Genomic DNA, 58,987 nt, shown 5'->3' with positions numbered 1-58,987 from the left:
ATTTTATATGCATATACAATATGATAAATATATATAATTTTGGTGTTTTTGGTTACTTTATTGTGTTCTTGATTGTATTGTTGGACATTAATTTTGATTGTATTATCGCAGAATCGCCATAGCAGACGCAAAAATCTCTATCTAGATGGTAGCCAATATCACCATGGTGTTTGGTAATGGCTGCGTGCATCCAAGGGACACTGCCGGGACGGTCTGGGACCATCCCGGTGGACATCCCTACCGGGAGGGCCTTGGCTACAACTACTCCCCATCTCACGGAGATGAATGGCCGGGGTACAACCAGAATTATGGATATAGGCAGCAACATATTCAACCCATTGTTCATGAAAGGCCACTGCATCCATATGACTACTATGATCCAAGAATGTTGGCTCCTGCAAATACTGGCTATTATTCCCAAAGGCCTATGGCCGTGGTTGATAATGTAACACACTTTTTCAGCGACGAAAACACCAGAGGTTGCAGTATTATGTGAGCAGCTCTGAGGACTACTACATGAGCGTTCCTAATTTTGTGAACTTTGATTTTTAATCTTTTTGAGATGAAGACATTAGTGGATTGTCATAGGAGGATTTATTAATTTTTTGAATCCTTTTTAAGAAATTAATTAAGTGGAATATTAGTGATAAGCCTTGTGTTTGTAGGAGTGTTTATCATGTGCCTTTTATGTGTTAGATGTGATAATTATATGAACTACTAGAAATGGTGAGCACGTTGATGTGCTGGTAGATTGGGGATGTTTTGATTGAATCTTCAACAATTGTGGGCACACTAATGGACACCCATGAAGATGGTTTTTTTTTTTTTGTGTTCCACTTATATTGCTTTAATATTTCAAAGTTATAAAAATAGACCTCTAATGTGGGATATAGGTAATATATAAATATATAAAATGAATATGACATCAAATGATTCAAAAAAATAAAAAATGATAGTGAGTCAAAGTTTTCAAAATTGACAACTATTATGGGCGGAGGTAGCATCTGATAAATAATTTGAATATAAATTTGAGGAATTGAGATTATTTGACGTCAAAATACTCCATCTGTCCCAAAAAAAATGCTTTTTTTGGAAAAGTAAAAATTTTTAAAGAGACATGTGGGCTATATATTGTCTCACTAAAAAGTTACTAACTTATTCTTTTAAGTTTTGAATATTCAAGTTTGACATTTTAAATTTCATGAAAAGATATAAAATATATTATTTGAAAAAAAAGAAAGTGAACAAATATTTTGGGACAACCCAAAAATAAAAAATGGACATTCTTTTTTGAACAGAGGAAATATTATTTTGATGAATAACCCAAAAAAAAAAAAAAAAAAAGAAAGTTCTATTCAAAGATGAGTTGAATACGAGTTACCGGGTTCAAGTACACTCGATCCATGCGGGTCATCTCATTTATCTTCCTCGATTCAATAAAATAATAATTGTGCGAGCGTCGTCACACAATTATTGTTCCTTGCACAGAAATAGAAAGGGTTTTTGGCTTTTACAGGGTCGAGTACCGGAGTGATGATACCCCCATACTCTAAACCCTAACCCATCGTCATCCAATCTCGATTCCAGTTCCATTGTACTACTTATATATATCTATAGTTATCGGTATTAATTAGTTTGTTTGCTGCGTTTTCGTTCCCGTCATTTTCAGCTCCTCACTGCATGGATTACAAAGCAGATGACCTGCCTAAAACCCTAATAACGACAAGGTTTCTCTCTCTCTTCATTTGAGGCTTTTGCAGTGTTGTTCTCACTGTGATTCTACTAATGAATATTCATGATTTGCTTTCTGTAATTCAAATGCAAGTTAATTACATCTCGCTCTTTTACTAAATTATGCTTAGCGAATTTCCAAAAAAAAAAAATTTATGCTTAATGTAGATTTGGCCAGACAATCATCATGGTCGGCCTAAATTATGTCTTAGATTTTCACTATATTGTGCCACATTATCCTTTTAAGTTTGCAAGTTGGCTGTAGAACCTTGTAGCTTAAATTACAATTGACGGAATTAGCTTGTACACTTGATTCAATTGAGTTTGTTTCCTGGCAGTCATCGTGATTAATCTGACTAAATAGTGCAGATTTGAGAGATTCATGGTGTATTGGAACTAGTTTTTATTTCCTGGTACCTTTGGTACTATCTCAAACTTTCTTTTTAGAATTTTTAAAGTTAAAATTTTCACTCATTCAATATTCTTTATTACCCTTTGATGTAAAGTTTATTATCAGACTCTATGATCAACAACACTTGTGGGATCATATTATTTTAAGCTTAAAGATTGAATTAGTTTATGAATTTTGTTTAATTCTGTTATTTTTGTGGCCTATAGTCCAAATCAAATCGCTTATATGTATGCTGAAATTTTTTGTGGAACAATTCAATCTTTTGTGTGTGATGTTACATTTATTGACTAGTTATGCATGGATGCATGTTGTGCATGTTTTGTCTCCATATTCATGCAGTTGCTGGTTGTTACAATTTTGCAATAGAATCCGAGTCAATGTGTGGCCATATGTAGATACATGGTAAAAAAGTTGTTATTAAAATTATTAGATTTATAATAAAAGTATGGTCTGGTGGAGATACATATTTTGTGGAATAGAAATCTTAACTGTTCATTTTTTTTTTAGTTGGCACCAGAACTCCCTTGGGCAAGGCCCTTTGGACCCACCCCAAGGTACAAACTGGGGATGCTGCAGCCGACCCCACAGTTACAGCACCAGGTTAGTCAGGGGCTATAATGGAGCGTTGGGGAGGCAAACCCTGGACAGATGAGAACCAGGGCCCTCTTAATTGTTCATTTTTTGTTGCCTAATAACGTATTGAATTGTGATGATTTTTTTATTATTTTATTTTAAAAAGGCATTTACACCATTCGAAGGTGAAATAACAAACATAGCGACCCAAGAACAAACCCTAGCTCTCGCTCTCGCTCTCATTCCTTGGGTTTTCAGTGTCCTCTCATTACCCAATCCAAACCCTAAACGCCTTTATATATCGGTTTACAATAGAGTACTAAATAGGGTCCACGACCTGCAAGTGAATAAACGAGTCAAAAAATTTCTCTCGTGGGCGCTACCCCCTGAACCCCCATGGCTTTAGTGGGATTGAGGCCCCCACAAAGCTTGTTTTTGGGTTGAAACGCGTCCTGGGCCAAAACAAAATTCAGGCCACAACATCACAGATCTCTACCTTGACTCGAATTCCACCAAGCTCGATGATCCCAATTACTCCTTTCGCCTCTCCATATGCCCCTATGGGCCTCAGCAACTACAAACACCAATTAAGTTCACTTGATAGTAGGAATGACCTTAGTCATCATATCCGTCGGATTCTCTGTTGTCCCTATCTACCTCACTGCAATAACACCCAGTGCAATCACATTTTTGATGAAGTGCAATGTATGTCACTCTGGCTGTTGCAAGCCCGAATCATTAACCAAGCCTCTCAGCCATATAGCTTCCTTCGTTGCCTCTATGTCTCCCATGTACTCAGTCTCAGCAGTAGACGATGCAACTGTGGACTGCAAAGTCACCTTCCAACTGATTACACTCCCACAAAGAGCGAAGACATACACTCTCAGGACCTCCTCATATCAAGATCTCCTGCATAATCCAAATCAACATGCCCAACATCACTCCCATACGTGTCGTTGCCTCTGCATAGACTAAGCCAACATTTGCAGTGCCTCGCAAGTACCGCAATATTCATTTCACAGCCTGCCAATAGACCTTCCCAGGTCTATCCTTGTATTTGCTCAGTACACTAATCGCATGTGAAATGTTTGGCCTAGTGCACACCATAGAATACATGATGCTACCAACTACACTACTATAAGGAACACGAGACGTGCTCCATCTCTTCATTGGTCTGTGGTGACAGTCGTGTCTAAAGTCTAAAGTGGGTTGCCAATGGAGTACTCACAGTCTTTAATGCTTGCATATCGAAGTGTTCCAGCACCTTTGTCAATGTATTTTCTCTGTGACAAATACAATATGTCCGCTCCTCTATCCCTATGAATTTTCATACCCAAAATCCTTTTTGCGGCACCAAAATCCTTCATCTCAAATTCTACACTAAGTTAAGGCTTCAACATGTTGATTTATGAAATGTCCCTACAACAAGTACAAATACGAACTATCTTAGCTCACTCTTGCTATAGACACTCCCAACCATAAAGGTGTCAAATCACTTGTACTATTGTCTACGAGACTGCTTCAACCCATATAAGGACTTCTTCGGTAGGCAAACATGGCTTTCCTTTCTCAGAATCTCAATCGCCTCAGGATCATGCATATAAATTTGCTCTTCCAACTCCCATGCAAGAACGTAGTATTGACATCAAGCTGCTCAAGCTCCAAGTCATACATACCAATCATATCAAGTAACAACACCCTGATTTAGCTATGTTTCACCATAGGAGAAAAAGCCTTCATTGAAGTTCGTCCCTTTATTTTTTGTGTTTTGCCCTTCGCCACCAAACGTGTCTTAAACCTGTACCTTCCACTCTTGGGATTCCTTCCTTCTTCTTGAAGATCCATTTATAGCCCACAATCTTCTGGCTTTTAGGATTCTCAATTAGCTCCCAAGTTTGGTTCTTATGAAGAGACTCAATCTCCTCACTCATCGCACCAGACCACTGTGCTAATTCTCCACCTATCATGGCCTCATGATAAGTATGTGGTACCTGCTCATCAATACCCTTTGCCACACTAAGTGCATAAGTAACCGAATCAACATTAGAAAACCCATACTTCTGAGATGGCCTAGTGTCCCTCCTCAGCCTGTCTCTTACCAAACTGTATTGTTGCAACTGTGCATCTTCTTTCTCAGACCAAAACTGCACCTGCTTAGCATTCGACCAATCAAGAACATCCTTTAACTAAACCTGTAAATGCTCCACTTGCTCACCAACACCCTGAGCTTTTGCTGAATCAACTACCTTCTTCTATGGAGTAAGCATCGCAGGCTCATGAAAGGTCACATCCCTGCTAACAAGTAACTTCTTTCCCTAAGCATCTGGGCACCAAAATCTTTATCCCTTGACCTCAGGGTCATAACCAAGATGTATGCATATCTTTTCCCTCGGTTCAAGCTTTCCCTCATATGCATACGCTTAAATATTCGTGTATTCTCATATTACTATAACTAGCAGGAGAACCAAACCATACCTCCTTTGAAGTCTTAGAGTCGATAGCAGTCGGTGGAATCTGGTTCACCAATTAACAAGCTGTGCTAACAGCTTCAGCCCATGACACTTTGCCTAACCCAGCATTGGACAGCATGCACTATGCTCTCTCCAACAGTGTTCTATTCATCCGTTCTGCAACTCCATCCAGGTTCAGAGTTTTTCTCAATGTGCAGCGTCTCGCAATCCTGTAATCTTTGCATAACTCATTAATTTTTTCGTCACAACATTCCAAGTTGTTGTCTATCATCAAGTACTTGACCTGTTTTTCAGTCTGTTTCTCAACCAAGGTCTTCCACTGCTTGAACGTGATAAAAGCCTCATTCTTGTCTTGTGCTTCATAATACAACCCCAAATTTTGCAAGGATAGTCATCAATTAGCGCCATCGTATATCTACCATCACCATATGAAACAACTTGAGAAGGACCTCAAAGATCAGAGTGGATATAATCTAATGTATCCTTGGTCCTATGGATTCCCGTTTTCCAAAGTAATGCTCACACAAATCCTGCTTCTCGGTTTTTTGGCCACCAAGCAAAAACATGCTTATTCGGAACATCCATCCTCTTCACTCATATGCCTAAGCCGTATATGCCATAATCCGATAGTATTGAATCCGGATTTGAGGACGATAGTGCAGCTGAACTCGTGACTGTGCTACCTTGCGACGTATATAAACCATGCTTCTTCAGTCCCTTCATCACTACAAAAGCACCCTTTGAGACCTGAATGACTCCACCTCCAGCCTTGTAACTGCACTCGATGGAATCCAGCGTACCCAGGAAAATCATATTATTCTCAGTTCCTGATGTCAGTGTTCTCACTATGCCATCATACATCTTGATTTGAACTGTACCAATACCTACAACCTTGCATGACACATTATTCCCCATTAGGACTTCCTTTTAATAAGTGGAATGATAAGAGGTAAACGAGTCCTTGTTCAGATAAATGTGAACGAGCAACCTGAATCAAGAATCCACTCATCACTTGAACTGCTGACAAAAATCCTGAGAATGTTATCACAATCTGAATCATTACCCTTTGCAACAGCCACATCACCGGCTTCAGAGAATTTTTGTTCTTAGACTTAGAATGACCTCTGCTTCCAGACCTTCCCTTCTGATTCATTCTCTCTCTAACAACCAACCCCTTTGCCGAACATTCTGTATTGCCCTCAAACGTCCTTCTATGCAACTCCTTTGAATTCAAAGCTAATGTCACGTCTTCCATGGAAAAAATAGTTTTGCAATACATTATCGTATCGACAAAGTTCTCATACAAGTGTGGTAGAGAACACAACAGAATAATAGCCTGATCCTCACCCTCTATTTTAACATCAATATGATTTAAGTCCATGATGATACTTGTTTATATTGTCAAGATGGTTTTTCAGAGATGGACCTTCGTGCATTTGAAGAGTGAACAACCGTTTCTTTAGATACAAGTAGTTCGGAAGAGATTTCATCATACATCGAGCCTCCAACTTGTTCCACAACCCGTTTGACATAGCTCCAGAAACATCTTGCGAAACCTTGTTACTGAAGCGCAACGTAATCGCACTTTGTGCTTTCTCAATAATATCATTTTTTTTTCTTAATCTTTTCTGACACACTCTTCCCCTTTCAGATAACCCATGTTGAACCAACATAGCTTGCATCCTAACCCGCCACGGGTTGAAATTGTTTTTGCCGTTAAACTTCTCGATTTCTAGAAACTTGGTCGCCATCCTAGCTTTGAACTGAAAGTTCTGATACCAGTTTGTTACGATAAATGCAACGAACCAAGAGTTACAATAGAAGAACAAACATGCCACACACAAAGAACACAAAGATTTACATGGTTCGGCTTAAAACAAGCCTATGTCCAAATGAAGATCCAGTGAAAGATTCCACTATGCGAAAATCGGGAGATTATAAGTTTCAACCCCAAACCCTAGCTCCTACTTTCACTCTCTTTCCTTCGATTTTCAGTGTTTTCTCTTTACCCACTCCAAGCCCTATACACCTTTATATATTGGGCTACAAGAGAGTACTAAATGGGGTCCAGGATCCCCAAGTGAAAAAATGTAGCAATTTTTTTTTTCGTTTTCGGGTTGCAACGCAACTTGGGCCGAAACAAAATTCGGGCCACAAAATCAAGGTATGTTCTTCATAAAGTTACTCTAGAAGAGGTAGCCTATTTTTCATTGCATAGACGTCTTAGCGGCGTCATACACAAATTTTATCAAAATTGCCAACTTTGAGCATACAACCCTCTTTCATGCTCCCAATGGAGCCACATATATTTTTTGTCACATCTGGAGAGTGAAATTGACTCTCATCTCCCGTGGGATTATGTACTACATCTGCACTTACAGTTCAATGAGAGTTGAACATGACTGCTCTCATACATCATGAGTTGTGCATGACTCTTAAAATTGGATACCCAAGCTGTCCTCAAAGTCACTCCCGGTGGATTTCCTAGTGCATGTCACTCCTTGCAGATTACTAGGAGGAGAATACTAAGAGATGGACTTAACATTTAACATAAGGGACTGCTTTGAAGACTCAAACTTGTGTTCTCACGCTTGTCACTCCAAGCTTTACCATTGTACCTCTGATGGATTATCTCAATAAATATTGATCATTATCTGCCAGGATTTAAGATTAGTATATTCTAGTTTAGTGAAAAGCTCATAGTTTTCCGCTAGCATTTACTCCCAAGTCTTCTCTAAATTTAAGCTAATCTAATCATTAATCTTGTAGCATAGTAGACATCAATCTGTAACAACTGATGTGGCTTCTCATGTTTACAGGCACAAGTGCCCAGCATGCTTCAAGCAGTATAAAAAGAAGGAGCATCTCATTGAACACATGAAAGCCTCTTACCACTCTGTACATCAGCCTAAATGTGGGGTGTGCCAAAAGCATTGTAAATCCTTTGAGTCACTTAGGGAGCATATAACTGGTGAAATTCTTTGTCATGCTAATTCAAGTTATCTATTTATAAATTGATTATCTTGGTTCCTTTCTTTCTTATGCTTTTTCTTTAATTGATTAGGTCCATTACCCAAAGCAAATTGTTCAAGGATCTATGCTGACAGAGGTTGCAATCTTTGCATGAAAATCTTTGACAGCCCTGATTCTCTTAATGGACATAAAGAGATTTGTTGCCTGCCTGCCCCTGCTCCCCTTGTAAGTTGGTCAGAGAAATATTCCAGTATCATATGCGGATTAAGAAGTTTAGGACCATGTGCTTTTTAAGCTCTCTTGATAAGAAGTAGAGTCAGAATGGTAGCTGCTATTATATATCTAATACACAGATCTTACTGTCTTTGTGTTGAATTGATGAAGGGAGCAGTAATAACGCCCTTTCCTGAATCTGAAGTTGATATTCCAACCTTGAACAATGGAAAATATGGTGGAAGAGGTCCTGAAGCCGTTGCCATAGATTGTGAAATGGTTGGTGGTGGAAGTGATGGGTCACTTGATCTTTGTGCTAGGGTATGCCTTATTGATGAAGATGAAAATCTCATTTTCCATACTTATGTGCAACCTCAAATTCCTGTCACTAACTACAGGTATTTCTGTGCGCTATATTATCTGTTTTCATTTAGTTTAGATATCTGTATGTATTTATATAAATAGCACTGTTAGGAATGGATGTTCTTATCATTTATACATATAAGGCTGTTGCGATGGGTGTTCTTATCATTTATACCATCCCCTACTTTTTGCTTTTTCAGATGTGAAATAACAGGCATAACAGAAGAGCATCTAAAGAATGCCATCCCGCTCAAGGAAGTGCAAGAAAGACTTCTACAAATCTTGTACAATGGAGAGTCCATTGGGAGAATACGATTGGATGGTGGAAAGGGTAGGCTTCTTGTAGGTCATGGTCTAGAGCATGATTTGGATTGCTTGAGAATGAATTATCCTGATCACCTGCTAAGGTAAGCTCTTTTCGGAGTTGGCTGTTTGAGCAAAGCATCCCGTGATATTATTGGGTAAATTACCATGACCTCCCCTGAGGTTTGGACTTATTACTATCTGATGAAAGTTTTAAAATAATGCAAGTCAACCTCCCTTAAGTTTTGGTAAAAGTAACAATCAACCCCATTTTGTTAAAGGGCTGTTAGTTCCGGTAATATTTTTTTTAAATGTCAAAATTGCCCTTTAATTAGATTATGTTTATTATAGAAATTAAATATACACATAATATAAAAATTAGATGGACCACCGTCACCATCGACGACTCAAACTCGTGCCACCATCCCTTCCTATCTCCTCTCTGGGTTCTCTCTCCGTCACCACCAATTCATCCGCACAACCCAATCCACTACCACCCCTTTTCCCTTTCGATTGTGAGGATCTGCATCTTCTCGGAGGCCATATAACTGAAGCATTGACACCAAAATTTGTGAACCAATTTTGTTGTGTTTAGGAGTTTTGGCATTTGGGAAGAAGTGGTAGGTCGCGGTTGAGGAAGGGGAGAAATTTGTGAACCAATTTGGTTGTGTTTGGGCGTTTTGGCGTTAAGGGAGCCGTGGTAGGTCACGGTTGAGGAAGGGGAGGAGTGGAGGGTGTATCGATGGTCTGGTAAGGATCGGAGGGTGTATCAGTGGTATTTGTTGATGGGATTGGAGGGTTTCTTGGCGTTTGGAGCGATGATCAAGGGATTGATGTAATCGGAGAAGATATTGTAGATGTTGCTGAGATTGGAGGTCTGGAGTTTGAAGATGAGAGAGGATTAGGTGTTGAAGTTGTTGCCTCTGCGTTTGATTGTGTGCATGCGTCAGAGAGAGAGACTGAGTGAATTATGAAGATGAGAGAGGATTGTGTGTCTCAAGAAGTACTGGTGATGGTGAAGGTGGTGGCACCGGAACCAATCAAACCAAACTTCTCCAGCGACCTCAACATCACTGTCGAATGATGAACGACCATGCCGTTTGCCGCCAGTCATCACCCGATCTTCTCTCCGGAGTTACCGACCGCTGCTTCAAACGCCACCATGAAATGGGTTATTGATAAAGACTTTGATTTTTCTGAGGTGTGGTTGTCTGTTTTCTTTCATTTTCTGGATTTGGGTCATTGGGTATTGGTGAATAATCGATTAACAAGAGCTTTGTTTGGTGCAGAAGAAAATTGATGGGTAAGAAGAAGATGGTGAAAAAAACAAAGGAACTATCAGTAGCAATAGTTCTGCCCAAAACATGGGTCTGCAGAGAGGTTAGGTTAGAGAGAGAGAGAGAGAGAGAGAGAGAGAGAGAGAGAGAGAAGAGAAAATTGGGGTAATTAAATATATAATTATTAGAGGGAATTTTTGTACTTTTATAATAGACTTTGACGGTGTTAGGAATCTCAACTCAGAAATGGGGTGTGAGGGTGATTGTTTCATAAGTTTCATCTACCGGTAATAAGTTCAAGCCTCAGGGGAGTTGAGTAATTTACCCTATTTTATTCCATTGAGAAAGTTGTATGATGACCATGACTTTTGTTATCTTTGGAAGAAATCTTATCTCCTCTCTTATATGTGACCTACAGGTTCATCCATTTGGAAAATTTCAACTTTGCATACTTCTAAACATAACACATCTTGAGGGATTACAAATCAGCTATTTATTATTATATATAGGGGGATGGCTATGAAAATCAAGCTATTTTTGTTATGATTTATGTATTGAACGAGTCCATTTGTTTCATAAAATTTGAGTTAGTCTTTTGTATATTACGTATAGGTCACTCTAGGAAATGAAGAGTTGATATTATCTTTTGCATTTATTGGTAGTCAGTTTGAGCTATTGCTTTTGATCGAGTCTTGATTGTACTCTCGTTTATTTGTTAGAAAAGAGACCGACTCCTTGTGTTGCTTTTTGCTTCACTCATTCTGAATGTCATATTTGGAAAATTGATTAATTTTTGTCAACTGCTACACAAAAAAATATGAACTTTTTTTTTCGCCCTTCCCCCCATGGTACGTCCATGTAACCAAAGAGAAATGCATACAATTAGTGAAATGTAAAGGGGGTGATTTAAGAGTTAAAAACAAATTTAGCCTTTGGCTTTGTTTGTGCCAAAGAACTAAAGGTGAATGCGACCATCAGATCTCGATTGGAAACTGACACACACTCTTTTAGCAAGTTAGATACTTCTCTTTCCCCTTTTCTGATTCATCCTTCCACTGTTTTCCCTTATTCTTCTTTCCTTTAATCCTTTTCTTCAATAATGATCTTAATTATAAATTGCCAGAAGTGTTGGTAAATTTTCTGGTACTACCATTTCTTACCATTGTTTTTAAATATCATTTTTTTTGGTCCAATTAAATACAGAAGGTATGATTTTAATACGCGTGGTGTTCTTAGCTGAAGATAGAAGTTGCTGGGTCTATTTGCCTGGGTAATAGTGTTGTTTTTACCTCTATTCCCTGATTTTAGAGCCAACTGAGTTCACAGAATTTTTGGTATCTTAACTTTCTACTTTTTGAAAAATAATTCTCTTTTATTGCATAGAGATATTCCCAGATTTGTTGCTCCCAGCTAATTGTAATAATCCCAGATTTGTTCCTCACGGCTACTTCTGTCTGCATGCAGGGATACTGCAAACTATCGTCCACTAATGAAAACAAATTTGGTCAGCCACTCACTCAAATATCTCACTCAGTCATATCTAGGGCAAGTTACTTGGCTTCCTGTTGCTTTATTGCTTGTTATCTTGTTATATTTATTTATATAATATGTACATATATATGTTTATGTCTGAATTGTTATCTGATGTTGTTTAATTATACAATTCTTAACTTTTCTTTTGCTTTCATTGAGTATTTGGCTGATAATGCTTTCTTACTGTAAAAATAATACAAATCTGCATTTACAAATGAAATTTCTTTTGGTTATACAACCTGATAAGGACTCTATAGCTTTGCCTTTTACGTTATTTTTTCCCTTTTATTCTTAAACCGGCTGTGGAGTTAATAGTTTCAATCAGATGCTCTTCTAAAGTTTTTCCCATTAACTTTACTAAAAAATTGGAAGCAGCATCTGCTTGGGAGGTCAAACGTTGAAAAAGGGAATAATCTCTCTCTCCCTCTCTCTCTCTCTCTCTCTCTCTCTCTCTCTCTCTATATATATATATATATCTATTGTTGTTATTATTATTATTATTATTATTTGTTTCTGCTTTCTGCTGCTAAGCCTGCTAAAATTAGCTTCAAACTTTTCTGTTTATTATCCAATTTTGAGGTTGTAGGGATCTCCGCAGTATACTATGCATAAAAAGGACAAAATTTGTTAACTTATAAAACTAACTCTATTTGCAAAATTTTAATAAATATTTTCTAATTTTCTTATTGATCTATTTTTATAGCTGCAAGTATCATTAACACACTTACCGATAGTTTATAAGAAACGTATCGGGGTGTAAATGTTCCAACCAATTTGATGTCTTGCGGCTTTGGCTTTACAGGTATGATATCCAGTCCGGGGTGCATGATCCATTTGAAGATTGTGTATCTGTAATGAGACTGTACAAGAGAATGCGTGCTCAAGATCATGGCTTGGAAGGAATCGGAACATCTCCTGCTACTTCCAATACCCGAAGTATGTTTACCAACAGTTTCGATTCTTGGAAATCCAAGGAACTCGAGAATATGACCCCAGATAAGCTTTTCGAGATATCCAGCTCAAACTATAGGTGTTGGTGTCTGGATTTGAGGCAAGAATTGCAGAATTGATAACCGATACTCCCCTTCATCTGTGAAATCACTATTTTTAGGGGAAATGGTGAGGTTGATTTCTTCATTTATATTCATCAAAGTCGTATGAAATCACTATTTTCTTCCGGACTGTTTGTTTGAAGTAGTTAACAACATTGAGCTTTGTTTTAATGTCACCAGGGTATATATATACATACATACATCTATATATATATATATATATATAGATATATATATTTGTCGAGCACTCTATAGTAGTCCATGATCGGATATCGCAGTCCGTCCATTTACTTAGATTAGAAGTAAGTTTTTTGACCTACATGTGCCAAACTATAGCTTCATGCTGATTGATCTTGATGGAGACACCCTTACCTTCTAAGAATCCAAGTTTGTGCTCACCAAATCCACTCATTGAGTGATTTGTGGACTAATACCTCTGGTTATTTTTAGCTGCAAATGGTCTTATAACATTTGTTGATATTTTCATCTTGCCCTTTTTGCTTCTTATTTGACACGATCACATCAACAAATTACATTCATGTTTCACTTAGAAAAAATAATCAAATTACAATCAAGACTGAATAAAATCACTCATTTGTGTTAATTCCATTATTATAGTTTCTACTTAAGTCGTACAATCTTTTTCAATAGGAGTCGCTTTCACGTTCTGAGCGCGCGTTATTGTTCAAATTCTTATCGCTTATAATTTAATTCTGTTGCTTTCATACTCCTACTTTTAAATTTACTTCTGCTCTGCTCTCGTTTTACATGACTTATGTTTCAATGAGATTTTCTCTTGATTCTCACACTTATATACAAAGATTATTGTAAACATCATATTATTAATGAATTTTTATTTGAATTTCTTTGAAAGGAGGTGAATCATCTTCTATAAAGAATAGACGAGAGCATTGATTGGATGAGTGTTACTGTGTCATGTCACAAAGTCATCAGATTAGATTCGTTGAACTTATTGATGACAAGATTGCATAATTAATGCTTTGTTTTTATTTTCAAATAGTAAGTTTGAAAAAGAAAACAATGCATGGATCACATAGTATTAATATGTTATTAAAATATCTTAAAATAAAATGAAGTGTATGATCTATTTTAAATGAATTCTGACAGTGTAATTTATATTTTTAGGCTGCATTTGGTACACATAAATAAAATGAAATGCAAAGTAAAAATAGGATGATCATTTTTATTTTATTATTTGGTTGCAAATATGAAATGATGTTAAAAATGAAATGATCATTATTATTTTACTATTTGGTTGCAAATATGAAATGATGTTAAAAATGAAATGATCTTTATTATTTTACTATTTGGTTGGACCAATTTAAAACATAGAATGGGAAGATTGATTTTTCCAAAATATCCCTCTCAACAACAAATAAATTAAACTAACAAAATAACATTCTTTCATAAAAATTTTCATAAGAAATGACGATGGCGGCAATAGTGGTGAAAGGTGGCAATGGTAAAAGGTAGACAGTGGTGTAAGTGATGGTGAAAGTAGCTGTAGATTGTAGTAGTAATGGTGGTGGAAGTGGTGATGGTGAAAGACATTGACAATGGTGATGATAATGGTGATTTTTAGACTTAAAAACGTATGAGTTTTGTGACAACATAATTTTCATCCAAAATTTTGAAATGTTCATTTTTTTTCATTCCATGGAATAATCAGGAAATTTAGGAATTAATATTTTTCACTTTAATTTTCTTAACAAACAATCTTTAATTTTATTTTATTTAGTAAAATGAACATTTTATTTTTCATACCAAATGTAGTAGTATAACGCGGCAACGTTGCTCACATGGTGATTTTTATTATTTTTAGAAAATAATAAAAGACGGATATTACTACCCAATGTGAACATCAGTTTTTTTTTTTTTTTTTTTTAAATGAATGTGACCATCATTTTTTTATTTGGAAATATAATGCAACCATTATTGATGTAAACAAAAGTTCTATATTTATTACTACTTTACTAAAAAATCGGTGTAAGAATTATTTTTTAAAAATAAATTGTGTATCATTACTCCATCTTAAATAATTACATCAAATTGTAATTTATTAGTCGGTGTTTTATTTATTTATTTATTTTTTCCATGAAATTAACACGATACCAGTTGTTTTATGTCAGAAAAATTAACCAATCACATCACTCTCAAACGCTGAATATGTGCCGCCTCCAGAACTGACTTTTGCCTCTCCGTTCCACACGCACACAAACACACACTCGTCTCCTAGCGGAGGCTTCTCACTTTATCACTCTCTCAGAACTCACTTTCTCTCTCTAAAACGCTCTCGTCTTTGTCTCTCTAAAAGGAGACGCAGCTCCATGAAACACTTCTAGATCTGCCCTAGGAGAGAGAGAGTGACCATGGCGATTGCCGCACATCAGAGTCTGTGGGACGGCGTTCTCGAACACACCAAGTCGGCTCAGGACAGAGGCAGCGACCCAGTGCTCTGGGCGATTCACCTCTCGTCGAGCCTCAGCTCCGCCGGAGTTTCGCTGCCGTCGACGGAGGTCGCGAACTTGCTCGTGTCTCATATTTGCTGGGACAATAATGTTCCTATCACGTGGAAGTTTCTCGAGAAAGCGTTAACGGCGAAGATCGTGCCTCCGATGCTCGTTCTCGCTCTTCTTTCCAGCAGGTATTGGTTCGCACTGTTGTTTTTTGGTTAATTCATATGAAATTGTGGTTATGTAACTTATATATGCGAGTTTGTCTGTCACTTTGTTGATAAAGGAAACATGCCCTAATTATACGTACCGAATTACAGAAGCATAACAAGCATAGCTGTATATATTATATGGACTAATTTTCGTATTGAATGTTTATAAATGATATATATGCTATATATATGCTATATTTGTGGACGCTTTTTAGTGCTTCTCATGGGTGTTATGGACTTATCGGCTTCAAAAGAAGCACTGAAAAGAATCAGATTAACGAGCAAGTAGGCTAATCACTTGTTATTCATTTTCAAGTCGAGTTTGATAAATCCCCAAAAGTGAAATTATCTTTTCATGAAAGAAATATTAAATAATAAAAGCTTCCACATAGAGTCAACCTTGGAATCAAAAGTACGACTATATGTATTCATTGTGTTTATGTGGTCTCATATGGCAATTTATGTAGTTCTCTGTTTGGTATTTCTTTGGAGTATATGTCTCGATGAAGTAGCTGGAAGACATGGAATGTATCCAACCTACACTACTGTCCATTGAGCATTGGGCATGAGCCCTAGTTCATTGACCTCTCGCAGACCTGACTATTGCCACTCTTGCGTGAGCCCAGATATGTCTGCCCTATTTTGTTTCTATAGGCATGTATTTTGGCATCGAATGTGTTATTTGGCTGTGCGGATCTTGTTGGGGGTAATTTGTCAGTAAGAATTTGAAGTTTGATGCTTGTCATTTTTATTTTATCTTACTTACTCTATTTATGCTATATTTATATTCTGTCACAATATAAATACATGAAGCATTTCTGGATAAATGAGCAAGACAACGTGTGGGAGTAAATTTATCATATGAAAGATTGATAAAAAAGAATTATATGTGGCAGACTCGATGGTACTAGACAAAGGCAAGGATAATGTTGATGATCCTCTCCACCTTAGCCACATCATTGCCATGCGTTCGAGAAATTATTACATGGCCCCGGGACAATTGGTCCTGACCATTCACTAGCCAACACGCAAGCTAAAAGCTCAATAAAGTTAAGACAAATCTGACACATTTGCTTGTGTGTTAGCTAGTAATTGACTTGGCACCAATAGTTCCGGGACCATGTAATAATTTCTCCTTTCGCTGACACCAAAGCCAGTCAACCGATGTACATGTGTTTATCAATCAAAGCGGGTGTGTCTATTTACCTACTTAAGCGATTCCCGCAAATCCCACAACATCTAAAGAACATAATAGGTAGAGAGAGATCGAGAGATGGAGATTGAAGGTAGTCATTTTTGTGTTTGTTTTTCGATAAGAATAGAATAAGGGGTTGACTGGTGAGGACGTTGGATGATGCAGGTCCAAGCAGAGTTGCACTCTCTCTATCTCTCTCTAATCTACATATATATATATATATATATATATATATATATATTTGTGTTTCGATAAGAATAGAATAGAATAGGGGGGCGAGGGCATTGTATGATGCAGGTCCAGGCGGAGTTGCACGAGCAAGGCTCTCTCTAATCTACATATCCAATGACTACCTTCAATCTCCATCTCTCATTCACAACCCATAATTATAGCAAACATAGTGTTATCCGATAGAGTTTCCAATTCTATCATATAATGCGGACATAGATTTATAAAAACGTTGTAACTATGATTTATATCTCCTATGCATATCTCCCATTACGACATGCACATGCATCATAACACACAATCAATGGAACTTCGATGCTACTCTAGAGTCGAGCAATACAAATAATTCTCCGTATATGTATGCAAAGCATGTAATGCAATAGTGAACTTATATCTTTATTAATTCTTAATGACAAATATACATTAAAAGAATTAAATGCATTAATTCTTTGGGTTGAGCTTTTACATGATTTTTTAAATGTCTGTGTTGCCAAATTTGATGTTTGCTTAACTTCCTGTGAGCTGCCTTTTCTTTCGTCATATGATTTGTTACCTCAAGCTCCAATGTTGGCTTGACTTGATATGTGGTCCTTGGTAATTTGAAATAGCAATGCCTCAGAAAATAGCTGCCTTATGGGCATGTTGCCTCTAAAGATAATTACCTTCTAACCATGTTTAGTATTTTAAATGCTGTTCAATATGTGGAGATTATTGTGTATGATTAATCTAGTAGGACCTCAAACTGCTATGTTGCCTTGCTACATAAATGCATTGATATGTGGGAGCTATCTCGTTGCCAGTTAGACAGTGCTTTCTCAACACGATGTTACTTTGATTGATGATTGTTTTAATATATGGGAATAACCATCTTGCTGTTATATATCGTTTGGTGGCACTATAATTAGTAATTACCATCATTGCCACAACAGATGATTGTCTTGGTGTACAATTTATGGTTTTGTGGGCTTCAAACTACACTGTTGACCAAATACATGATGTGATAGCACTTTACGTTACCATGTATTCTAGAAAGCTATTTGTCTTATTGTATGCAGACCTTGTTGAATCATAATTTCATTCACAAAGCCAATACCAAACAGTTGGAATTAAAGGTTGGGCCTAGGATCTGTTTTTCTTTTGGATCATTTTGGATCATAATTGATCCATATAACCAACCCCAAATTGTTAGGATTAAGGCTGGGTTTTGGTTCTCCCTTTATTTTGTTCCACTTGGTGCATCAACTGATGATTTCATATGATTCAATAGAAGCAACTGATATATGTTTGGCCTTATAGTGATATCTGTATGGTAAAGGTGTTTCCTTTAGTTTCGCAAACTTTGTTCACGAGCCATTGCTATTTTAACCCACTGCGGTTATTGTTTCTATAGGGTAATTCCAAGTCGACGGTTCCATCCTGCAGCGTACAGACTATACATGGAACTCCTTAAGAGGCATGCCTTTTCGTTTGCATCTCAGATTAGTTGTCCAAATTATCAGAAGTAAGTCTTTTCATTTTTCTTTTTTCAATTTTCATTTGCGTCTTATTTTTTATTTTTTATTTTGTTTTGTCTTCTTTTTCTATTCTTAATATTTTCCTTGAAGAACTTTTTTTTTTCCTTCGTTTAGCACTGGCTTCACAAAGGCTTTTTTATTATTTCTGATTCTGATTTATGCTGTATTTATTGTCACTATAAATATAAAGATATAGTTGGATTGGATTGTTTATTAGACTTTATCTCTCTCCAAGATTTGCAACCTACTCTAGAACTGAACGATGAGGAACACTTTCTAAATTATGTATTACATCAAGAGATTTACTTTAATTCCCGATATGGGATAAATTTCTATAGTTAGACATGTGCATACCTGAAAATCATCATATGTATATCATTGCACAATTAAACTTACTTTTTTATTGCTGACTACTATACAGTACAATGAGAATTTGGCTTTATGCATATGGAAAATTTAACTGTAATTTTAGGCTGATTCGGCTGAACATTGAAGTATCCCCTAATACAAATGCCTAAGTGGTATAATTCTCATTGTTGGTTCATACTTAGAGTTGGTGAATGATACAAGCATAAGCATTTTTATCCCAAACTTCTCCCTTACTCTTTTTTCTACACTATTTGTTTTTTATTTATTATTTATTGTCTGTTTTTATTTATATTTCTTGTATCAAAGGAACCTACTCTTTGGGAGAAACTCAAAGGTGCTCCCAAGTTGTACATATCCTTGTGCACTTAGAAAGAAAAAAAAAGTTGTACCATATCCTCATACTAAATTTTAGTGACGGTGATGCCTTGCAGCATACACCCTTTTGGAGGTTTTAGAAGAATAAAAATGCTGCAAAAGTTAAGTTGCACTGAGAGTGACTCTGAAAGGTCTCTTCAAAAGAAAAAGAAATAATTAAATTTAAGAAAACATGTCAAAATGGAAGTCCTACTTTTACTGTTTATCGGAGTTAGATACACATCCTAAATGCTTAATACATTGGCAATCTCCAATTCTCCATATACATGATCTTCTGAGACAATGTTTTACTCTTCCCATTTCTTGCACATTATATACCCTAAACTAGAAAGCACGGACACTTCTATGAAGGATCCGTACCCGTGTCGTGTCCGTGTCGGACATTGACACTCTTTGGACACTTCTCGGACACGTGTCCGACACTACATATACGTGTCTATTAACAACCATCTAGTCCAAAAGCTTAAGCTATTAGAGAGGATGTATCTTTAATATTTATGTGCTTCAACACGACCCCCTCACGTGTGGCCTTCTTTTGGTCCAAAACGTGCTTTTCAATTTTTTAATTAGGGTGATGGTGAGATTTGAACTCGAGACCTTTGGCTCTGATATCATGTTAATAACCATCTACTCCAAAAGGTTAAGCTGTTAGAGAGAGTGTAACTTTAATATGTATATCCTTCAACATTGTCCATAAATAAAAATTAAATTTTATTATTTTGGACACTTAACCAACAATTCTGGACACTTTGTCGGCACTTCCCAGGCACTTAAGCCAACACTTTCCGACATTTCTAACACAAATCTACCCGGTAATCTTGAAAATAATATGAATACATTCTAAAATATTCATTTTTTACTTTAACAAAAATTGGCATTATATATATGATCACAAGTGAAGCATAAAAAGATACTGTCATTTAAAACAAAAAACACTATTCTGACAAATTTGAGCAACTCTTAGTATTAAAATTAGAACTTAATTAAGGTTCTGGAATACTATTACTCGATAGATGTATATAAATAAAAAATTCTTAGTTACATATAGCCGTGTCCACGTTGTACCCATGTCCTACTTTTTTTTAGAATTTGACGTGTCAAAAAAATGATAATATAAGGATAGAAATATTTTGGGCACACTATTAAATTTTGTATTTGTTGAGGTTCAATAATATAAGAAAATAAAATATTTTGGTAAGTTATAATATATAAAGAAAAAATTTTGGGGGACCCCTCAAAAAAAAAAAAAAAAAATGGTAAAGAATAGAAATCTTTTAGGTCAACGATCAAATTTCTGTGCGTTGAAGTTTAATAATTAAAGGAAATACTGTAATTGTTTTAGGAAAGTTATAATATATAAAGAAATAAAAAATTATGGGGCCTTCTTATTGGCTGGGGCCTTAGGCGACCGCCTAACTCGGCTAAGGCTCCCGCTGGCCCTGGACATTCTCATTATAGAATGAACTCTTTAAATCTTGTCATGTAATGCTATCATTTCTATTATATATTGTGAAAATCATGTGGCATGCACTTGGATCATCTGTTAAGCAGTATATTTTGTGTTTGTTCTTTGTAATTGGATTTCCTTGGAACTAAAACAAGAAATTTGAGTTTGAAGAAACTGACATGTTTTGACCATGCAATTGCAGGGTCATGAAATCCATAGACGATGTTCTTCATCTTTCCCAGATATATGGTGTTCCGGCACAGGAACCTGGGGTTCTTGTAGTTGAATTTGTCTTTTCAATTGTATGGCAGTTGCTTGATGCATCATTAGATGATGAAGAGTTGCTAGAACTTACACCAGAGAAGAAGTCAAGGTGGCCAACCAAGACACAAGATATGGAAATAGATGGTCATGATAGCTTTGATGAGAAGAGAATTGAGCGTCATGATGGAATGCACAAATTAAATGCTGTAATGGCCATTGAGATAATTGGAGAATTTTTTAAAAATAAAGTAACATCCAGGATTCTTTACTTGGCACGCCGAAACATGTAAGATAAATCTGTTACCATGTTTTGTTTAAGTTTCTTTTGTTGTCCAATTTATTGTGTCTTATACGAGTGAAAAACAAACAGTACTTCGAGTGGCTTGGAGAGCACTGAAATGGTTAATCTGAATTTTAGAGAGGATCTTAAGTGGCATTTGGATTGTTCTACTGATGTTAAGTTTATTCTACTTTATTTTCTTTCCCTTTCTAGGCCCTTGCATTGGGGATGTTTCATTCAGCATTTGCGACTGCTTGCAGCGAGTTCATCTGCATTGAGGACTTCAAAACATATTACTCCTGAAACTCTTCTACAGTTGACATCAGACACACGTCGGGTCCTGTCCCGGGAATGCAAAACAAGTTCACAGCAAGCATTTCATGCAGTAATGGCTTCTGGTTCGCTTATATCTTCTGCTAGTCAATGTTATGGCACTAGTCGTTCTGCATTTTGGCTTCCCATTGATATGTTTCTGGAAGATACTATGGATGGATCACAAGTGGTGGCAACAAGTTCTGTTGAAACACTTACTGGTATGTCATTTCTCTTATATGATGGTGAAATTATAGCTTTACAGGGGGGAAAAGGTGTTTCTCTTGTTTTTCAAACAAGTTCACTGAAGTGAATTAACGTGCAGGTCTAGTAAAAGCTCTTCAGGCAGTTAATCGTACGACCTGGCAGGATACATTTCTTGGTCTATGGATTGCGGCTTTACGGCTTGTTCAAAGGGTGAGAACTCATTAGATATTTGATAAACAGTAGGATATATTATGCTCCCTTGAGAGTTGAGGCCCAAAGACATTGGAGATGAGTTTTTTCAGATATATTGTATGAGGAATATTTTTCCACCAATTTGCTTATATGTTTTGTTGGACTGAGAAAACTTATTACGGAGACTAGATCCTTGGTCTGGATATCTTGTATGAGGAATGCTTCAAAGTGGAAAAGCAGGATATGCCAGAGGATCTCATATATGTTATATATTGCTGAGGAAAACATATGTGAATTATAAATACCTGTCTGTGGAGAAAATGGTTTTTTTAGGTGTTAATTAGCTATTGTTAATTTCTTTCTCTTTTTGACTAGATTTCATTCATTTTATTCCTGATTGAAATTTCTGCTTGACTCATTGTTTGTCATGCAATCCTAACACAGGAAGAGTCCTCCTCATGGTCCTTAGCAGTTAGCAGCTTCCTGTATTTATGTTCCATTGAATTTACACTGATCATACATCATTATTTTACCTTTTTTTTTTTTGTTCTTGGTTCTTTTAGGAAAGAGAAACTAGCGAGGGTCCAGTACCTCGCCTTGATACCTGCTTATGCATGTTATTGTCTGTTACAACTGTTGCGATTGCGAATGTTATTGAGGAAGAGGAAAGTGGACTCATTGATGAAGCTGAACGCAGCCCAACCAGTCCAATGATAGAGAAACAGGCTCCAGGAAAGCGTCGCAGGGATCTGGTTTCCAGCTTACAGCAGCTTGATGACTATGAAGGCTTGTTGACTCCACCTCTACCTTTATGTTTGGTAGCCAATCAGGCTGCCGCCAAAGCAATGATGTGTCTTTCAGGCCTAACAGTTGGAAGTGGATACGTTGATTGTGTGAGCTTGAATGACATGCCGTTGAACTGTTGTGAGTAACATCTTTAATTTTTCAGCAGACACCAATTTTATTAATATTTCAGAATGGAAAAAGTTGTACTAAATGTTCTCTATGGCCTTCCTTGCTTGTTACCACCTGAGAGTTTCTTCTGAAAAGTTCTTGTTCTTGTTTTGAATATATGAGACGTGATGGCAGCAGCCTTCCTCCTACGCTTAAACCTCATAAGTCTCACTCCATGTCCCTCTACCAAGAATTGAACCATGCACCTCCACCTAATTAATGATCGAGAAATACCACCTGAACTAGAAAGATGGTAATGCTAAAATTTTACTTTGCATTCTATGGTTATGAGAGGAATTATATGATGCATTTTATTGTTTATACATAGCTGATATGGTCCCTTTTTTGAGTAATGTTACTTTCGTTGCATCTCTAAATCTGTAAGCCAACTTTCCACCCTTGTTGTAGCACATGGAAGGGAAAGGTACATAAAAATAATAATAATAAAAGAAAAGAACAGATGCAGCCAGTTTTTTTTTTTTTTGCACTGATGCAGCCAGTTCTTCTTTCATGACTTTCAGCTTGGATTCATTTTTAATAAAATTTAAATACTTTTCCCTGTTCACTTTATTGGGTTTTATTATAGTATCACTATTTTATTTTACATTTCTCTCTCTCTCTCCCTCCCTCCTTTTTCTCTCTCTTATTTTCCCCCCCTCCTTTTATGGGGGGGGGGGGGGGGGGGGGGGTGTGGTTGGGAGGAAGGAAAGGTTTACTTTTTGTTCATGCAACTATGGTTACCTGTTGCTTACTTAAAAATTGGAAATAGAAAAAAGAAAAGAAAAAGAAAAAGAACCATGGCTGGCTAGCTGAGGTTGTACTTCAATTTTCTTACTAGGCATGCATGTGTCTATATTACATTTGCATCCTTTCTGATTATTTTTGTTTGCTTTTAGCTGGAAACATGCGGCATCTGATTGTCGAGGCTTGTATTGCTAGAAATCTTCTGGACACTTCAGCATATTTATGGCCTGGTTACGTAAAAGGACGTAGCAACCAGGTACCTCGTAACGTCTCTGGCCAAATGCCTGGTTGGTCAGCATTGATGAAGGGGTCACCCCTAACTCCTTCAATGGTAAATGCCTTGGTTTCAACTCCTGCTTCGAGGTATGGCTATGCAGACATTTCTTTGAGAAATTTCTCATCTTTCTTTCGTTCATTTTTCTCCCCCTGGGCGCCCTTCCCCAGTGTACCTGGTCAAATGATGGTACTTCCAAGTTCCAATTTACACAGTAGCAACATGCTGTTTCAAATTCATTCATTCATTCATTCCTTCCTACCCAACCCTATCCTATCCTATCCTTGAAGAGGTTCTGATTTCCACATGTGGAAGTCCTTAAAGTTCATTTTGTCTTTTAGTCGTTATTATCAAGGTTTTAAATTGTCGTGCTGTCATAACTCCTAAAAGTGACAATGCTGTGTTGCGTGCTTGTATGTTTTCGGGTGTAACCGTGCCTTCGTATGTGGGATATGACAAGTGTTGCGTATCAGTATTGTATACTGAACTATTGAAATTTATTTGCTCACAACTATCACAAAATGTCACTATTTTTGTTTCTAAAACTTAAATTCTCACATATTTCGATTTTCTTTAATGATTTTAATAAATTTAGTTTAACACGATTTAATATGGTTGATGAATTTTGTATTGATTCTTAGGTCACTGTTAACAAGAAATGCTTACTAATTTTACATTTCACTACTTTTATAAGCGTTTAAACACACTTATGAGTGAAACATTATTAAAGTGTGTTCATTTGCTTGGTTTACCAACAGTTTTTTGTATTCTTATTTTGTACAATAAAAATCTAGGTCAGAGTTATAAATATAAAATAAATTAATATGATGAAGAATAGAAATTTTAAACAAGGTAAAAATTAAACATTAAAGTAACTTAAATTTATTTTAGTTATGATCTAAATTTTGATTTTAAAGACTTGTTTTGAAATTATAGTACTATATACTAGTTCCTTGCAACCCAGATCCCAAAAGAATATAATTAGGGAAAAAAAGAAAAAAAAAAAAAAAGGCTGAAATGAGCTGAAATCAATTCACATTCATTATGGCTGCTTAAGGGATTGCTACGGCAGTTTAGTGGTCCATTTTGGCCATTACAGTCTGTTATGGGCACCATAATGCTTTTACGACTGTGTTAATGTCAACATGACTTCTATATCAGTTTGTAGTGGGTCGTCCAACACCTCTCTATACCATTATGTAAAACCGTTACACAATGGTATAGCTCACTATTTAAAACCATGGTTATGATGTTTTGATTGTTAAATTTCTAGTTCAAGAAAGTGTCTGGTCCTTTTTTCCCATTAATTTGGTTTCATAATTTTCATTTATATTCTATCCCGCTTATGGTTCATTTTAAACTTTTGGTATTGTATTGCAGAGATGGTTAGTGATGAGATATAATTCAAGTTAAATTATGCTCAAACCCAATTACTTGGGGTATATGGGTCAGAATTGCTGTTATGCAGAATACCAGTTTCAGCATGATATGCTATGTCCTATGTGTATATTTATAGTGATTTTATTACTAGGTTCTTAGTGCTTACGTGGTGATGTTGCTGCATAAATGATATAGAGGTGACGATTCATAATTAGTTATAAGATCCCCCTATGTCTTTACATGTCCTGGTCTTCAGTAAAACCCTTTTCTTTCCTGAAGCCAGGTATATCAGATGCTCTTTTTTGTAATTTACCCAGTGGTAAGGCAACTGAATTTAAGCTCATGGATTTGATGGAAGCTTAGCAGAAATAGAGAAAATCTATGAGATCGCAGTCAAAGGTTCAGACGATGAGAGGATATCTGCTGCTACAATTTTTTGCGGTGCATCCCTAACTCGTGGTTGGAATATACAGGTAGTGTGGTGCATGTTGTTCATATTGTACTGGAATATCATATTACAGTAGACCATTTGAATATCTTATTATTGTTATTATCATTATTTGCCGGCGCTCATTTCTCCTTTTTCACTTTTATGTTGTTCAAAGCATATTTGATCTATTTTTGCAGGAACACCTTGTTCTTTTTATTACAAGATTGCTGTCTCCTCCAGTCCCTGCAGATTATTCTGGGAGTGAAAGCCATTTGATAGGTTATGGCCCATTTCTGAATGTTTTTCTGATCGGAATATCGACAATCGATTGCATTCATATTTTTTCCTTGCATGGCTTGGTAGGTTGAGCTTCTGAAGCTCTTGTGGTTTTTTAACTGAATTTATATATTCTGTAATTTGTGTAGAAGACCAGAAAATTATCAGGAGAAAACATGTTACGTATTTTCAATCACTGTCCTTGTTCATTACAAAGAATGAAGTGGAGGCTTCTGGTCCTTTGATTTATGACTGAATTCTCTGCACAAAATAAAATCAGACAAACAAACAATGTGCCTCTCCTTATCCAACGAATGGAAATTGTATCTATCCTACACAATCTCCTGATTTATGAAAACACCACATCTACATTCATTACAATTTTATATTTCAACTATTAGATTGTGTTTTTGTGTGTTATTCAATCAAATCTATGACCTACAATAAATTTTTTTTTTTTTGGACAAGCAATAACTTAGAATTATGTGATTTATCAAAGATGATTACAATGCAACCTTTTATTGAATGAAATAAAGGAAAAATAAAAAGTTTTATATTGGCTTTGAGCTGATTTTCTTCAATTCTTGTACCAGGTTCCACAACTTGCTGGTGCATTGATGCCCATTTGCGAGGTATTTGGAGCATGTACGCCCAAGGTCTCATGGACTCTTACAACAGGGGAAGAAATTTCTTCCCATGCGTTGTTCTCAAATGCATTCACTCTTCTGCTGAAGTTGTGGAGGTTTAATCAGCCACCACTTGAGCATGTTATGGGAGATGTTCCTCCAGTAGGATCTCACCTAACTCCCGAGTACCTCTTATTGGTGCGCAACTCCCAACTAGCATCATCTGGAAATGCACCTAAGGGTCAACATAAAAGCAGACTGTCAAGAATGTCAAGTCCATCTTCGACAGAACCCATATTCATGGATTCTTTTCCAAAATTAAAGAATTGGTACAAGCAGCATCAAGCATGTATTGCTTCTACCCTCTCTGGTCTTGTGCATGGAACCCCTGTTCATCAGATTGTTGATGGGCTACTGAACATGATGTTCCGGAAAATAAATAGAAGTGGTCAGCCCTTGACTCCAAATTCTGGAAGTAGTAATTCATCTGGGTCTGGAACGGAAGATACCTCTCTTCGACTTAAATTACCTGCTTGGGATATTCTGGAAGCTATTCCCTTTGTTCTTGACGCTGCTTTGACAGCTTGTGCCCATGGAAGACTTTCTCCCCGTGAAATGGCCACAGGTTAGTCTGATTTAAATAAAATCATCTTCGCTTCTTCCTGCATTAGCTTCAATTTTATGGTTGAAAAATTATGAACTGACTCAATGTGGGCATATTGTCACTTGACAAGGCACCAGAAAGAAGTTATGCAAATGGCGCTGAAGAGAGAACTCTTTCTTTTTCGTAATACAGGCCTGACTGAAACTACACAAATCGAGCCTGTGTTAGCTCAGTCATCTCAACTTACTTTTAGAAAAAGTTCTTGAATGCATATTACTTTTCCTGGCATCTCTGATTGAACAGTAGATAGGGGATTCCTTTTTAGTCTTCTCGCCATGTAACAGTTTTGCCTTCAAACATTTGTTTTACATTTCTGTCAGAGACTTTTATATTTTACATTTACAAGGCTCTGCTTGCACTGTAGAGAAATTAGGTAGGGGAGTACTTCTACTGTCTTCTTGTTACATGTCTATCCTTATTTTAGTGTCTTCTTGTTGCACAGTATCATCCCACACCGCGTAATGGCGGGAGCCTCATGGCAGTTGGGTTGACCTCCCCCCCCCCCTCCCCCCCCCAAAAAAAAAAAAAAAAAATTGCATTTTCATGATTATTAAAGCCAAAAACCAATGGCTTAGGCCAAGTGGTTACAGTATCTGTGCTAACCTCCAAAAGCATGCCCCACCCCATCCCCTCCTCAAGCTTGGGAAATAAAAAAAAAAGATGGTTAAGAATATTATTGGATATACACTGTTTCAGAAGAGGGAACTGACACAAATTTCTGTTTGTGTTGTACGCTACTTTTTGGGAAACCATTCATTAATTGTTCTAAGCTTTTCTTGAACTTCCGAATAAATTATTTACTGGCTATGTCATGTTAGTAAGGACCCTCTGCACTATTTCTATCACAGGGCTCAAAGAACTTGCTGATTTTCTTCCTGCATCCTTGGCAACCATTGTTAGTTACTTTTCAGCTGAAGTAACACGGGGTGTTTGGAAGCCAGCTTTTATGAATGGAACTGATTGGCCGAGCCCTGCTGCAAATTTATCTATTGTTGAGCAACAGATAAAGAAAATTATAGCTGCTACCGGTCTTGATGTGCCAAGTCTTGCTGTCGGTAAGTTCCTGTTGTAAATTCCTGTGTATGTTGACTACAGATGTCCAGACAAAATTGTCATTCTGCTTCCTCTTAAAGGTTTGCAATTTTCTTGTGATTTTTTTGAGCAAGATAACATTGACACTCCTAACCATCAAATTTTAAATGGTGAAGAAAATTTATAAAGTCAACAGATCATCTTAGGTGAATAGATTAATGACTCCTAGTGGCAGCAGAAATTTGTTTACTCTGATTCTGCCATCTATTTCTTACACATCGTGTATTTCTTACACATCGTGGAAAATTGAAACATCTGAGATTCGTGCAGGGAATTTCATGTTGAACAAACTTTTTTGTTAAACTTTTGGTTTAAACTTGTTTTGCTTGCAGGAGGGAGCTACCAGGCTACACTTCCTTTACCCTTGGCTGCCCTTGTAAGCCTCACAATAACGTATAAACTCGACAAAGCCACTGAACGTTATCTGACCCTTTTTGCCCCTGCTTTAAACACCCTTGCAGCCGGTTGCCCCTGGCCATGCATGCTCATCATAACCTCTCTATGGGCACAGAAGGTGAAGCGTTGGAGTGACTTTCTTGTTTTTTCAGCATCCCGTACCGTTTTCCACCACGATTCTGACGCTGTAGTTCAGCTCCTTAGAACCTGCTTCACATCGACTCTAGGGCTAAATTCCCCTCACATCTCAAGCAATGGTGGTGCAGGCGCCCTTCTTGGCCATGGATTTGGCTCCCATTTCTCTGGCGGAATGTCTCCAGTTGCCCCCGGAATACTCTACCTACGAGTTCACCGGTCTGTCAGAAATGTGTTTTTTATGACAGAAGAAATTGTTGTCCTTTTAATGCGCTCTGTTAAAGAAATTGCAAGTAGTGGGTTACCTGCTGAGAAATTGGACAAGTTGAAGAAGACCAAGTATGGGATGAGATATAATCAGGTTTCTCTTGCTGCGGCAATGACGCGTGTGAAGCTCGCAGCTTCACTAGGGGCTTCATTAGTTTGGATAAGCGGTGGAATAAGTTTGGTTCAATCTTTAATTAAAGAGACATTGCCATCATGGTTTATAACTGTTCATGGGCCAGAGCCAGATGGAGTGGAATTTGGAGGGATGGTTGCGATGCTGGGGGGCTATGCACTTGCCTACTTTGCGGTGCTCTCTGGGGCATTTGCTTGGGGAGTGGACAAAAAATCACGAGAATCTAAGCGGCGGCCAAGTGTACTTGGGGGCCACTTAGAATTTATGGCTAGCGCCCTCGATGGAAAAATATCGCTTGGTTGTGATTGGGCGACATGGCGGGCATATGTCTCGGGATTTGTGAGCTTGATGGTGGGATGTACACCAGTTTGGATGCTGGAGGTGGATGTAGATGTATTGAAGAGACTCTGCAAAGGATTGAGGCAGTGGAATGAGGAAGAACTGGCTTTAGCCCTGCTTGGTTTGGGCGGAGTGGATGCAATGGGTGCTGCTGCTGAACTCATCATCAAAAGCGGCAGTTTTGAATTTTGTCAAAAAATTTAGTCGCAACATTTTATACATTGTGAGGTAGATATATTTTAACCTAGTTACTGCTAAAGTTTTGTAAAATTCTTGTCTGTGTATAGTTCAGGCAGAAAAAAATTATATGGGTTTCGAAACTTATGTACATATGATTAAATGATTTTAGGCTTTGCTTGTAGGATGGCATGGTTTATGCGTATCTTGATTGAACGTTTGTATGGATGTTAAAGATTTTGTATAACCTTTTGGTTGACGCTACCAGGTATATAGTCTGGCGGTCAAAAAATCGTATTATTTCTTGATTAGATCATTCCCTCCAGTCTCTGTCGGTTAGACTGTAAAGTTGAAGATTAGCTTCAAAAACGCTTCTCGGATGGTTTGTAGTTTGTTCCCTGGTGTCTGATTTTTGTATTTATAAGTAATTATATTCTTGGAAATCAAAATGCTCTTGAAACTTTTGTGAGAAGCATTGTATAATTTGCATGTAATAAATTGATTTTAGAAAAGGCCCAAACTGTTAAAAGCTCAAAAAAGAATGGGTAGTTGTCCTACAGATGCAGTAATAATTAACAGAACATAAAATTTGCTCTTCAGTAATTAGAAAGCTAGGAAGAAAAAACAAAAAAAAAAAAAAAAAATAGAAAGCTAAAACATGTTGTGTTATGTATTAAATTATTAATGATCATTATTATCGTATGGGCATGCATTTTAAAGGGAGGGTGAGGTTATTGGTCAAAGTAGATTGTGTATTATGATCAACCAATCTTTAGTAAGAATATCATATGATTCTACATCAAGATTTCTAGGTGTTGGGCAAGGAAAAACTAAAGTTGATGACATCAAGCAAGAAGCATAATCGACTCACCAAGCTTTGAGTTGTAAAGATTCCTGCAATTTGGAATTTATAACAAACAATTTGTTATTTTATTTTTGTTTGAGAAAGCAAATCTTTGTGTAACGGTAAGATTGCTTCATTGTGATTTAGAGGCCAAAAATTCGAAATAAAAAAATAGTCTCTCCATATGTCAGAATAAGGTTGTGTACAATTGATCTTCTTCATACCCCGTAATGACGAGAGTCTCTCTACTAAATTTGAGAGGCATCCGTAAGTATAGTAGATATTACGCATAAGAGGTTGAAATTCACATTAAGAACATGATTTCATATTTTGTTTTTGCTAATAAGATGATTTGCACCACACCAATAATCTGATTCTTCTTGAAGCATGTGTTCAAAATCTACATTTAGAATGTACCTGCCAGATAGTTAATTTCAAATTTAAGGAAATACACCAATAAGTGAAGAGAATTCCTGAATATATAAAATGCTTCATGATAGAAATAGATTTTTTTTTTTGCAAGGTAATGATAGGAATACTAAATAAGTTTGAATTTTGTCATTTTCATATCACAAAGGAAATAATTGACAACTCGGAGTTGCACATTATCCCGACCAAGGGAGAAAAGTGTTGCTAAATTTTTTCCGCCTGTTACTTCACATGTGACAGCAGGTGGACCCAAAAACAAAATATTTTTTGTCGGTAGGTGTGTGATCCATAGATCCAACGCAAAATACAAACTACAAACTACCCACGAGTGGAATGAACAAGAAACTGAAGATTACCCATATGAGTGGAATGGAAAAAAACTGAGAAGGAAAAAAAATTGAACCAACACATGCATTGCATACCAGTATGATCACCTCGAACCAGTAAGAATTTCTATGAACATTCTGCAAAAATCTGTCACTGTGGAGGGAAAGAAAATACATACAAACTCTAATTCAAAGAGAGTGAATAATTACATAATTCACTATACCTATACCCTTCTGCAGACATCCTTATTTGCTGTAACTCCTGAACTTTTATTAAATCATTATTCGATAACGAAAGGGACCTCCTCCCATGATTACAAAGGTCGAAGAGAAAAGAATTCTTTTATTTTTTATTTTTTCCAGTCGTGTTTGTGAATGGTTGTTCGTTTATTGGGGGCTAGCGGGGATGGTTGTGGTTTGAGCAGGGAAAACATGTTTCAATCACTTAGGCTTTTGGCTTCAAACAGGATACAACTGTGAGACTTCATTTCATAGGTGACTAAATCACCTGTCTTCTCGAGGATTGGTTCACCATCTTTGGAGAAGAATCCCGGAAAAGGAAGGGCTGTGTCAACCAAACGAAGCCATACCATCTCCGCGGGAGGTGGGGGTAGAATAACACTCTCTGGATGATCAGCAGCATTAACGGCAATGAACAAGTCACCGCTCAAATGAGAAGAATCCGCGTCCAGCTTGCTCTCCTCTTTGTCAGCCTTCAATGTCATGGACAGGAATCTGCTTGATGGGTCATCCCATCTTGGTGGGGACTGGTCGCTTCCATGCCAGTCAATATTTTCTTCTTTCAAGAAGTTCCGTTTCTGAAGCAGATCACTTCGCCTCACTCTTAGTGAACTCAAGAATGAAATAAACTGTGTGGTCTGAATAGCAAAAGCAGTTCCTAATGCATTCCAATCAAAAGATTTTCTGTCTTTGTATGCAGGTGAACCCCCGGAAGACTGACCGCACTCATCTCCCATGTTGAGGATGGGGACGCCCAGAGAAACAAACAAGATGAATAGGAAATTACGGATTTGTTTGAGTCGTCTTTCAAGGACGGTGGTTTTACTTGTCAGGCCTTCTTCCCCACAATTCCAGCTTAACTGTGAAGCTAGCTCACTGGTACTGAAGCTGACTAAGTCCACAAGAGCAAGTCCAGAATTTCGGGCAATAAAATTGAAGGAGAATGCTGGGCCTCGCCCATTCAGAAAGCGGTCCCCACTTCCGCAGAGCCGCGTTGCAAGGTCACTAAGAAGAGCCTCACCCCTCAAAAAATTTCTAACATCGTCACAAAATTTGTTGTTTATTTCTGCCCATCTCTTCCAATGAGGAAAACAAACTTCCTTTGGTGCCATGTCATTTGGGTCCCAGCAGTCTGCAATGATCTTTGCCTTTGAGAGTAATGGATCAAAAGCAATTGCTTCAACCAAAGGAGGACGGGACAGCATTTCACCATGAAACCCTCTCAGTAGATATGAAGCATTTATGAAACAAAATCCATCAATGTGAAACTCAATAACCCAATGCCGAAGACTATCCAAAATCATCTGTTGGACTATAGGGTAATTACAATTCAAAGCATTTCGGGCTTTCAAATCTTTACCACCACTTCCATAATAATAGGATGAGTTATCAATCTCTCTCAGTACCCCACCCTCAGCCGTATGGGTAAAAACAACCTCTAGGAAGACCTCCATTCCATTTGCATGCAATTTTTTCACCATCTCCTTGATCGAATTAATAGTGGATAAAGGGTCACCAGGGGGTCCATACAGGTTCATCGGCAAAAAGAAATGGCATGGAAAATAAGGTCCTTTCTGCTCATCAAAGAGGGAAATTGGTTCCAATAAGATTGCATTCACCCCAAGGTCTTTGAAATGGTGCAACTTCTCAGTAATACCAGAGAAAGTACCAGCAACATTATTTGCTAACTTGCTGGACTTGTCCTTTGTAAAACGCATAACATTTAAGCGATAAACTACTAGTTTCTCCATTGGTAAGCCAGGACGAATGTCACCACTCCAATCAAAAGCAGGAACCTTGTCCAATAGTCCAAGATATTTCAGAAGCAAGCCTGATCCATGATGAGCGGGAATGAAATTTGTACTTATCTTAGCATATGGATCCAAAAGAATGTGTTCTGCTTGAAATTTGTCTCCACTTTGCTGAACGCCCCTCTTGCATCGATAACCATAGCCTACAAAGTGCATTTCACTGTCCATTGAGACATGCCAGATGTCACCCGAGCGATTGACATATGGATCCAGATCGATCTCAAGAGCAGGTTTCTCTGTCGAGGTGTCATCATACAAGCACAAAACCACACTTTCTGCATTTCGTGAGAAGAGGGCGAAATTCATGGAACCATTAGCTGAAAAGGATAGACCCAAAGGAGCAGGACAACCTGATCCAAAACCAACTGGGAAACAAAATTTTTTATTCCTATGGCTTCTGATTTCTAAGGTTCTTGAATCCCCTTCTAAAGGAGACTTCAGTAAAAACGAGAGGTAGAAGGGGGCTAAACTCGATTCAAAGTCCAACTCAACCACAAGCTTGCCCGAGGACTTTTGCACAAATGAGGTCTCAGTGATACCAGATCTGGCATCTGGAGATGAATTTTGAAAGCCTAGAGGCATGAAAAGGGATGAATCAGATCTGAATATGCCCCAACTCATTACCAACTTATCCTTGTTACTGCTGCGCAGTTGCAAGTTTGAAACTTCAACTTGCACTACATATTTGGTATTTTTCCTTCCAACAAAAACCTTCACCTGACCACCAGTTTCTGTCCTAAACAGATAAGTTGATGACCTTTCTTCAGTTTGAACAACAGAATTTTGTGATGAAGAAAGCTGTTCCAAACTGCGATACTGGGAAGAAATTTTGGGGGAACTATTTACAATTTCTTCACAAACTAGGTTTCTTTCCCTATCCATTTTCTTTAAGCTATGTGTTATTTTTTTCCCATAATTATAATGAGCGGCAGCTATCAATTTAGAGTATTGCGTGGTTGCACCGGTCAGAAAATGGGACTGTATTACAAATGATAGTGGAAGAGTTGCCATTTACCAATGCAAAAGGAGGAAAGCCCACAAAGCATGAAAAAACTTCAAGCCATGGAAAGATTTTCCTACCCGATCCACTATTTGTCTCTGTTCCAGAAAGAAAGAGTAAGTTCACTAGCTGATATTATTAAAGCAAATTGCAAAGTAGTTATTGCAATTTATAATTGGCTGGAAAAAAGAAGAAGGTAATTTCACTGAAATAGAGCTCAGCAACAAAAGAGATATGTAGAGATATATCATATGTATATAACAATCATTAAAAACAAAGGCAATACAAGTTGTGTAACATTTATATAACATACAAGTTGGTGGTAGATATCAACAATCATTGTAAGGGCCAAAATTAATAGGATGAGGTACATCTATGAATTCTAAAATGCGCCAACTTCAAACAATTTAAGTAAACAACAGACTCATCCCATGCAAACTATAGTGGTGTTACTAAATTTCAATCGAATATCCAAACACCACAAGTATGAATGAGAGAGTTCACGGTATTTTCTTACATGAATTGTACAATTATCATAATTGTCGCCAACATGATTGGGTAGGGATTGAAAAGGATGGTACAGAAAGTATCAACAGGGAAGAACAAAATAATACAATGTCAACTTAAATTCTTCTTAAGGAATCCATGAAAGGGACATAATCCCAAGAATGAAAACACACAGATACTCACACTTAGACACACAATCAGAGAAGGCACCTTCCGTTAAAATTGTGTAAAAATAACTGACGTTGCAAATGAAATGACGTGAAATTCAACCAGAAAGTTGTTATCAACATTAAGTTGAATAACAACCCATTGAAAAGTTGAGAAGAGAAAAAGAACACAAAAATGTTTCAAACCAAATGACAACAAAAGGACTCCATCTCTGTATTGAATCATAAAACAAGAGTTGTCGCCCAGTGATGTCTTTATCTCTACTCTCTAATGACTGGGTGTCTTATTGGACAGGATTTTAAACATCTGAGGATCCTTGAAGGATGTATAGTTTTGAAAAAATGACATGAAAATTCAATCCATAAGAAGTCATTGACACCAAAATTAAGTAATACCCAGTTGAGAAAAGTAACAAAACAAAGACATACCATGCAGATTTCTCTTTCTACCGTAGGCAAACCATAATTACATTGAAACCCAAAAACCAAAATCAACTCAACCAGTGAATTGTAAACATGTCAAATTGTGGTGATTGATATCAAATTACAATGAAAACAATGAATGCAAATAGAATAAATGACATGAAAAATCAATAAATAGAAAAAATTAAGTGAATCTATACGAAGTCACTGACACCAACACAACACAACACGGCCAATAAAATACAAATTAGACGTTGAAATAATTGTGAGGGTACAATAAAAAGCTAAAAATGAAGTCAATCAACACTACACAACCAATAAATAGAATAATAATAATAATAATAATAATAATAATAATAATAAATACATGAAATTTCAATATATATGAAGTCATTGACACCAAAATCAAGTAACACCCATTTGAGAAAAGCAACAAAACAGACACATATAATGGAAATTTCTCTTCTACAGTACTTCAAACCATAAATTCAATGAAATCCAAAACGAAAATAAACACAATCAAGTGAGAGAAGAGAAGTTGAACTCACATCATTGAAATTTCTGAGTTGCAACCAAACTGAATTTCCGTGAGACGATGATAGAGAGAACTAAAAGGCACAGCGTAACGAGAGTGGAAATGTGCGAATCCAAGCAGGAGTAGAAGAAGTATGATTGATTACTCTCCCTCTAAATTTGCTATCTTTCCATGGACCGCATAACGAAAGCCCATCAAGATTTGGAGTATATTTGAGTAAGGATGTTATGTTGATTGTGCTTCGCCGCTCTATGAGAATGCATGAGGACCCAAAAATATGGCCGTTCCTTTGTTAATCTCCTTACGTGGCATCAATTTTAACGATTATAAACTTTTTTTATTGTGATGTGGACCCTTATCTAGTGGGTCAGATTAGAGTTCCCCTGAATTGATGGAAAGACACTAATTTTCATGTATGTGGTCTTCTAAATAGTTCTCAGTTGGTTTTAAAAGACCAAATTGGACTGCAATCTATGTCAACTTACTAATAATTAGCTGGCAGATTTAATTATCATCATTGATTATGATCTATAAATTGGTCAATGGTTCAATTGATGTATCTTCCTTTTCCGTGGGCGGCCAAACTCTTTGGAAGGGATTGATCCAATCCTAATCTTAACTCCAATATACTATGCAATTTAATAAAAATATTAGAACAAGTCCTCGTGGACCTATTTTATTTTAATTCCCAAATCATATTTCTAAGGAATTGATGTAACTCTAATCTTAACTCTAATGTACTCATGTAACAGTTGTAAGTGTATTTAATAAAAATATTAAAATATGAGACACATTTTATTTTAATTACCAAATCATAAATAGTAATCAAATTACATAAGTATTGTTCAAAATATTATCAATTAGAGCCTGTTTAAATTGGAGTTGTTGTTGAAAAAAAAAAGTGTTTTTATCAGGAGCTGTCAAAAAATTGCGTAAAAAGTATGTTAAGTGTTTAGTAACACATTATAATAAGTATTTTTCATAACAAAATTATTTTTTTATTTATTTGGTAACAATATTTTTTAAACATTTCTATTCTTAATTTTATAATAATATCTTTTAATACGATATTACCATATTTGATAATAACAACTTTATTAAGGAATGAGTATAATTGTCTTTAACCTTTACTCAGAACACAATTTTAAAAGTTTCTACTTAGCAGTTTTAAAAGTTTCATATTCTAGCTTTATTCAAACAACTATTGAACTAAATTTGTTAACCATTAAAAGTGCTTTTAATAATTATCAAACACATCTAACACACAAAATTTTAAAATAAAAATACTTTTAAATGGTAGAGAAGCAATCCAAACGGGGTCTTAATATTCTACTAATTTTTATATTTGTCATGTACGTTACTTTTGATTAGCATATTATTTTTGTAAGTTCCTCCTTTTTCTTTTTCTTTTTCTTTTTTTCTTTTTTGAATTAGGGGCGTATGGTTTGAATTGGATTAGTTTAGGAGAATTTTTGAACCAAATAAATCCTAAAGATTTCACAAAAATTGAAACCAAGAACCAATAGAACCAAATCAATTGATTCAGTCTGATTTTTTCGCCTTATTACATATTTACATCAATCTACGCTTCAATTGTGCTCTTATGAACATATTGCAACATTTTTTAAAAAAAAAATAAAAATATTAAATTAATATAATGTTGACCATATTTAAGACACGTTTTCCAGTAATTTGCATAATTTGCTTGATGCTAGTTTTATTAAATTTAGGATAAAGTGTAAAAAAAAACTCCTAAACTATTGACTTTTTGCAACTAACCCCTTGTACTAAAGATTGCTTCATAAATTATTGATTTGTTACAAATAAAAACAAACTCATCACAAAAGACTATTTTATCCTTTCTAATTAAATTTGTCATTTCTTATTAAATTATTTTTTATTATATTTTTTATTATTTAAATATCAATTATACCATTTACCTTAACTTTATAATTAGTATCAATTTATTATAAAAATAAAAAAAATTAAATAGATTTGTAGCTATCATTTTTTAAAATAATTAATTTATTATACTCACTTTAAAAAAATTTAATATAAAAAATATATTCTTTTTAAAACAATATTTATGAAAAATTAATAAATTACATAAATAAAAATATTAACTTTTCAATGTAATATATTCATAAAAATTAAAAAATTACTTAAATTGTTTCAAAAAATTTTATTTAAGATTTTTATTTAAATAATTAATTAAAAAATAAAGATAAACTTATACAAACTTAATAGAGAATATTTTATCAAATTGGTGTGACATTTTTTTATAATTTATTTCAATAAAAAAAATATATCAATAAGAAACTATTATAGTTATTTAATGAACTAAATGTAACTAAATGTGATAGTTTTAGAAATTTATAAGCTCTAATTTAATTTTGAATAGAATGACAATTGAGGAAAGCGTAAAGTCAAGACTTGTCATATCAACAACCAGTCTGTGGAGTGACAGAGTCGCATGTTACTATGCAGAGATATCCTATATCTACCCATTTAATCGCCTGTGTATGCTTTTTTCCAAGTGGAGGTGAAAAAAAAAAAAAAATCTCCATCAGCAACCACAAAACAAAAATGGTTCTCATTACTCGTATTTTGTAGGGCCTATAGGCAATGAAACAAACAAATATTTTATACCAACAAAAAAAAAAAGAAAAAAAAAAGAGAGTGAATAATACCAAAAATTGTTACATCAGCGATACACTAAATAGAACCGTCAAATAAGAATTGTTGATTGGACCCACCAAGAGTTACCCAGCTAATACCTAAGCCATCAAGCTGCTGACTTCTGAACAAGTCGAGCTAACACTTCCATTGCTCACCGTCGGATCTTCGCATCCAACCGCATAGATTCCATCACCATCCCCGCTACTATCAGCATTATCATCATCATCATCGATTCCACCCTCATCCGACGATAGAGGCACTAGCCAACACGTCCCATGCAAGTGCCCATTCACACACACGAAATATTCCAACCCACCTTCAGGCGAGCCGAGCCTCCTAGCTGCACTCTTGGTCACGAGCCGAGCCGCGGTCATGCTCCACACGCGGGTCCCACAGTAAGGACACCTAACCCTCTCCTCGAGCGCCGCCTGCCGTCCGACCAAACAAGCCCTCGTTCTCGACCTCTTAAATCCCCGAAATACCCCTCGGTAGATCCCCAAATCGTCCTCCTTGTTTGCCATCGCATGCTCACAAGGATCGCTCACATACAGCGTATCGCCCCTACACCTCTTCGCCAAAAAGCTCCCACCCGACGTCTTCGAAAAACGAGTCCCGTTCACGAAATGACCCGGCAAGGGTCGACTCAGTTTAAAATGCCGAGTCGACTCACAACCGCAGCAAAAGAATAGAAGCTTTGCGAGCGCGTGCCAACCACCCGCGAGACGGCCGTTGGGCGATGCGTTGGCCAATGCAACCACCATTCGCGGCGCGCGGTACACGCATAGCTCCCTCCAGAGGAGTCGGTTGGCGATGGCACGGAGCTTCCGGCTGACCGACGCGGCCTGGCACAATGAATGGAGGTCCCACTTGATATACTCGAAGACGAGCACGAGTATTTGCTGGTTGAGAATGCCCGAGTCGCATGACTCGGACGGCTGACTCGGCGAGTTCAGTCTTGGTCTCTGGTTGGAGTTCATTCTTCCGACAACAACTATGGTATTTCGGGAAAGTTGGGATATGCACACATGTATATATATAGCAGTGTCTAGAACGTTTTTAAATATCTCAACACGTGTAACTATTCCATTTGGTAGAGGACACGTGTTTGTGTAGCATTGGAGTTTTGGGTTTAGCAGAACTAGGAACAATGTTCGCTGTTGATGGAACAAGAGATCTGAAGCCACGTGTCCCACTAAATTATCTTTTCTCTTGGTTCGAAATATCTGTGGTGATACGTGGCGGGTTTTAAGGGGTGAATCTAGGAAAATATCTAGAGTAAAATAATAATTTGTTAGTGTAAGATAATGGTGTAGACGTGGGGGAGTAAGAGGCGTACACGTGTAATATCTGACGTGGATACGGTTGTTCTGTTGGTGTTTGTTTTTGGGGATGTCGTCGTCACTTGGTCAGGGAATGGAGGAAAAGGAAAAGGAAAATTGAAAGGGAAAGTGGGTGAGTAGAGTTATAGGTATGGGGGATATTGAAGTGCTAAAGAAGGAAGTGATTGGTCAGTGTGCTTTCCCAAATGTGTACTTATGCCAAACGTTAATGGATGCTTCCTCATTGAAACTTCACCCATTTTTTTAAAGGGTGAAATGCTCTGCAAGATTAACCTTCCGGTTTATCTTTATTACTCGCGTGTTAAAAGAAAAATTATACTCACACCTCTATGAATTAATTTATTTAAATTATAAATTTATTATTTAAATTTTTTCAAAACATTTTAATGGATAAAATTAACCTTCACAATGTAACTTTATTTTGACCATTATAATAATGGACAAAGTATAAAAAACCCTTCCCAACTTGTAACTTTTTTCACTAAACTCCTTTCGTCTAATTTTTTTACCAAAGAACTTCCTCGACTTATAACCCTTTCCAATAAATTCCCCTTGTCTAATTTTTTTACCAAAGTACTCCCCTCAACTATCTAAGGGGTAAAAGAGATAATATTTGAACCAAAATACCCTTTTATTTAAATCTTAATTTTTTCGAATTTCAAAAATTCATATTTCACAAATCGTATATCAAAATATTACAAATAATATATGCACGAAAAACTTATAAAGAAAGAAATATAAGATTCGTTTAACAAAATTTTATAACCAGAAAGAAATAGATAATCTAAAAATCTACTACAACAATATTATTTTATTTTATTTTTTATAAAATACTCCGGTTATTTGTAAGAAAATTTTCAAAATTATTCATTTTCATATGGAGCATAACATATAAAAAAATTAACCCCAATAAAGACCTAATATTCATATTTATTTTTTTAAAATGGTGAATCTATAAAAGAACGAAAATACTTTGACGCAAAATATGATATCTCATGAAATCGATCTCTGTTGGGGCTAAATTTTTTATATATTCCGTTTCATATGTAAATGAATAATTCTGAAATTTTTTTGCAAATATCTCGAATATTTTATTTTTTAAAAATAAAATAAAATTGTTGGAGTAGATTTTTAGATTGTCGATTTCTCTCTAATTATGAAAGTTTGTTATACAAATCTTATATTTCTAGAATCCTTATTTCATAAGCTTTTCGTGCATATATTATTTATAATTTTTAAATGTACGGTTTGCGAGATATGAATTTTTGAAATTCGGGAGAATTAAGATTTAAATAAAAGGACATTTTGGTCCAAATATTAACTCTTTTACCCCTTTCAGATAGTTGAAGGGTGTTCTTTGATAAAAAAAAATAGACAAGGGTGAGTAATTGAAAAAAAGGCTGCAAGTCGAGGAAGGTTCTTTGGTAAAAAAAAATAGATAAGGGTGATTTACTATAAAATGTTACAAGTCGCAGGGGAAGGGGGAGGGGGGGGGGGGGGGATTTCTGTATTTTGCCCTATAATCATTGACGTTGGGGAGACATTATATCCATACTTTTTTTATTATTCAGGATTATGTATCTTTATAAGTCCTATATAACCCATAATAATTGACCAATAATTAAAGATTTTTTTTTTTTTAGAAAGGTAATAGCTAAAGACATTGAACCACGTGATTGTAGATAGTTTTTTTTTTTTTTTTTTTTTTTTTTTTTTACAAGAAACTCATACATCTAAACTTTAGAACAAACTTATAGTAATATTATAATTAGTACATATATTATATACTGCTACAACTATTACTACATATTCATAAAATATTCATTGCCTATTTTTTATATGGTTCTTGGATTTGTTATAGATTTGATTCTACTATTAAACATATGTTGATTGATAGTTGTGCCAAAATGATGATGTTATTATCTTCTCTATCAATTTTCAATGTCAAATTTTTTATTTTTAATTAGAGTTGATAAAATTTAATATTTAATAATTTTATCAATTAATAAATTTTGCACCTAACCAATACAATTGTTTATTTCGCTTTGAAGAGTAATATAACTTGTTCATTTTGCAAACATGGTGTTTTTTGTTGACAAACTATAATTTGTAATTGTTACGCAATAATTGACTCTAGAGGAGGGTGAATGGAGTCAATGGGCAATTTTCGTAATCAATGAAAAATAATTTATAGAGATATACTTATCACACTTATGCAATAATTGAATGAAGTAAGTAAACGACTTATAACATAATTGTAAGAGAGATAAGAGTAAAGAAATTGCATACTCTAACACGACGATTTTAACGAGGTTCGGAAACTCTTACTTCTCGGCTTAAAATCCCTCTTGAGACTTTCCCAAATCCACTATAACTTCTCCTTATTGGTGGAGAACAAACATTCACAAGAAGCAAGACCTTGCTTCCATTATGCTTGCTAAGAGAACAATCTCCCTTAATCTTCCTTTGGGTCATGTAATACCCCATATTTTATTAAAGAGTTTAGTTTATTTAAATTCATTTATGTGTGGATTTCTTTACCTATTATTGTGCATGCTATATTGTTTTCTTAAGTTCATTTAATGGTGCATGTAAATTAATTGTATATGTTAAAATAGTAAATTTATTCATTTAATTGTGCATGTATTATTATTAATAATTTTATTTGTTGATTATGTTTAATTAAGCAATATTAGTTAATTAAAGTATTATATTTATGTTATAAAGTATTATGATGATATAATGTACTCTTATGTAATAATAATAATTATTATAATAGTTATTAATAATAATAATAATATAATAATATTAATTATAATAGTTTATTAATAATAATAATAATAGTTATAATAATAATAATAGTATTAAATCACAAGTCATGATGAAATTAGAGATTAGGATAGGATTTCATTAATATTTATAGGTAGGACTTGAAGCCATATGGTTGGGAATGTGGTGAGTTTAATGTAAATTTAGATATTTGTAATATTTATATTATTTTAATTTGTATAAATATTAGTTAGTTTGATGAGAAGGGAAGTTAGAAACCAATTTAAAATAGTAGAGAGTTGTTGTTAGAGGAAAGAAAGAGAAGAAAGGTGAGAGAGAAAGAAAGGAGCTTGGACCAGTGTAGGAGAAATTTACCCGACTACGCGTAACCGGCGGATTTATTTTAAAATCCAAAAAGGCAAGTTATTATCTACTTTTCCCCTTTGAATTAATAAATTAATTGTTTGGTTTATTTGTATGCATAGAGCCAAGGTTAGTAGATTAATAAATTATAAATTTTATCTTATTAAATTAATGAAATTTTAATTATATAGGATGGTATATATTTATTTAATATCCTATGAAATTAATAATGGCCGAAAATAATTAAATAAAGTTTTAGGGATTTTTCTAGAATTTTCTAGATTTTTCCGGGGCTTTTCTGCAATTTCCGGCGACCTTCCGGCGAGTTTTCCGGTCGCCGGCAATGGGGGAGATGACCGGAGTGATCCGGTGTGATGCGGTGCACCATAGGAGGGTATGCGCGCGCATCTGGACCATTAAACAGCAGCGATTGATCCGGTGCACCGCGGTCCATGTTACCGCGGTACACCCGGATCCGTGAGCGTTGGATGGAGGGAAGGTAGGTGGATTGATCCTGTGTGGCGTGCATGTAGGAAAGATGATGCAGCCAACCAACCGGAGGTCGCCGCGTCAGCAAGGAACCATTAGTCCGCGCGTAACTGATTCCAGACGCGCGTGGGAGCGCGTGCGCGAGCGTGGAACTCTCCAAACGCGCGTGCAAGCGCGTGTGAGCGCGTGGGAGAGTGGGAAAGCTTGGCTGCGCGTGGGGAAGCTTAGGGAGGCGCGTGGGGGCGCGTGAAGGGCCCTGTCAGCTGCTGAAAATTACCAGAATACCCCTAGGGCCTGTTTTGTAATTTCCAGAACCTTAAACTTGCACTTTTGGGCCTATGGTTGGTACTTACGGGTTTAACGGGACATTAAATTATTATTTTATTAACCGTTAGTTATTATTATGTCCGATTAATATTTTTAAATATTAATTGTATCGCTTTCAATACAGATCACCATTAAACGGATGTAGTTAATTTAATGACATTGTTAATCATTAATTGTGTTATTATTTTATTAAACAGTATTAAATCATTAATGTTAAAATTAAATGATTACATGGTTTTAATTCAAATAAATTGTCCGTTATACATTGCAGGATTATTTATGTTGTTAATGATATACAAACCATGATTATTATGCTGTGTGCATTTCAGGAAATAAATGGACTGTTTAATTATGTCACATTTATATTATATGGATGAGTTGCCATATAGAACCATATGAGCTGGCTAATAAGTTTAGACTCATTTATACCTTATGCATTCGTTGCTATAGACAGATGTGTGGCTGTCGGGGTATGTGGTTTAATATTATTGGCATGTGTTGCCTAATTGACATGCTCAGTATATTTAGTAATATTATTGGCATGTGTTGCCTAATTTATATGCTCAGTATATTCATCAGTACTTTGAGAGGTGTTATCACTGTGTAGTTCGTTATAGTCTGTGTTGTCAGTACCGTGCACCATGTATAATAGCTGATTTCCCGGGTAGGGAAAGGCGACACTTAACCACCTAGTGTGAGTCTAAGTGATCACCGTCTATTCTGGTTGAGGTCATGTTATACATTGGATAGTTCCCTTAGGATGTATACAGATATAGTATTCATCCGATTCATAATGATTAATTGATTTGATTCTCTGATTTGGGTCATAGTAGAGAGGACTTGCTCGTGGGGTTGACCCACCATTGTTGCTATTTCAGGATACGGTCAGTACCCGTTCCAAGGTTGAGGTTAGCAGTGTGGGACCACCATCCGAACTCATCTACTCTTACGATCCAGTTCAGGGTAGAAGTTTTACGTATTACTTCAGTTTCAGTTTTTATTTACTTTTGACGTTGAACTCTCAGGTTTATATTTAGGGATCCTTGACATAGGATTTCCAAGTTGTAATGGAGTACTGTATTTAAATAAAGGATGGATGGATGTTGTATTATTTAGTGTTCCTTTCCTGTCTAAATTCTTTTATTATCATCATTTTGTATTCCATGCTTGTATATTGCCAATTGTTTTTGATATCCCTCGTTTTTCATGTATAAGCCTGATCAACTTATGCGTGGAAAATGTGGGGGTGTTACAGGTCAGACCAACCCTTACAATGTTTTTGAAGTAACAAAGTAGTAGTACAAGAGTATCTCTGTAAAGATTGTTGTACAAATGTAAACTCACAATACTAGAGTAATAAATGAATCAGATGAAGCTCAATTATATGATGATGATTGAATGAACAAGAGAAATAATTGCTTGAGTAAATGCTCTTTCAAATGTTCTCTCAAAGATAGATCTTACCTTATTCAATGCATACTCTTATATAGAGTATTTTGATTGTTGAAATGAGAATCATTAATTGCATAAATGTGGTTGTTAAATGTAAGTGACAAGCATTTAATGTGATTTCAACCGTTAGAAGTATTTATAGGTAACCAACTAACCGGTTGCATGGCTTGATCTACTCGACAAGATGAGATCCAGATCTCATCTGATCGGTTACATACTTTTATGTGATCGGTTACATGAAGATGAATGTAAAAGACATTCTCTGATTTAATTCATCTAATCGATTACTTTGTGTGAACTAATAACCGGTTACTTCATGTGATCTGATCGGTTACACCATGCTTTGTAGAACTTGTTCTCTGTTTTAATACATCTAATTGATTACTTCATGTAATCTGATCGATTACTTTATTTGATCTGATCGGTTACATCATGCTTTGTAGGGAAAATATGATGACTTTGTGGGCGGGTGCGAGACATTGGTAGGCTACCCCACTGGGCGAGTTACGGGTGCACAATCCCACATCATCTGGGTAAGGGAAATATGAAGTGTTTATATGTAGGTGTGTTACTTCAATTAATATAAGGCCTTTTGGGGTAAAGCCTAAAAGTAAAATCGTGCAGGCTTAGGCCCAAAGTGGACAATATTGATCATATCATGTGGTGGAATGGATCATTATAAATGGCATCAGAACTTGACCCAGCCGGAAGTGCACATGCTGACGGGGATATCGGGCCTTCAAGGGGGGTGGATTGTGATGCAGGCTATCACACTGGGCGAACTACGGGTGCACAATCCCACATCGCCTAGGTAAAGGAAAGGTGAAATTTTTATATTTAGGTGTGTGACTCCAATTGGTATGAGGCCTTTTGGAGTACAACCCAAGAGTAAAACCGTGCGGGTTCAGGCTTAAAGCGGATAATATCATACTTTGTGCTGAAGTGAGTCGTTACAAAAAATATGTTCTCTGTCTCAATGCATCTAATCGGATACATCATTATATCTAACTGGTTACATGGTGTCTATAGAGATATATGGGAGATATGTTTTATGTTCCATGCATCTGATCGGTTAGATCATTTCATTTAACCAGTTACATGAACTGTAAGTTAGATTTCTTAAGTGAAAAGTCTTAGATACCCTTATAGATGTTTTTTAGGAATGAATGCATGAATCTATAGATACGAGCTTTAAATGGATTCATAAATTACTTTGACATTGAATTCTAAACACTTACTAAGCTATCTACCCCTTTCTTTAAGTCTTGTCCATGATCATTTCAAACTTTGAGGTAATCTTGCTTTCTTCTTTAAAGTTGCTGGCATCTTATTTCTTTATACCTTTATTTTTTATTTTTTATTTTGCTCTTCATAGATATGATCTTGAATCTGTATACTCATTGTAAACATTAGTTCGAGAACATTATTAATGGTTTGTAATCATCAAAATCACTAGATTGCCCTTGGATGAAACCTTTAGGTCAACAATCTTCCCTTTTTTGATGATAACAAAATATTGATGTGTTCATAAGCAAGTAGAGTAGCTAGCATTTTGAAAAATGCCCCCTATTAAGGTGTATAGAATGAACATAATGTTATTTAGATGACATGCTCGTTCTTTAATAATTTACTTTAGACATTTTTAAGCATTAAAATGATTTAGAAATGATTTATATTTAAGTGCAATAAATCTATTCTTCGCCCATTTAACATCTGAAAAAGGTCGGAGGCTTGAATAATTGCAGAGAAAATGATAAACAATGAGAAACAATTATAGAGAATTCCTAAAATGGTGTCTGTGAGTCCATGTATCTTCCAAAGTTTTGTTGTAGCTGTTTGAATAACTTTGAAAGGGATTCTCTTGTGAATGGAGATCTTGTAATACCCCTAATTTAAAAAAGGATAGTCCTGGTATTTTCTTTATTGTTTAGATATTTTCTTTATTGTTTAAATTTCATTTTTATTGTTTAAGTGTGTATATGTTTATTTAACTGATTTAGTTATAGTTAATTTATTTAATTGTTTTACTTTTTGCTTTAATTGTATTAATTATTTAATTGTTATTTAATTGTTTTGTTGTAGTTAGTTGTTTTAATTAGTTGTTTTCATTATTGCTTTAATGGTATGAACTTATTTAATTAAATTTAATTAGTTTTAACGTGACTGTAGGATTGGTTGCATATCTTAGGTTTATAGTTCATAGCCGTCATTGATATAAACCTAGATTACTTTATGGGCCGAGTAAATCCAGTTAGGGTTTTAGAGAGCCTAGGATTAGTGTGGCTTATAAATATTCACCTAAGTTGTCTACCTAGGGTTTTAGAATAAAATTACGACATAGTAAGGTTGAGAGAAGTTTTGGAGACGATTGGGAGAAAACAGAGAACAAACAAATGATTCGCCGGAGATTGAGACGGACGTCGGTGTAAGGCAAGTTCTATCCTTACTCTCTCCTTTAAGCTTCGTGTTCTTTGCATTCTTAAACAGTTCTAGGATTAATTGAATCAATTAAAAACGTTTTATGTTCGTGCTAAAACTGAAACATATCTATATGTGTTGTATGCTTGTAAACCTGTTAAAATATGAACTTTAATTGCATAATTCTCTGTTTAAACCTATTTATAGAATGTTTTAAAGACTTAAACATGGACTGGGAACATACTGAGATTGGGTTACAGTGTATGGAAGCCATAGCAGTGAGGTTTAGAGGCTGCAGAAGTCATCGGAAGGAGATGAGACGAGGCAGAGAGGGAGAGAGCCGGCTCTCCCTTGGAGAGAGGCGGCTCCCTTTGATGTGGAGGCGGCTCCCAAGTGTGGGAGCCGGCTCCAAGGATTAAAGGAGGCAGCTCCACATTTTTGGAGACGTCTCCTTGGTGAATTTTATTTTTTTTCTTTGTTTCCAGTCAGTTTTTGCAAGCAAGGGATGGATTCCGGAGTTTGCAGATAGGTATGGAATTGAAGGTGGAAGGTTTAATTGAGGATTAGGTCTGTATTAAAGTTCCAAGAGGTGTTAATAGATTGATTATCTACGATAGTTTGGACAGTGTACAATCTAAACAAACTAGTGCATTGTGTTTAGAGTTAGAAGACTTGTAATGTTTAGCTCACTGCATTAGTAAACTTCGGAGACAGATAATATAATTGAAACATGTTTCACCATATATCATGATCATGTATCTGAATTATATTTGTTTTGGATGAGTTGGTGTTGAGTGACTTTAAGATTTAAACAAACTTAGCACTATACTGGATTTTGTGAAAACACTACAGATTAAGCATGTCTATGTATATATTGTAATTCTGTTTTGATGTTTTCATTATCACTGTTAGTATCAATTATTGGAGGCATGGACTTTGTTGATATTTGCCTTAATTGCCTATAATATTAACTGCTGGATGTTGAATGCTATTAAGATTTAAACTTAGCACTATACCAGATTTTATGAAACACTATAAATTGAGTATGTTTACGAATATACTGTAATTTTGTTTTGATGCTTTCATTATCGTTGTTAGTATCAATTGTTGGAAGTATGGATTTAGTTGATATTTACCTTAAGTGTTTGTTTTATCAACTGCTGGATGGTTGGATAGTATACACCGGTATGAGACGGTGGTATACTAGGGACGGTTTGGTTTCAAAATACCAAAACTTACCTACTTGGGATTAAGAATTGGATTAACTAAAAGTTAAGTTCTATTGATTGTAGTGTCATGGCAACGACTAGTTGAGCGGCACTACTAAGATACAGGATGGATTTTAAATATATCGTTATGGTACCTCGATATGAGCTTGAGTCTCATGATCGACGGTTAGGGAGTGATGCATAGCTGGATACGATGGTTGGAGGTGTACCCTGTTTAGGTCCAGGTACACATGCCCACTTCGTGTGCGTTTTAGCATGTTACCTTTACTCAGGTTGAGACAGGCCTGTAGTCCAGTGAGAGTCCTTTAGCGTGACTATATATATATTTATGGACTATTAGCTATTGTTGAATTGTTTAGGATGTACATGCGTATCGGGCCTCTGTTTGGATTGTAGTAGTATAGAACTTGCGCGTGGGCTTGACCCAATTCTGTTTTTCAGATACACGACAGTTCCAAACTTAGACGTATTCGTGCTGAGCAGAGGTTTCTACTCACTCTACCGACGACGTAGGACTTCTCTCCATAGCTTTTATCAGGATGTTCTTTCAGTTGTTTTAATTCAATTTGGATTTTTATTAGGGGTCCACTAGAGATGGATTCCCGAGTTGTTTAATTTATTGAAGGTTTTGGATTATTGTGATTTAAGTATTTATCTTTAAAGGATTTATTTTAGTTTCTTTCGGCTTTTAATATTTATTCTTATTTTATTTTGTATTCTGTATTCATTAAAGTATTAATTGTTTGATATTTTATTCGGGTTTGAACTTGGGTCTGATCAACCCGTGTCTCGGAGGAATCCAATGGGTATCTCAGATCCCTATAAGATGGAAAGACCCTCAGAACTCTAAACCCTCGTCTGCAACCTCATTTGGGGGGTCAATGAAACCTTGTGAATCAGAAGATGGAGGAAAACACTCGAATTTCACCTTACCATCACTTTATATGATGGGTAATAACAGGGGCTAAAGTTGGGGGAGGTGGTTGTGTGACAGATATGATGGACAATGGAGGAGAGGGGTCATGGGTTGGCAATGGGTGATGTAAGAGAGTGCTGCTGATAGCTCAGAGTAGGTTTTGTAACATATGAGGGGTTACAGGTAGCATGAAATTAAGCAGGTCTTTTGCTTCTTTGGGTATGTGAGACATGTGAAGTAGGGCCCTATAGAGGAGATGTGACTTGTGGATTAGAGTTCAAATTTAAATTTGAACCTGGTGGTGGTTGTTGTATGACACTGCATTCCGCTGGTGGTGAGGGGAAGATGTGTCTTTTGAGACTTGAGCAAAGCAACTTCTGATCTTAGCTCTGAAATGGTCTTCTTTAGGTCCTTGTACAAATCGATAGCTTGCCTAAGTTCTTATCCTTCCATTGGAGCTCCTCTGTTAACCTTTCAATTTGGTGCCCTGGAGAATCATACAAAAGTGGATTAAAGTTCTTTGGTGCAAATGAGTAGTTTGGAGGTGGTGGTTTATGATATTTTGTTTGGCCAGTGATGGTTTAGTTTTCCTAGAGATGTGAGTGTCATGCTCTAGAATGGGGTATGGTAAGTGGACTGGTTTAGCAATTGGAGGGGGGAAATGAAGATGGGGTTGTCCGCTTATAGATTATGGGATAGGTGGAGGGTAAAAAAAAGTGAGGAGTTTGGTTGATGGAGGTTTTGTGACTGGTTTTATTTGTGAGAATTCTTTTATGAGGGGAAGTAAGTGTACTATCTTGTGAAAAAGAGAAGAACTTTGATAACTTGATTGGTAGAGGGGCTTGATCATTGGGGAGGAGAGGTTTGAAGGGAGGCTTCAGATGGTTTAGGATGGGGTTAGTCAGTGAGGGTAAATTCTGGTGGTTAGTTTTTTGCTGCTGGTGTAGTGGTTTGAGGAGCTGGTTTTGGTGGTGAGTTTGCTGCTGGTGCTGAGTTTACCTTTGATGGTGGGGTTGATGGTGAACGTTCTGCTGGTAAGGCTTTTGCTGTTGGTGAGGTTTTTGTTAGTGGTGGTGATCCTTTCTTTTTTTCCCTATGAAGTTTTTGGATTTCTACTAGAACTTCTTTTAATATTTTATCTATCCGTCTATTATTTATAATTTCAAGGCACAATAGTGTGGAGGGAAAAAAACTCCCTCCAATAAAAAGCGCACACGTCACCACTACCCATGTCTACATTCCAAGGACATATAAGGCCCATCATGCTCAAGCCCAAGTTAAGGGTATTTACAGCCCAAGACCATTGTTATTTGTCCTCCAACTTCCATCAAGGCCGAATCAAGAAGTCATCAGCCCAGCTTATGAGTATTTAACATCCGGCCTGTTACTCAGGCCCAGCCGGATCAAAATATATTCAGCCCAAGAATGCACAAGTCCTACCATTTGAAGGATTGACTGTAGAAGGAAAATTCTAATAGGAAGTTCTGTACAAGGCAAGTTCTATGTATGGAAAATTCGACAATGGAAAAAACTCTATTAGAAAAGAATGGTTATATAGAAAGAATTGGAGGGCAAGCAAGGCGAGTCCTACCATAATTTTGCAATCTTTTGTGTATAAATAGAGGCTAAGACCTCCAATAAAGGATCAAGCAATTCCACGCTTCTCTATACACTGTTCTTATTTATTTTTATTGTTTTTTGAGTGAGTTGTTTCATTTTTCTCAATCATTATTGGTTGAGCGAAATTTTGCACCTACACTTTGGCGCCGTCTGTGGGAACCGTATAAAAATATACTCCCACTTGTTCTTCAAATTAAATCCTTTAGTCGTGTCTGGAATGTCAAACGGAGAGTCAGCAATGAATCAACAGATAGAATTGATGCAAAAGATGCGAGAAGAGTTCTTGCACCAATTTGAGACACTCCGGCAAGCAAACGATACGAGTGTCGCCCAGATAGCTGCACTTCAGCAGCAGACTCATACGCTGCACACGGCCATGGCCAGGCTAACGCCACAACCACCACCAGGCGATGCTGCAGCACCACCCCCCACCCGGAATTTACCTCCGGTTCACGAGCCTCCAGCCAACGAGACACCACCCAATGGGGCGCGACCTAGTGAGGTTCAGCAAAAGCAAGGGACGAGGTCCGAGGCGGTTGCTTCGGATAATCTCCCGCATCGCACACAGGACGAACAGGCCGAGTCCAGCCATAGGCTTACGGTATGGTCCAATGGCGTTCCAGATGGCGCACGCGCACAAAATGCCTTCGACGAAAAGAAGCTCTTGAGAGTCCAGACACCAGCCCAGATGGCTAGGGAGCACAAGAACTCCTTGGTCAAGACCCCCTTTACTGACGAGGTGTACCTTGTGGAGAGGCCGAAGAAGTTCACAATGCCATCCTTCACCCAGTTCGATGGGGCAGGAGACCCCTCTCGGCATCTCGATCATTATGCGCAAAAGATGGCATTAGACGATCATAACGATCCGTGGATGTGTAAGGTTTTTCCTACCAGTTTAACCGGAGCAGCGTTAGAATGGTTCAGGAATAGGCCACACAAGTCTATCCCTGACTATGAGACCTTGTGCACTATGTTCTTAGCCCAGTATTGCGGAAATAAGAAGCAGAAGAAAAGTATCGCCAGCCTTTTCACCATAAGGCAAAGGAAGGGAGAAACTCTGCAAGATTTTTTATCCAGGTTTAACATGGAGGCCTCGGAGATAGCAGATTGCCACCCTGCCACGGCAATCGAAACATTTAAGTTGGCAATGATCCAGGGAACCAAGTTTCACACATCCTTGGTCAAATATTCCCCCCCGGATATGCAGACTTTGAACGCTAGGGCACAAATCTACATTCGGTTGGAGGAAAACGTAGCCCACCGTGCACAGCACGCTACCCTCGTCATAGTGGAAAACAAGTCTCGAGAGAAAGCTGCGAGCACAAGGATGCAGAAGGTTCCTCATACCGCCACACAAGTCACCCAAGCGTCTGAGAAAAGGCGAAGGACAGAGGACAGGCTTACCCCTCTCCGTACTACCTTGGCGCGCCTATTCCAAGAGAATAAGACGAGGTTTGCAACTCCTCAGCCCATGAAACAACCCTTGGAGCAGAAGGACAAAAGCAAACATTGTGCCTACCATAGAGATTATGGGCACACCACCAATGATTGCAGGTCCCTACAGCAACAAGTAGAAAGCATGATAGCGAGAGGAGAATTGGTGGAGTATCTCGCCACGAAGGAGCACGTAAAACCTCGGGAGGTTAACCCTCGATGGGTAGAGGGCGGCCAGGTAAAGGTTATCCATGCTATACACGGAAGGTCAGATGATGATGAAGAGTCTGAAGAGTTGTACAGATCCAGGCTGAGAGAGGCTCATAAGTTACGAAGATTGTCTTCGGTAAACACGGTTGCACCAGGCAGCATCAACATTGGATTTGGTAACAATGATCTTTCTAGAGTCCAGCGCCCGCATGAGGACCCCTTAGTCATCAGCCTCCTGGTAGCGAATTATATGATCAGGAGAGTGCTGATAGATCCGGGAAGTAGCGCCAACATCATTACAAAAATAGCTTTTGATCAGTTGGGGGTTTCACCATCATCCATCAGGCCAACTTCCAGCCCCCTAATGGGATTTGATGGCACTAAGGTGAATCCGCTTGGGGTGATCGATCTATCCGTTACTGCAACAAAGAGGACTCTGAAGGAAAACTTCGTCGTGACAGAGATTCATCCATCTTATAACCTCATTATGGGGAGAGGTTGGATCCATCGTATGAACGGAGTCCCCTCTACACTTCATCAAGTAATGAGGTGTTTATCCCCGGATGGCAGGGAGGTCATCGACCTTTGGGGAGACCAGGTTGCTGCAAAAGAATGTTACATGCTAACGCTACATGAAGCAAAGAAAGCGTCGAAATCACCTCAGTCAGAGGCGAATCCCAAAGACGCAATCAAATAGCAGTTACAGTACCCTCTGCCCAAGTATCTCAAGGCAGAGGAAGAAGCCGAAGCTGAAGCACCTACCGAGGAGTCCCTTGAAGCTATAGAGGTAGTCCTCGGAGACCCTCAGAAGATCACCTACATTGGCTCATCTTGCACAGCCGAAGAGAAGGAAGCATTGATCAGGGTCATTCAGTGCAATTCGGATGTCTTTGCCTGGGATCACTCGGACATGGTGGGGATCGATCCTACAGTCTCATGCCATAGTCTGAGGGTTAACCCAGAGTTCAGGCCAGTCAAACAGAGGCACCGACGGTTCGCACCTGAACGGAATCGCATAATAGCTGAGGAAGTAAATAAACTATTACAAGCAGGATTCATTCGAGAGGTGCAATACCCACAATGGCTCTCAAATGTAGTAGTCGTTCAAAAGAAGAATGGAAAATGGAGGGTATGCGTAGATTATACCAACATTAACAAAGCTTGCCCAAAAGAAAGCTTTCCTCTGCCCAAGATTGATCAAATGGTGGATGCTACGACGGGTTATGAAAGGCTCATATTCCTCGATGCATACTCCGGCTATAATCAGATTCCCATGAATCCTGAAGATGAGGAGAAAACCACTTTCATCACAGAAACGGGCACTTATTGCTACAGAGTGATGCCCTTCGGTCTAAAGAATGCCGAAGCCACCTACCAGCGACTTGTCAATAAAATTTTCAATAATCTGCTGGGAAATACAATTGAAGCCTATATTGATGATATGGTGGTCAAAAGTATACGGAAAGAGGACCACCCGAAGCACCTCCAGGAGGTCTTTGATACTCTCAAAAGATACAATATGAAGCTGAACCCCACCAAGTGCTCCTTCGCCGTCTCGTCAGGACAGTTCCTTGGGCACGTCGTAAATAAAAGAGGAATAGAAGTAAGCCCAGCTCAGGCAAAGGCACTCATACAGAACCAGGAGCCGAAAACCCGCAGGGAAGTGCAAGTTCTAACCGGCCGAATTGCGGCTCTCAGCCGGTTCATATCCCGATTATCTGATAAGTATAAACCTTTCTTTGATGCTATTCGATCCAAAAACAAAGATATGTGGGGACCTTAGCAGCAGGAAGCTCTCAATCAATTGAAAAGCTACATGACAAAACCCCCAATCCTTTCTGCTCCAACGCCCGGAGACACTCTCATCTTGTACCTGGCAGTATCAGCTGTAGCAACAAGCGCAGCGTTGATCAAAGAAGGAGGCAAGGTTCAGCACCCAATCTTTTACACAAGCAAAACGATGACGGATGCCGAGACACGGTACAGCAAGACAGAAAAGGTAATCCTGGCGTTAATTTATGCCAAGAGGAAACTTCGACATTACTTCGAGTCTCACAGCATAGTGGTACTTACAAATCACCCTATACGGGCTATCCTAGCTAAACCAGACCTGTCTGGTCGAATTATAAAATGGGCTATTGAACTTAGCTCTTTTGACATCACCTATACACCGAAGGTATCTCACAAGGGGCAGTCGGTAACGGATTTCTTACTAGAGTACGAAGATCAACCTGAGGAACCGACACTTCAAGAGCCATACTGGGAGTTACGGGTTGATGGCTCTTCCAACCGGAAAAGGGCAGGGGCCGGGATTGACATCACAACACCCGAAGGTACCAAGCTGCAGCAGTCAATTTTGCTAGATTTCTCATCTACTAATAACGAGGCCGAGTATGAGGCGATGCTCGCCGGACTTCGGCTAGCTAAACAGCTACAGGTACGATGTTTAAAAGTTTTTAGTGACTCACAGCTTGTGATCAATCAAGTGACAGGGCAATATTCTCCCAAGGAGGAACGAATGAAGTCGTACAAAGATGCTGTAGAGAGTGCTATCCGGGAATTCGATCAAATCGACTTCCATCAGGTACCACGAGATGAAAATGCCGAAGCAGATCGATTGGCCGCAGCCGTATCATCTTCAGATGAAGAGTTGATTCGGCTTGTTCCAATCGATGTTCTCGAAGAACCCAGCATTAATCCCCGGTAAGAGGTGATGGTGATCCCAGAAGTACCACGCGAGCCCTGCTGGATTAATCCAATCGAGGCCTACCTCAAGGAAGGGGTTCTCCCGAATCATAAAGCTGAGGCAAGGAAGCTTAGGCTTACCGCGGCTAAGTACGCAATCATCAATAACCAGTTGTACCGAAGGTCATTCTCCGGTCCCTATCTCAAGTGTTTAACCCCTACTGAGGCTCTCACAATTCTAAAACAAGTTCATGAAGGAGATTGTGGAAACCACTCCGGAGAAAGATCCCTCGCACACAAAATTCTAACCCAAGGTTATTTCTGGCCATACTTGGCTCGGAATGCCAAGGAATACTCAAGACGATGTGACAAGTGTCAGCGCCATGGTCCAATAAAGCACCAACCTGCCGAAGGTTTGCACGCCATGGCTAATCCATGGCCGTTCGCCCAATGGGGGATTAATATAGTAGGACCATTACCCAAAACCATGGAAAAAAAGGAACATGTGCTTTTGGCTACGGATTACTTCACCAAGTGGGTGGAAGCTGAAGCCTTCTCCAGCGTCACCCACGAAGAAGTAAAGCATTTCATTTGGAGCAACATTATTTGCCGGTTTAGGGTACCAAAAGTCATCGTAATGGACAATGGTAAGAACCTCGATAACAGAAGTACAAGGAAATTCTTTAGCGAACATGGAATCCTGCAAAAATTGGCTGCAGTTAGTCATCCACAAGGCAATGGGCAAGCTGAAATAACTAATCGCACGATATTCGGGTGCTTAAAGAAAAAATTGGAGAAGTTGAAGACAAAGTGGTACGAGAATCTCCCTCAAGTGCTTTGGGCTTATCGAACCACTCCAAGACGACCCATGGGAGAAAGCCCATTTGCTATGGCATATGGATCCGAAGCTGTCATTCCTACCGAGTCCATAATCCCAACCCTTCGGACATCCTTGGTACTGGAGGGAAACAATGAGCAACAACTCGAACATAGCCTTGATTTGGTGGATGAAAGGAGAGATGCAGCAGCAATTCGTCTCGCGGCATACCAATAGCAGGTGTGTAACAGTTATAACAAACGCGTCAGATTTAGGAGCTTTGTGGTAGGTGATTGGGTTTTGAAGTAGGAGACAGCTCATGTAAAGAAACTGGAACCTAATTGGACCGGACCCTACAGGGTTACCAAAGTAGTGGGGAAAGGAGCATATCGTTTGGCCGAAGCTAGCAGACGTCCCATTGCGCGTCCTTGGAACGCAATACACTTGAAAAGGTATTTCCATTAGTTAAGTTTGTCCATTTTGCTACAACTTCTTCGCAAATAAAGCTGCGTATGTCCACAGTCAGCCAAGTTTTTCTTTATTTTGCTTCTATGTTTAGTACCACTTTCCTCTATTTTTGTTTCTTTTTCTACAAATAGGGGACCATACTTTGCATGGCATTCGTCTAATTTTTTCACAAAAACAACACATGAGTTATGGCCTGTGCTTAAACCTTTCTATCCCACATCGACAAAAAAGTATGTGCCACATTCTGTTATATATGGAAATATTCAAATAGTTAATCACGGTGTAAGGAGGGCCCACTGGTATTTAAAGCTGTCAAGCTCAATACCAGAGGCATTCCTTACACCGACTTTTTTGACAAAATTTAGTCTATGTCCCACATCGGATAGAAATAGAAAAGAAATGTGGTTCATATATGCGTGGTCCACTACATTTGGTTGCCAAGAAGGGAGTATCAGTGGAGGCAGGTCTCTAAAGTCAACAAATGGAAAACTTCACAGCCACTGTTACTCGCTTTCTTGGCCTCCTATCATTTTTGAGTCCTCGGCCTCATGATAAGTGGTTTGAGGAAAAATGTAAAACAAACCTCCCCTCAGGCTCAGCGCCGGGGAGTAATTCATTCGCCTCGGACCTTAAGTGTCCGGTTCGGCACAACCTTCCCTCAGGCTCAGAGCCGGGGAGTAATTCATTTAACCTCCCCTCAAGCTCAGCGCCGGGGAGTAGTTCTCTAGCCTCGGACCCTAAGTGTTCGGCTCGGCAAAAATTTCGCCCCAGACCCTATGTGTCTGACTCGGCAAAAATCTCGCCTCGGACCCTAAGTGTTCGGCTCGGCAAAAATTTCGCCCCAGACCCTATGTGTCTGACTCGGCAAAAATCTCGCCTCGGACCCTAAGTGTTCGGCTCGGCGAAAATCTCGCCTCGGACCCTAAGTGTTCGGCTCGGCAAAACCCCCCTCCGGCTCCACGCCAGGGAATGTATAATTCGCCTCGGATCCTAAGTATCCGAGACAGCTTCGGACCCTAAGTGTCCTATTCAGCACTAGTCCTCCACGACTCAGTGCCGAGGGATAATTCGCCTCGAATCCTAAGTATCCGAGACAGATCTGGACCTTAAGTGTCCTATTCAACAATATTCCTCCACACTCAGTGCCGAGGAGTATTCACTTTAGACCTCTGGTACCCGGATCAGAACTCTTTCCTCCGGACTCCAAGTGTTTAATACCCTGTGGATGCGGATATATCATAAGTTCATCATACTCCACCCCACATCAGGAACACACGAGAAGGAAAGAGTATGTATACGACTACTGCAGGTAAGTAAAAGGCAAGGAGGGTTCATTTAACAGTTAAATCATTATCCATATGAGTCATCCTGCGATATCAATTAAACTATTAAAAGGATCTCCTTCTTCCCATAATCCTTGCGTTTTCACGGATAGCATAAATCCGAAGCATAAAGACAATGTTTAGTGTTTAAACACATTACCAGTCAGAGAAATATGAACAGTATCAAGAGCATACAGCAAAAACAAGTCAGGCAAGCCTAAAAAAAAAAGTTATATTCATTACTCATTATCCCAAAACAGGCTGTTCATAAAAACAAAATACATGGTTCTACTTCCTCTTCGGATCGAAG

General features: G+C 37.5%; 4 protein-coding genes across 5 annotated transcripts; 2 read left to right on the top strand and 2 right to left on the bottom strand.

The window, feature by feature from the left end:
- The first annotated feature begins 1,448 nt into the window (after positions 1 to 1,448).
- On the top strand, positions 1,449 to 13,431 carry LOC132306937 (uncharacterized). Of its 2 annotated transcripts, XM_059804544.1 has the most exons (8): positions 1,449 to 1,727; positions 2,651 to 2,743; positions 8,007 to 8,158; positions 8,252 to 8,385; positions 8,545 to 8,771; positions 8,937 to 9,143; positions 11,781 to 11,861; positions 12,652 to 13,431. In XM_059804544.1, exons 1-8 carry the CDS (start codon positions 1,681 to 1,683, stop codon positions 12,917 to 12,919), a joined length of 1,209 nt encoding a protein of 402 aa, XP_059660527.1. In that variant the 5' UTR covers positions 1,449 to 1,680; the 3' UTR covers positions 12,920 to 13,431. The 2 variants fall into 2 exon arrangements, with proteins under 2 accessions (XP_059660527.1, XP_059660528.1); XM_059804545.1 differs by lacking the exon at positions 2,651 to 2,743.
- A 1,680-nt stretch (positions 13,432 to 15,111) lies between these two features.
- LOC132306936 (mediator of RNA polymerase II transcription subunit 33B) lies at positions 15,112 to 30,168 on the top strand. The gene is made up of 12 exons (XM_059804543.1): positions 15,112 to 15,566; positions 18,401 to 18,511; positions 20,918 to 21,265; positions 21,473 to 21,792; positions 21,897 to 21,988; positions 22,534 to 22,894; positions 23,821 to 24,031; positions 25,681 to 25,795; positions 25,950 to 26,111; positions 26,622 to 27,279; positions 28,167 to 28,373; positions 28,743 to 30,168. Exons 1-12 carry the CDS (start codon positions 15,292 to 15,294, stop codon positions 29,882 to 29,884), a joined length of 4,002 nt encoding a protein of 1,333 aa, XP_059660526.1. The 5' UTR covers positions 15,112 to 15,291; the 3' UTR covers positions 29,885 to 30,168.
- Positions 30,169 to 31,522: 1,354 nt separating this feature from the next.
- LOC132306934 (isoamylase 2, chloroplastic) lies at positions 31,523 to 36,335 on the bottom strand. Its single transcript, XM_059804542.1, has 2 exons — positions 36,153 to 36,335; positions 31,523 to 34,605 (listed from the first exon to the last, which is right to left on the bottom strand). The coding sequence occupies exon 2, from the start codon at positions 34,516 to 34,518 to the stop codon at positions 31,894 to 31,896; it is 2,625 nt and encodes an 874-aa protein (XP_059660525.1). The 5' UTR covers positions 34,519 to 34,605; positions 36,153 to 36,335; the 3' UTR covers positions 31,523 to 31,893.
- A 2,372-nt stretch (positions 36,336 to 38,707) lies between these two features.
- On the bottom strand, positions 38,708 to 39,832 carry LOC132306933 (EID1-like F-box protein 3). The gene has a single exon (XM_059804541.1). The coding sequence runs from the start codon at positions 39,793 to 39,795 to the stop codon at positions 38,917 to 38,919; it is 879 nt and encodes a 292-aa protein (XP_059660524.1). The 5' UTR covers positions 39,796 to 39,832; the 3' UTR covers positions 38,708 to 38,916.
- Positions 39,833 to 58,987: the final 19,155 nt, after the last annotated feature.

This window comes from Cornus florida, unplaced genomic scaffold (assembly GCF_030987335.1).
Source record: "Cornus florida cultivar Cherokee Brave unplaced genomic scaffold, ASM3098733v1 CherokeeBrave_3.0.0_Hap2_Chr05, whole genome shotgun sequence".
In the NCBI taxonomy this organism is placed as follows: domain Eukaryota; kingdom Viridiplantae; phylum Streptophyta; class Magnoliopsida; order Cornales; family Cornaceae; genus Cornus; species Cornus florida.
This window is presented reverse-complemented; position numbering and strand designations above follow the sequence as displayed.

Excerpts from the sequence above, each read along its gene's own strand:
- LOC132306937 (XM_059804544.1), top strand. The coding sequence starts at position 1,681 with ATGGATTACAAAGCAGATGACCTGCCTAAAACCCTAATAACGACAAG. Across the intron at positions 8,772-8,936 it reads ATTCCTGTCACTAACTACAG|ATGTGAAATAACAGGCATAA; the intron begins GTATTTCTGTGC and ends TTGCTTTTTCAG. Across the intron at positions 11,862-12,651 it reads CTCACTCAGTCATATCTAGG|GTATGATATCCAGTCCGGGG; the intron begins GCAAGTTACTTG and ends TTGGCTTTACAG.
- LOC132306936 (XM_059804543.1), top strand. The coding sequence starts at position 15,292 with ATGGCGATTGCCGCACATCAGAGTCTGTGGGACGGCGTTCTCGAACAC. Across the intron at positions 22,895-23,820 it reads TGACATGCCGTTGAACTGTT|CTGGAAACATGCGGCATCTG; the intron begins GTGAGTAACATC and ends GTTTGCTTTTAG. Across the intron at positions 26,112-26,621 it reads TTTTTTCCTTGCATGGCTTG|GTTCCACAACTTGCTGGTGC; the intron begins GTAGGTTGAGCT and ends TTCTTGTACCAG.
- LOC132306933 (XM_059804541.1), bottom strand. The coding sequence starts at position 39,795 with ATGAACTCCAACCAGAGACCAAGACTGAACTCGCCGAGTCAGCCGTCC.
- LOC132306934 (XM_059804542.1), bottom strand. The coding sequence starts at position 34,518 with ATGGCAACTCTTCCACTATCATTTGTAATACAGTCCCATTTTCTGACC.